Raw genomic sequence first — 72,089 nt, forward strand, 5'->3', positions numbered from 1 at the left:
CTATTTTGACTGTACACTTTTCTTGTCTCCCCTTGACCCTTTATATGTGGCTTGTCTTCTTAGATTATAAGCTCTTCTGTGCAGGGACAATGTCTTCCTATATGCAGAGACAGTGCCTAGCACATTGTAGGTGCTTTGGTAAAAACAACTATTTAGTCCTTCGTTACAGAATTATAAGGTTGGTATTTTTATTTAGATCTAATGCTTCAATCACTCTGCATGCAAAACTACCATCAACTAAATGGGCAGCTAGTCTTTAATATGACATGGGACATAAAGTTATACTGACATAAAACCAACATGTAAGGTATCTTGGGGCATGCTGGAGGTTGGTGGGAAAGATGGGTGGGGCGTGGCCAAAGCATACTGTATTCCATTGATCTCCAGCCCCAAAGGTTTGTTACAAGCTGGCACAATTTAGAGTAGATATGAAGTTTGATGTTGCCATAAAAATTCCAGTATTACAAGTATTATGAATGATAAAGCATGGTGTATGGATCCTTACGGAGGCTGGTTAGATTTTCACCAGGCCTAACTTGGCTAGCTGTAACATTTAGCCTTGGCAATTGAACGTGTGTTAGGAGGTTTCAGACAGGTTTATTAATGTGCTACAGAACTTCACAAGATTAAATGTGATTTAACTAAAGGACTAAAATATACATTTATGTAGATAGTCACACACATTTTCTCACTGATTTTGTCATATATATACCATTATTTAAAGCAAGCATCACAAATTATATTATTTAAGACTTAGTCCTATGATTTCAAAATACCCAAGACCAAACTTCTATTTAAATTAAAATTCAACACTTTAGTCATCTACAGTCATCTACAGATGCAGGAACTTATTATGAACTGATTAACACTCTTAGATAAAATAAAAATCCACTCTTCAATTATATAGGTTGTAAAATACTCAGGAGCCAATAACACTTATTATGCTTCTTTTTACGCCTGCAGCTTTAGGGTGGATTTGGCAACATTTGTTAATTAAATCTTTCACCCATGAACTGGCGAAAGCTGGTGAAATCAAAGGTAAACTTTTAATTGTCCTGAGTAAGAGTAATTAATAGTGATATATCCAGGAAGATTCTAAATCAGTGGTAATTGGAATGACAGGCAGGACTTTGCTCCAACACTTCATTAAACTTCTATTTTTATGGGGATTTCTTCACTTCCACTGGAATGAACAAGTCAGTATGCATGACTTATTCTGCAATGAACTTTGATGAATTTTTCTAAGTACATTAAAATGAGTTGCATATTCTGTTAATCCAAAGAAACCCCCTATACATGCTGCGATAAACCCTCTGATGCACATGTAAGAAGGCAGGATAATGGGCATGAAGGACAATCATATATATGTATATATATAAATATATATTTTTGCTTGTCGATAATAACTCTGAACTGCCTACAGCATTCATGGTGCCTCTTAAAAGTCAGGTATTGTATTGAATTTGAAATTCTCTTATGCTGAGCAGGGAAGGAAAAAAAAATCAAACACTTTCTGAATTGGGCCCAAATATCCAAGGTTAATTTTCTGAGAAAGCTGCAGCAGCTAGATAAGGCCATCCCCTGCAAATTAGTTTTGCCTGCCTGGATTACAGCTAAATTTATGCAGCTTGCCTTATCCTTTCAGAAGCGCCTCTGAAGTGTCGTAATTAACTGGCACACATAAAGTGAGCAAATTTTCTGCTTGGTGGCAGCCATTTCTCATTTCATCTCAGTTCTAACCCAAATGGAAAGGTAGTTTCTTATTTTTACTGTTAAAAACCCCACAATCCTCCAATACTTTACCATAAGTCTTTGAAAACAAACATAAAACAGCTTCAGAACAGAGTTTGGATTTTAAAGGAGCACGAATACTGCCGAGGCAACAGGGTGATAATTTTGCAGAAAATTAAAATAAAGAAAATTAAAAGAGGGTTGTTTTTTTTTCTGATTTTTTGGCGTTCCCAAAATAGCAGTGTTCACCAGAAACATTCTTTCTCTCTCCTGCCGCTTTTCATTCGACCATCCATCCAAATTGTAGGCTAGAAAGCAGAACAGTGCTATTTCTTTGTATTATTACGACATATGTGTGCTCTTCTCTTGACATAACATCAGGCGTATTTCCTGTTTGTCTCCGAATACTGCCTTATTCCTGTATATTGTGTTACACATAGCAATGTTATATTTTTAGGATTTTTTTCTTTCACTTTCTCTTCCTTGCTGATCAAAACATTTGTTTTTGTCATTTAGGAAGAAATAATTAAATAAAAAGTTAAAAACATTTAAACTCCCCATACATAAGATTGTTAAACACAGGATGATCTGCAATATAGATGGGGCCTTTAACAGCATCGCTCACAAAATCAGTCCCTGTCATTACCTTTTCTTTGTACTTCTGACTGATTTTCTTTATTTGTGATAGTTAATACTACAGTTCTTCCAGTAACAGTTGGTGAATTTTGCTCTATTTCTGAATACATTATTCTTTGAATATTTGCCCCATTATTTGCCCAGTTTCTGGAGTTTGTCAAATCATTTGGTCATATATTTTTCAAATAATTTATCTGACAAATTTCATTACAATTTTGTAATGAAATGTTTGACAAATATTTTTCCCATCCAGTTTTTAGACAATACACCAAAGGTATAAAAAGCCTTGAAGATATCAGAGAGAATTTTTTTAATCTTAGCCATCCTGATCCTTCATGTATTTTCTAGTTATTCATTTAGGGTTGTTACAGTCATAGTGTGTACTAAACTTCCTCCATTTAACTAGTCTAGCTTGGTAGAAAATGTTTACACAGTATTTTTGCTTCATGAACATTGATATTAGAGCTCAGCTAGGAATTTTCTACAATCTATTTTCACCCAGGAGTTTTCAGCTATGTCAAATACAAAAGCTCTTACTCTGCCTGTAAGTACATCTACAAGTATGACACAGTGTGTTATGTGTCTAGGGCATACCCCATACAGTAAATCTCCCAACAATTGAATAACAGCAGCAGGACTTTGCTCTCAGTCACACTGGATTAAATCCCAAGTAACTCCACTGACTTCAGTGGAATTGCTCAGGACTGACAGTCATGTAATGACTGATCAGGATGTGGCCCTTAGTATTTAATTGTAATTCTAAACATCTTCTTACAGCTGACAGTCATTTAATTGCTCTGATATGCCAGTGGGTGTATAGATACAAAAGAAGAGAGCGTTACATGAGCTCTCAGTGTTTTTATTTGTTAAATCTCAAAGTGACAAAATTGCATGCTGTCAAATATTTTTTTTCTTTTTGTCATGACAGTACTAAAATATCCCGGTAATCGAAAATGTCACCAGTGCTACACTATATAGAAGGTTGGAGTGTGAAAACAAGGGAAGTTGGACAGACATTTATATCATATGCAAACTGAAATCTTTCTTCAGAAGCTGAGTGCATCTGAACATAGCTGGGTCTGAAAAGAATCTGAGACCTAACTGGTGAAAAGCCTGATGAATAGAAGTTGAAATATTCATAAGAATTTAACAAGGATTAATTGCTCTTTTACCAGGAAGCCCACCAGAAAACAATAGGAATTAATTTCAGTGTACTTTAGGATTAGAAACAATTAGCCAGAGGAACCTTAAAAAAGGAACTCAGGAAGGATTGAGGTCATCAGTGCCTGTCTTCGCCCCACACTCTTGACCCCACAGTAAATTGATTATGTGCAGGAGCCTAGCACACCACCCTTATGGTACAGGATTCTTTATTCATGTAAAAGAACATTTCTAGCTAAATTGCTCTTGCTGAAATCAATTAAACATATTCATCTGAATTACAGTGGCACAGTTTTTTACACTGTTAAAGTTATGTTAAAGTCCTGCTTAACTGAGGTCTGTAATGTGGTCATACTGGTTCATTCGTAGATCAAGACAAGTATATTAGTAGGCCTGAGTGTCTGCCAGTGATGCAAATGTTTAAAGAAGAAAGATTAACACTTTAAGATGGTGGGGATTGCATCTTGATGCGTGTTGATTACAGTGAGATTGCTTTGCAGAGTAAAGTACTACTCAGTCTTGACTGATTTTGGGCACTATGGAAATAAAGCCAAAATATTTAAGTAAAAGCTAACCTGTCAAAATTCTGAATTTTGAGCACTTTTATTTCATTTATTTTTCATTTATACAGTAGCTAGTTGACTAAGGGCCCACTCAGCTTTCACTGAAATCAACAGGATAAATTTCCATTTATTTCGGTTGGAGCGGGATCAGGTCTAGTATCTTTGATATGCACCTGAAAATATGTTTTCACTAACAGGAACATTGAAGAAATTTTGGTGCCCAAATGGAAAGAACTTTGACCCACTTCTAATAAACTGCTCAAAAACATGGCAAATTTTGTGTTCTTATTTGTATGGTGATATCCAGACAGCTCTTCTAACTCACAGCTACAGTATTTCTTAGTGATGCTGAGATCTGAAATAAAATCAATGGAAATAAATCAAAAGGTTTTGTTATTATTGTGGAGGCACTAGCTGCTAGTGAAAATTTTGGAAAGCCACCCTCAATGTTTAGCTTCTGGACTAAGACTGGATAGATTATTGATAACAAATCTGTTTAATGAATTTTGATTCTTTTTGTTCACAAATAGTTGGGAAACAGACTGTGTTTTTCTCAAATGTATTCATTATTCAAAGTTGTTCCATAAATAATTCCTCTGAATAATTTTTTTATCTGTATCTCATTCATGAGTAGTTCAGTGTGATACTATGAATTTTGAGATGTGAAATTCAAGTTGGTTTGAATCTAAATATAAGTGGCATAGTATGGTACTGTTCCCTGACTGGATGAGGTTAATACTGTAGAATCTGATTTCTGGCACAAATACTCCTGACCACAAAGTCTTTGAATATTCTGAAATACCTGCTTCAACAACACTGCCTCAGCAAACTTTCCTGCCATTCAATAAGATATTGGTGGAAAGCAAAGACAAACAAGAAACAAAGACACACAAAACAAATTCATTAAAAATAACCAGATAAATATTAGTGGAAAATGATTTGCAGTATTCAGTCAGCTCTACTCCATACTTTTTTGTTGAGTGGAGATAATACAGAAGAAAATTCAGACAATTTATGAAGCTAACCATAATTTAATGTTAAGCATGTAAAAAAAGCATATACCTGCTCAGACGCTACACGTAGGGTGTTCTCATAGTTTTAACCAACACTTACTAAGATATGTGACATACGTGATATTAATGTTAGTGGGAGTAGCCTCAAATACATAATTTTTACCAAGATAAATGCACTAATAATATTTTAAATACATGTAGTGATAGGAACATAATGGCAGGCACACAAGAACACTTTTAAATGGGTAGCACGCTGTACTGAGTAGTATATAAAATATATTGAGCTAATCAATAAGTTTGGCTTTGTTTTCCTCTGAGGAAGTTATTAACACATTCTAAATAGTATTTCTCTTTAGTTAGACTTTTGAATTGAACTAAGCAAATAATAGCTTTTTGGTTCAGTGGATGAACCAGGAAAAAAAATCAGTTTGCTTTGAATTGAAACTATTTTTTTTTTCAATGTTTCTTACTGAAACGAAAGAAAAAAAATTACTTTGGGTCAAACACATTTTTAAGAGATGTTGATTCCAAATGACATTTTAAAACAAACATTTCTGAAATTTTTGTTTTCATTTTTTTTCCAGCCAAAACTATTTGCCAGATTTGACTGAATTTCTATATAGGTTTCATATCCTCCAAAATGCATTTTTTGGCAATTTATTATTTGCCAATTTCCCCCCCCCACCATGCTCTACTTTTAGAACTGCTCTGTCTTCTCTGCAGCAGAATGAATAGAAAGATCTGTGAATAAAGAGAATAATTCATTGTAGGGCCACAACAAATTAAGTATATGTAAGAACGACTGAATTGATAATTAAGTTCTCATTGGTGAGGTGAGATCTCTATTGCCATTGTTATGAAGACTCTTTGTGTTGTCTCTGCATTGATATGGCATTCTGGAAACAGTGCCTTCTCTCATCACATTTACTCAATAGCCAGATTTATTGAGATGATGTTGCTGCTTCTTCGAGTCCCAAAGTAACATGCATGGGTGGGGATGTGTGGCCCAAATGTAGCTGTGACATCTAATGTATCAATAAGCCACTCCAGAAGGTGGATGAGAGTTACATCACCAAAAAGGCCCAGCCAGTCAATCAGAATGTCCTGTCTACAGCTGGATTTCTCATCCTTGTTAAAAGAAATTAGCAAATCTTGGGAGTATAGAAAAATGTGTGGTCTGTGATTTCATAGTGCCTTTTATTTTTCATTGTCACTGCTTATAAATAAAATCAAGCCAAACCTGAGAAACCTCTGATATTAGTCCCTAAGGAGTCTTGCATTATCTGTAGGTTTTATGGAAATTCATGATCTCAATTCAGGGGTCAGTATCCCACAGCTCTAATGACAATGAGTCTTTGGTAGGAATTTAACTGATGGCTTTTGAACGCCAGTTTATTCATAGTCATAATTCTCCATCTAATTCTGCATCATATTTTAAAGACTCCCCCAAGAGTTTCTATAAAACTGCAGGGCTAGTCTATGGTTAAAAGCCATCAATATGGTTATTAGTTTCTTATATATTCAGCATGTTTTATATAAACACTATTTCTTGAGTTGATGTGTTTCTTTTCTCAGATGTGTGTGGACTATGTGCGAGACTTAATTAACATTAACCTGAAAAGCTCTTGCATTTCATTTCATGCTGATCAGCTCAAATACCAAGCACCATGGGTGCTCTTATACATATAAAAAAATCTTTGATTGCTTAATAATCTATAGCAGACTTTTAAAGATAGGAATGGATACATTGCTGATATTTGTCAAGGTTTTTCACTGAGTGATGAAAAAAAAAAAGAAGCCCAGCAACCCAGTTGCTTACATTTAATTCAAATTAAACCTTAAATGAATAACTGATACATGTATAAAACTAATGAATAAAAATCCTGTTTACCAATTAGTTAAATCCAATTAAAGCTTAAGCTGATAATTGTATAAACCTCTGAAGTGGAAAAGAAAAAAGTGCTCAGAGCTGAAGTCTATAGAATGTGTTGAAAGATACATTTATTGGAAAACTGCTACTGCATAGCACGGAGGTGATTAGAGACTGTGAGCCAAATACAGCTCTGGTTTAATTCTATTGAATTTAGTGGTGTTACAGCAAGGATGATTTTTAGCCCATTGTAGTGAGCATGTTTGCCAATCTAGCAACACCCACAAAGCTGAGGGGAGAATTGGCATGCAGCTTTCCACACAGGCTCATCTCTTGATGGACTAAAAGTCCTTTGGATGGAGAATGTGGTATTTCCAAAAATTAAAATTCCATGTTAGCTAGTCAGCATCTACAGAACTTGAATGTTATTTTCACTATTATTCTTTCAGAAAGGCCAACTTGGCATCTATAGGTTGAATAATTTGAAGGTAGAAAGAAACCGTTACCTATATGTAACTACATATCCTTGATTGCCCTTTGACCCTTTCTCTGCACAGATCCCCTGTTTTTGCCAAAGGAGTAGAATGCTTTTGTTCTTTCATTAGGCACTGGATTCAGGCAAATATTAGTCTGACTTTTGGAACAAAAGTTATAATTGATGCAGTGGAGGTGCAGATGCAGTGACCCTTTATGCATGCTGGAGTATAATTATTGTAAGTCACTGATTTCTGGGCTGGTTTTGAAAGCCCTTATAAAAGTTAACTCACAAAGACAGGTCATGATGTCACTGCTCCACCGCATCAGCTATCATTTATTCAACAATAAAATAGTCACCATGCTTGACTTTCTCTATAATGCTATGTGCGTTAACATTCAAAACCAGTTGGTGGAAATATTACCGCCTCAAGAACAAAAAGTCCTCAGAAACAAACTAGCAAATAACTTTCTCCTGAATTAGAGATAATTGAGGTTACAATTTAATGTAGTTTGTTGCATTCATGCTCCAGACACAGTGCTTTCCTTTTAATTCAAATAGGGCATGGAATCTACTTTTGTTAACTATTTCTCATAGTCAGTACTGCTACCCCATTGCAGAGCTCTCACAGCCATGGCTTTATTTGTGATGCGAAATGATGTTGTTTTATTGAAACATATATTTTACACTGGTAAAAAATACTTGGGTTCATGAAAATGGGACATCATCCCAATTACTGTCACTAGCTCTTTTTTCCTTTGAGATTCTCGGTGCTCACCTTTTCATTGGCTAAGCTGTGACTTGGACTACACACTCATGCAGGATAGCAAGTTATTGTAGAACCCCCTTTGCATGCCCACCAGGGGTGAAAGTAACTTAAAGGATTTACCAGTTCGCCAGAGTCCTAAGCGGGGGTGTGACCTCAGCCAGAAGAGGCGTGGCCTCAGCCAGAAGAGGCAGGACCTTTCAAGATTTAAAGGCCCTGGGGCTCCGGTTGTGGCTGGAAGCCCCAGGGCCTTTAAATCATCCTGGAGCTAACAGCTGCAGAGGCGGCTGGGAGCCCTGGGGCTCAGAGGCAAATTAAAGAGCCTGGGGCTCAGGCCGCCTTGGAGCTCCGGGCCCTTTAAATCACTGCCGCTGCTAACCCAGGGTGGCAGGGCTCGGGCGGGGATTTAAAGGGCCCAGTGCTCCTACCACAGCGGGGAGTCCTGGGCCCTTTAAATCCCTGCTGGAGCCCAGGTACTGGGTCCCTGGGGCTCCAGCAGCCGGGCTCGAGTGGCGCTTTAAAGGGCCTGGGGCTCCCTGCAGTGGCCGGAGCCCCGGGCCCTTTAAATCCCTCCTGATTCCGGCTGCAGGAGCCTTGGGGCTCCGGCAGTGATTTAAAGGGCCAGAGTCTCCAGCCCCTGCGGGGAGCCCCGGGCCCTTTAAATCCCCACCCAAGCCCGGCTGCCGGAGCTCCTGCGGTGATTTAAAGGGCCCAGGGCTCCCCACAGTAGCTGGAACTCTGGGCCCTTTAAATCACTGCCAGAGAAGCTGGTCCAGTTTGTCACAGTGTACTGGCTCTGGCCGATATGCTGTACCGGACCATGCCGGCTTACTTTCACCTCTGCCGCCCACCCAAGGAGAGCTACCCACACTTGGGGGCCAGCTATGCAGAAGTATGCAGGTACTGCACACCCACTTAACCCTCTCCCCAGTAATTGGATAGGCAGTAGTTGTAGTAGGACTGAAACAGGAATGGGAGTTGTCAGCACACCAGGCACACAGGAGAGGGAGTGCTATTTACAGAAGCCAAGGTGGCTTCTCTTTTAACAGAGAAGAGAGAGTTGTGTTTTCTCCTGCTCCCCCTTACTTTAATTCTTGGGAAATGGGGAATGAATGGAACCTCTGCTCTGTTGTTCCAATGCACCAGCTAGCCCAGATGAGCTGAAGCAGAGTGTTGTAATTTGTTACTAGCATAGGCTAGCAGCAAATTACATCCCTCCTGCCCCCGCCTCTCCCCCCCTCTCCCCGGAGCAAGTGGAAGGTAAAGAGGGAATTGTGACTCAGAGTGGTGTTTCTGTAGTGCAGTCCTTCCAGGACCATTCCTGGGATACAACAAATTACACACCAACCCCTGCTCAGGGTTGTGCCTAAAGGCACCATCTAGCCCCTAATGGTACGTCTATGCTGCAATAGTAAACCTGAGGCACTGAGTCTCAGAGCCCAGTCAGCTGACTTGGGCTCATGGGAGGCAGGCTGCAGGGCTACAAAATTACTGTGTAGACATTTGGACATGGGCTGGAGCCTGGGCTCTGAGACCGTCCCCCATTGTGGGGTGTTAGAGCCCAGGCTCCAGTCCGAGACCAAACGTCCACACTGAAATTTTATAGCCTCGCAGCCTAAGTCCCAAAAACCTGAGCTGGGTCAGCTTTTCCAGGCCAGCTGTGACAGGGCCGCAAGTGTTTCATCACAGCATAGCGATGTACCCTAAATTATTTTCTTAGGGCTTCAACCACACTGTTGTGAATTTATTCAGGCTCTATAGCTTGAGCAAAGATTGGCTTTCAGTGCGGAAGAGGGACAATTGCCAAATTAGAGTAAATATTATTTGTTAATGTATCCTGTGTATTATAAGATCAACAAGTATCCTGAAAGCATTTTTATCAGGAAGAAGTAGGGTCTCATGATTAAAACACTGCATTGGGATTCAGGGACTGCTACTCACTACGGACGTGCAGTTCTTTGGGCCCCGTGGGCCCCAAGTCATTACTGTAATAATAATAATAATTAATAATAGATGATAATAATAAGCCAACTTAATGTGCAAAGAGAGGAGTCTCTGACTTAGATTTGAAACAAGAAACATTGGCCATCTTGGAGTTACAAATAAATAAAATACCAAAAGCGGATCTACCGCTAAAACTCTCCCACCTGCAAATGTTATCTCTTGGGAGTCTTCTCTAAAATGCTTCTAACAGGCCAGCATCTGGACATGTGTTGGTATCTCATTTTTGGTAGCAAAGAATATCACAGATAAAAAGTGGAAGCAAATGGAACTCCCAGCTGTAGGTGACTCATTCCAAAGGGCATGAGAGATACTCATTACTGATGTAGACAAGACAAATACAGTGATTATTATGTCACTTCTTTGTTTTTTTTGTCACATCAGCAGAGGAAATAAAAAACAAGTTCACTATGCTATCAAAACTAATTAAGATATATTGGGTGAAATCCTGGGTCTACTGAAGTGAATGGCAAAACTCTCAATAAATATGATCCATTTATTATTAATAATAATAATGCATTTTATTTCAGTAATGCCCTAGAGCTCTAGTCATAGACCAGTACCCCATTGTGCTAGGTGCTGTACAAACACTGAACAAAAAGACACGTGTATAGAAATTATATGATGAACACTGAAGCGGTATGGCCAACTTTCAATGGAATTACTCTAGAGTTACATTATTGAAAGTAAAATGAGAATCTGGCCCTGTTTTGTGGAGTGTGATAAAAAGCCTGAGCCAACGATGGTAAACGGTAGGTTTGGTTATGCTGGTTTCAAGAATGGCCAGCAATATGTTTGTCAAAAGTGAAAAAGCATATAGCTTGAGTATATCCCAGGTGGTCACAGTACATGCATACCTATACTACTATCACAAATTAATATCTCAGGTGAAAGCTGCAGAAGAAAATCTATTTGATCAATTCTACCTGTTTTACCACATTGTCCCTGTGACCCCAGGCTCCACCTTTAGTCACACTGTATACATTTCTACAACATTATTTTCACAAAATATGCCTTGTGGGATATCATATTCGAACCAATAACACATAGGTTATTAATACCATTATAAAATGCATGTGTTAAAGTTATATGTGTAGTTATGAATTCCCTCTGTAGGATGTTACTAAAACATGTTTAAGATAAGACAACCTAGACTATGTAAAGGTGATAAACAGATCTGCTCTAGACAAAGGAATGTGGATTTACCTTAATTTATATATTAGCAGTAAACAAAGCCATTGAGCTAAACTAGCAGAAGTTATCCTGATCCTCAACTTGAGAGACAGAGAATTAACATGGCTCCTGTACCCCAGAGAGACACAAGAGACTGAACCCTCAAGATGCCTTCCTGACTTGTAAGACAAAAACATCCCTTTTAGGAATATAAGGAACAGCGAGAGAGACTCCATCTTTATCCTTCACCTTAGGAGGCCATGGAACTGAGTGATTTGATCTCTGTGATGGGTCCTGACCAGGCTGGCCAGTAAAAAGCTGGAAAGGAGACCATGGATGAGAGAAGCCCTCTTGAACAAAAATTGTAAACTTGCTAAGTTTTAGACTTTTAGATGCATGTTTTCACTTTCATTTGCCTGTAACCATCTCTACCTTTATCTCTTTTACTTTGTATCACTTAATCCATGCTTTTTTATTCACAAACTTCTTTTGCATTCATTACAAATAATCAGCAATGTGTAAATTCAGTAAAGTGTGTGCTTCTAGCAAGTTAACGGGTTGGAGTGTTTTACTGTCTCTGAAAAGGCAGCGAACTTAACGCTTTCTCTGCAAGGGTCTGGTGAGAGGGACTCATCCCAGCAGTAGCATAGGTGCTGACTCCGTGAGTGCTCTGGGGCTGGAGCACCCATGGGGAAAAATTGGTTTTCAAAAGCTCTGCACCCATCGGCAGCTCCCCGCCCCATCTCCCTGCCCCAGCTCACCTTCGCCTCCGCTCCCCCTTATCCCCTGAGTGCGCTGCCGCATCCTGCTTCTCCCCCTCCCTTTCAGCACTTGTGCCTCGAAACAGCTGTTTCATGCGGCAAGTGCTGGGAGGGAGGGGGGAGGAGGAGGAACGCGGTGCACTCGGGGAAGAGGAGGGCCAGGGCGGGGATTTGGGGAGGGATCCAATAGGGGCAGTGAGGAGGCAGAGTCGGGGCAGGGGGGCGCGAGCACTCACCAGCGCCAAGGAAAGTTGGCGCTTGTGGGCAGTAGGATGATTTTGGGGTGAATTCTGGTCTGGAAGGTTACTAAGGTCACCCTGCAATGAGTAACCAGGTTTGGCAAAGCCAGGTTGACGCTTATGGATTGCTGGCAGGCTTTTAGGGTCAAAGCTCTGGACCGCAGCTGCACAGTCACAAAACACCCAAGGTTACAAGGGACACTGTAATCAAACCTCTTATTGGCCTAGATGAACCCCAGTGCATCACAGACCTCTTTACTGTTGCAGTACCTTAATGGAAACTAAGAGTATGCCTGTATGGAGAGTCAGTGCATCGAAAGCAGGTGTGTGAATCTACAGCCCTCTAGCCCGCTGTGCACTGACTCTCCATGGAGACTCTTCTATGGCACAGTAACAGTTCCATAGTGCACTTTGACCTACTGCTATTTCAAACTTTTAGTGCACAGTAGCAGGGTTCACATGGCAAATTATTTCATGGCAGGTGAGTACCTTGCTTTCCATGCACTAACTGACCACATAGACAATCCCTAATATCATTCTTTAGTTTCCAGTTTATCTCACATTTCCCCATGTGATTAATTTTCTAAAATTATTCAGATTCTCCATACTCAAGACAAAAAAGGAAAAAACCAAATCAAGACTTCTAATAAGCAAAGCCCTTAAATGCATGTGAAACTTTAAGCTTCTAATATCTGAATGATATCAAATTCATTTGTCTGATCTATTATCCAGGAAATCATGCTGATTGTCGTTAATGTCATTTTCATTCTTTAATTCTTTATTGACTGAGTTTTGTATCAGCCACTCCATTATTTTGCCTGGGATCAATGTCCAGTTATCATCGCTATAATTACATGAGTCATCTTGTTTACCCTTTGTAAATATTGGCACAACTTTGGTTTCTTTTAGGTCCATTGGAACTTTCCCAGTTTTCTAAGATTCATTAAAAATTAATATTGACAGTCAAGGGAGCTTCTTAGCCAACACTTAAAATTCTTGGTTGCAAGTTATCCACCCTGATTCATTTCTCAGAGGTGATTAGTAAATGTTTTCAAAAGCATTGTGTAGCTATAGAATGATTATTTTAGTCCTGAAGAAATTTGTCTATATATACATAATGGCAAGGGTCTGAGTGAGCTCTCCCCTGACATCTAGTGGTGAGCTGGGGAAAAGACTTCAGGAGCAGACTGTATTTACATAAACACGCCTACTTTGCCTAGGTGTGTGAAAAGATGGAACTGTCCTTCCAAAATGATCAATTTTGGCTGGTACTGGGTTACAATCACTCTAGTATTAGCACACAGGGATAATGGAATGTTGTTATCCTGACTGTAAAAGGCAGCAGAACTGGACTTAGCTCATTCTCAGTGATGGGGTCATCCTGAACTGGACCTCACTCGCTAAGAAGGGGGGAGATGGTAAATGCCAGTGAAGGAGAAAAAGGGTGTGGATAGGTGTTTGTGCCTTGTGATGTAGGTGCTGCTTAAAGAGTCTTAGGACAAGACTGATATATGTCTGTAGTGTAGACTAGCCATTAGAAACCAATTGACCCTCTCCCTCTCCACTGTTTAAAGACAGAGTTGATTAGACTCAGTTGAGAGTCTTTGTTTTGTTAAGTGATCACTAAATCTGAAATCTCTGATAAACAGATTTAGCTGCTGAGTCTTAGACCTGATGTGGGACGGTGTCCCAGTGAAAGAGAGTGCCCAGCCTGCAGCGAGGTTCCCCACTGCAATCACTGAAAGCTGGGTTAAGTGGTGGAATCTCAGAGTGTGACAGCAGAGTCAACGGCGGAAGCAGCAGCGCTGGAGTGAATGACAGCAGCAGCCAGTGGTTCCAGAGTAAAGGATGACACCTGTGAGTCAATTGCAGAGGCAGCAGCAGCACTCGATGTCTTTCTCGCCCCCACCCCTCCAGGTGAACTCATGTGAACTCTGGGCCTTTGCTGACCAAGGACTACAACTGTGAGTTTGGGGTGCAGTGGAGAGAGAGGGCAATGGCAGATTAAGGGTACATTTGTTAGACTTTCACATCACAAGGTGAGGAACTAAGGCAAAGGACACTTCCCAGCACACTCTGGGGTGGGTGTTTGCTCATGGTCACATGCTTTTGAATTGTGGTTGTGATGTTTTCCCAAAGTAATGCCAGGTTCCTTTTCTCTTTTTATTACAAGTTTTTCTACAGACACAGTGCTTTCAAGTGGGGAAGTATTGCTTCTTAGAGGTGTCCAGAGGTGGTGTTAAATTTCTCCAGATTACTGGGTGGAGGCTCGAGTCGATTCTGTTTTGCATAGTTAAGAGGAACTCCTCGATATTGAACCTGGCCCTTGTTGCTGCCGACTCCACCTGGCAGAAAGGTTACATCTATAATCATGGTTTAACAGAGTGCTTAGAGAAAAAGGCCACGGCAGCTCATTTTCTTCACAGGTATTGTTGTTGTTCACATCTGAGATCCTTGATGACATATTTTCCTGTATAACCAAAATCTGGCTGGAGGCAGGGCAAAAGAGTCTACATAATTATAGACACTATCATCATAATATAGTCTTATACAGTACAGGATTCATGTGACCTTCCATTTCTCAAGCCTCTAACTAGCAGGCAAAAAAGCAGCTGTTGTAGCTCAGCTCCTGTATTTAAAAAGAAGCGTGTCATATTCCAAGGAGGGCAGAGTGCTGTCTACTTGAATAGGGCCTATTCTGGAATGGTGGCATGCAAATCAATCCCTATTTTTTTCAGGACTGAAGGTTTTTATGTTTGTTTTATTTTGTTTTGTTTTTAAAATCTATCTCTTGAATATTATTTTCCCTTTATCTCTGGCCCTTCTTTTCAGTAGAATCCATATGACAAGAGTTTCGGCTCCTATTAGTTTAAATGGGGCAGTAAGAATTCCCTGACTGCTTTCAGAACAATGTCAGTTCAGGATGGGGAAACAGGAAAAACAGCATTGATTCATGTGTCTAAGGACATAGCAGCTCTTCTACATTTCCCAGCTCCACATTTTTAGCTCCCACTGGAAAGATAGTTTAGGGAGAGATTTTCAAAGGCACAAAAGGGAGTTATGATCTGGGTGCCAACTACCCTTTGAAAATCTCTTCCCTAGTGTATTTGGGGCTTGTTCCAACTCCTGCTGAAATCAATGGGAGCTCTTTTATTGATTGTGGTGGGAGCTGGATCAGATCCTTGTTACATTAACTAAATCTTGACTGGACCAATATGGGTACAAGCTAACAGTGATCACCTGGAGATGGAAAACTAGCTTTAAAAAACCACTGTGTTGTCTTGTCTTTGTTAAAAAGAAACACAAAAGAAAACAGAAGGGGGGGATGCTATTGAATCTGTGCAATTAGAGGTTGTAAACTCTGATCATCGCTCCAACAGTCGGGTCAAGATATAAAATCATACTTACTGTGTTGCTGCACATAATGAGATAAAAAGGAAATTTTTAGTTAGCCATTCAGAGCAGACATTCCCACTGACCTCCTGCTCCTGCAGGAGGCAGGAATAGTTTTTTGATGCAATCTCATATTGATTGAACTGCCACATACTAACTGATGGCCAATGTTTGAAGGATACTGTTTTAAGAAAGCTTGCAATGTTGCTTCACAAGCTCATGTCATATTCTTAGACCAGACACACCATAAAGGAGAAAAGAATGGAGGGATACAGGAATTAAAATAGTCTATTAGAAGCATCACTCTCTTGCTAAACCCAAAGTGAAACGTGTGGGTCTGGGTGTTGATATGGGCTTTTCTTTTTTCTGAATGGGGAGGTCACTGACTACATATTAGGACAAAGAGACATTTCTTGCAGATTGATCTGCATCTAATCTGTGCTGTCTATGGTGCATGCTGGCCAGTTGCCAGTTCTTATCTCCGACTATTGACGTGTTACATCCTAAGGACCAAACAAAGTTTTAAACTAGCCTAAAATAGTTTTATACTGAAAGCAGAAGTCATCTCTCAAGAATATTCTCCAAAGGGGTTAGACATTTGGGAGCAGGATGAAATATGCAGGATGGGAAGAAAATATGATACCGAAACATTTAAAGACCAATCTGATGTCCACTGAAATCAATGGAAACACTTCCATTGACTTCAGTGGTAATCGGATCATACCCTGACTGGGAGTTATACATACATATACCTTCTACCCCTGCTTCCCCCTTAAAAGGGTAGCAGAATAAACCCCCAAATTCATCCTTTTCTCAGTCTAGTTTTTAGTGGAAAACCAGAATGAGATTTTTTAAAAATGTGACTAGATTAGAATTCAGAGATACTAAAAGATATGTTCAAGGGCAACATTTCAGAAGTGGAGTTTTAACAGAGGACGAGTTAATAAGAAATAAAATGTAATTCCAATTCCATTGTGGTTTAATAGAGAGGTCTATAGTAATTCTCTAAAAGTGTTTAAATTTTCTAGACACCTTTTATTAGTTCAAAGATTTTAATTTCTGAGACATAAAAACCTTTGTATGTGCCAAAAATCTCAGTGCAGTGTGCACTGGTAATGAAGGTTGTAGAGCTATGAAAGCAGAATACACATCACACTCTTAAAGAGAAACAAACCATCAGATTATTTACAATTAGAACTGGTCAAACACCAAAAGAACCCCCCCCAACTGGTGAATAAATCACAGATTTTGGTTTACTATGATTCACAGGGTGATAGTAGTTATTTTTCATAAGTGTTTGGACAGCCTCATAAAAATATTTGTGAATCCCCAACATGTTGAGAATCTTGAAAATTTCACAAATTTTAGCATGAGTGATTATTCATCCTAAAGTTCATACCAGAAGTACATTATTCATGATTCATTATCTTCCTGTTTAAAATGTTTCAGTTTTCAGAAAGCAGGAAAAGTCACATGTAGCAGTTGATCAATCACACCACGCAATCAGTAACCAATCAAAGCAGAGTTCACGGAACAACCATTGGCCAAAAGTTATTGACCAAAATGACTTTATCCGGTGAATATGAATGATGAATACACTGAAAAAAAATCAGGATCAGTTTGCAGTTGATATGCTAACCAAAGAAGAAACTAAAGTCTTGATCCTCTAGCCCATAGCACAGCTTGCAGGATAAGGGTCTATACTGGTAGCTAGTAGATTGAACAAGGGGTTCCAATGAGGGTATAAGTCAGAATGCACAGTGAGTCAAGGTCACTTTTTTCCAGGCTGGCGATTATTAAGGGACTGCACATTATGGTAATTTGATGGAAAATTTTAAATATGAATATACAAATAAAAATGTGTATATGGTTCAGAATGATTCCAGTTGAGCACATTGTAAGCTTATGTAGCTGCATTACAGTACTGCTTTCACCCAGATCCTTCCTCTTCCTCTTCCCTGTGACTGTCTATTATAATAATTTGTTGTATCTTATCTTAAATTAAGTCCCAATTCCGAATTTCCCTGTGTGTCCAATATTTGTGTGCACCTGTATGTGTGCACCTGCACAGGCCCCTACAAAGTTCAATGGGGCTCTACATGGTCCCAATTGTGTACCTACACCTAGCAAAATGTAGGCCTGGGGTCTAATGCCATAAGCTTAATACTCTGAGTAACCCAGTTAACCCCCTGATGACCTCTTTACTACAGTTACAGTCCCCAGCTATAGATTCTGGCTCTGCAGTTGATGACGTAGAACTTGGTCAGCTCTGGAAATCTCCAATTCAGTTCCTGATGTATCAGCTCCTAGTGTGGGCAGCTTTGAACACAATGGTGTGGTTCAGCTGAATGGTATTGGGGTCAGGATGTTAGGAGCCTATAGGGATGAGGAGTCCACATCCCCTGTGTAATGTGGTACTGTGCTCCATGGATGCTTCAACTACACTACCATTAAGGTTATTTCAAGGACAGGCTAGAAAAGGATCAAGGTTATGCACAGATGATCCATCAGTGTGTTGATCCATTAGCCTATCCCTAGCCTCACTCATTACAACACAGCAACAGTGAAGAGTTTTGCAAGGTGGAGGATGATGTAGCAGATGCAGAATATCACTTAACTGATGAAACAAACTGAGGCTTGGCATCTGGACAAGGATTTAGCTCAAATAATGAGAGGCATGGCAGAGCTTGTTGATGATCCTACCTGATAGGATTGCACAGGTGGATTTGCCATGAATTAACTGGTTATTCATTACACAGTCTCAATCTCATTCTTGGTGATTTTCAGGAGTAATGTTAGACAGTGTCATATAAAAAATAAATAATCCTTAGGGCTGCATCTGAAAGATGCCTACTGCCCTCAATGGTATGCAAACTCTACAGCCACTTAATTCCAAGGATTCAGACACAAAAAGTTATGACAGAGCCATCTGGATTGTCAAATTTCTCTTGAGAAAAGATGAGCATTAATTTTTGAAAGAAAAACCCCACAAAATGAGAACTTTTAGAATCCACTTTCATCTATTACCACAAAGCAAAGTGAAAGATGAAAGGCACAAAATAGATTAACAAATTCAGAAGGAGACAACACACTGTCATTGTCATATGTCTCAGCTGCTGTGCAAGTTTAGAATTAGCTTCATTCCATAACACTGAAATGGCATTTGTCACTGTTAGATGTGACAATCAACTGTTTTGCTCCTCTGCCTTTTTGAACTGTGAGTTCATTTGATAGTACACACCAGTGAATCAATTATTTTACAGCTCCATTTTATATTTCCTTTTTGTATTACATTACAGGCAGTGGAAAAGAAAGGGGAAAGCTGCTCCATAAATCAGCCTGGCTAAAGGACAGCTAGAGTGCCACCGTATACCTGCACTGATCATATCCTTGAACCAGAGGCAGAACAGAAAATGTGCTGTGAATTAAAAATAAAATAAATAAATAAAAGGAGCCCTACACAGAAGCATTTGAAGTTATCTGGGGTTGTAGCAAGTATTACTGTTTATAACAAGCCTTAAATTATTGACCAAAGAACAGGATAGAAAAATACATCAAGTTGAATAATCTTAATTGAAATTTTTTTAAAAAATTCTACAAAACTTGCAGACTATAGTGTTATTCAGTTCACATTTTCCTCTCTTCTCTTTCGAAATGAAACAATAGGATGAGGGATTAATTTTTGACTTAGTTCCAGGAAAGATTATTTTGAGGTATCTAACACAACGGCAGGGGACTTCTCTTGATTTGCTCTGCTAGCAAGCATTGGAGCATGCTGGGGGGGATGCAAACTCATTCATTCATTGTCACAGGTGTGGGTCACTAATTCAGTCCTGTATATAAAGGAACTGGGATGGGGATGGGGATCTATGGAAAGTCCTTCAGGAGAAACCCTTCAGACTGCCAAGTCTGGAGAGAAGGCTTGGCAGGAATTTATGTTGCAGTGTGGTAACAGAACTTACTCACAAGGGATAAATGATTACAGGGAATTAGAAAATCATTAACATTTTGTACAAAATATGCCTCAACTGATGCAGCCATTATTAATAAAGGGATGAATTTCTGGCACCATTGACTTAAATAGGGCTAGGATTTTACCCAATAATGAGGAGCCAAATTCTTCTATAAGCTCTGCTGAGATAAATTCAAAATAGTAATTTCAGCTGATTTACTCTAGATTTACATCAGTGTGAGAGAATTTGTTCAGTTTTATGTAATGAGGTATCCAAACTGACTGAATACAAGTCTATTTTTTGAGTCTGGAACAGATCTCAGTCTTTTATACTAATTGGTTATAGTAGTTCCCATGGGGACACATTGTCCTAGGATGAAGTGTGCTGCTGGATGGTTCCTATCAAACACACCTATATAAATATACATGGAGAAAATGTGTGTTGATGAGTAGTTTTCACACCCCATGAATCAAGGATCAGTGCATAACCCCCAGGTGGCCAGGAGAAGCCACCACAATGAATAAAAAGGGCTTTACACCCCTATGTTAACATACTGCCATATCACCTACAAGAAAGGAGTTACTTATTTTCAAAAATTGCAGATTACTTAATGGATCCTCAAGACTTCCAGAACTAAGTCACTGCGTGAGCTTTATTGTTGTAACTCTAGGCCTGTCTCATCCCTTCTGCGCTCTTGTTTTTCATCCTGTCATGCAGAATTATACTATTAACTCTTCAAGGTAGGGAATTTGGACCAGAGCCTCAAAGGTGTTTAGATCCATAGGAGTTAGGCGCTTAAACACCTTTGAGGGTCTGGCCCTTTGTCCATTCATATGGACAAACTTACACACTTCTGAGTGCTGTAAAAACAAGAATCAAGTTGATTGTAGTTTGTAGCTGATGTAGTTTGTTTGATCTTAATAGCTACTTAATTTTTAAGTGTTATTTTATGTGGCTCGGGTGAGGATACTTTCTGCACCTGACTGAGTAGCCTATAATATTAAGGCTTTTTTAGTAGCATAGGGCCAAATATTAGGTCTTATCGGTGTTTTCACCAGTCCTTTCTCTGGCAACATGCCTACTGAAAAAAACATGATGCCTGCCTCCTGCATGAGAGTGCTGCAGGATGGACAAGGGGCTCTCCACACCTCCTCCTCCTCCAGTGGGGCAGTGACAATGTGGCTCTATATTCATATATGGCCTGATTCTACCATCCATAACCATGTAGAAAGTACTTTACCCCACAAGTCATCCCTCTAAAACGGGTGGGAATATTCACCAAGTAAGAGACTCGTCAAGGTGAGTAAGGGTGGAAGAAGCAGGACCATAGTAATTCAGGGAGGACAATTATAAACTTAGCATGAGCGTTTATGTGGGACTTCTGTGACTATGTCTACACTATGAGCTAGGGTTGATTCCCCGGCTTGTGTCCACATACTCACACTGGCTCTTGTTGAGCTAGTGTGAGTATAAGTAGCAGTGTAGGTCAGGTAGCGCTGGTAGTGGCAGTGGAGACATGGCTTAGTGGTGCCAAGTACAAACTCACCTGAAATCTGTGTGTATGTACTTGACCTGGCTAAGCTATACCTCCGCTGCCACTACCCATGCTGCACTATCTATACTCACACTGGCTCAATGGGAGCTGGTGCAAGTATGTGGACACAAGCAGGGGAATCACACCACTAGCTCAGAGTGTAGACATAGCCTAGAGATGCAACTCAAAACTAGAAGATCATGGGGCGAGGGACTAAGGTGGCTTTAAGCCATCTTTGCACCCTCCTGGTCCTTGACTATCTGAGGGAGATAGAGAGGCTCCTGGTGTAACTTAGCTCCTGCTCTGTTGGCCTCAGTGCTGTGGGCTGTGCCGAGTCCCTGCTATGCTCCCAGCTCCACCCCTGGCACACTCCCTATGCTGGGATTTGTGAGGTGTCCATGGAAGGCAAATATACAGCGGTCTATTGCAGTGCCTATCCTAGGGGGATCCTCCACCAACTGAAATGGGGGCTTTTTTTAGAGTCCTTTTACACTTTTGTGGTCCTTTTACCCAATGTAAAGGGGCCAGAGCAGGAATGAGGCTTTCACCACTCATAATAAGGAGCTAGATTCAAGGCTAGTGCTTTCAGATGTGCCCAGAAGCAGTAAAGGACCTCGTTTCCTTGCATGACCTCTGTAAGGACCAGGCAAAATTGCAGAACTAGGCTCAGGGAAGAAAAAGCGTGAGTCATTTCAATCAGAGAATATTTAAAAGACTGAAGCAGTACACTCTACTGCTTATACACATCATATAGTTCTTATGTCTTACACAGAATAAAAAGGAGGCATTGGAGGAAACATCCAGGAGGTACTTCAGTTCTGACATCCCATTCTCATAATAAAGATTGCAGTGCAAAACAATGGCACACCATGAAATTCACTTGAATTAAATTCAATCTATTTTAATTTCTTCTGGACAAGTGCAATATATTTCTGGAAAACACAGAAAACCAGCAAAAACGTTCTGCAATCGATGAACATTTTTGTTCACTTGTGTTTTAACAGACCATTTAGGAGGTTGGTTAATCACTCCTCTAGTGTGTTAAGAATAGCTGCCGGTGAGACTTTGGAATGGTAAAGTCTCAGCAGGTCACACACTGACCTCTTGATACAGTGAATAACCACTGACTTCACCACTAATAATTTAATCAACAATAAACTGCTACCTTTAATAATAAAGAATAGTATTGACAACTGTAGGTGAATGGATTTAAAATGTAACATGAACTGAATCAAGCCCCCTGTGTCCATACATCTCTGAGCTTTAGGGTGTCTAAAAACAGGATCCAAATTTGATGGCTCCAACCCATCTCTAGTTAGAACCAAATGTGTAATCCTGTAGGAAAAAGTCTGCAGCTGCACAGGCTCTGGAAGTCTGTACAAGTTTGTAGATTTCTGTGGCAAACTGAACTCCAGGAGAAAGTTAGCTTTCTGTGGCAGGACAAAATAACTCCATTTCAGTGACAGGGAGTTGTGGTGGGAGGGTGGAACATTTCCCATAAATCATAGCAGCCCATGACAGCTAGTCTGTTTGTGCTCTAAGAGTAAGTGCTCCCCACCTGTATGATCCAGAGGAGAGATGGGATTTTTTAAAAGTAATTTAGATTTAAGAAATTATTCTTGAAACATGTTAGCTGCTGCTCAATATTTCTATGAAGCCTATGGATGCCATTTAAGGTCTCAGACCTGTCACGTGCTAAGTGATCTCATCTTCCACAGTAGTTGAGCTGAGATTGTTCAGTACCTCACAGAAGTTTCAATACCTTGTATGATCATGTCCTAGAAGGGCAACATCTGGTGCTGGCTTTTCGTCATCTAAAAAGGTGACTACTCCTGTTTCCAGTTCAGAAATAAATTGAACTCAAGTGCAGAACAAGCACCTTGTTTTCAACTTGTAGACAGGTTTGTTCAGATACTAAAAAATGAAAAACTTCTTCCATGTAGTGACACTTTCTTGGGGTGATGAGGACTATATGAGTGACTGTGTTACCCCTCTGCCTTAGCAAAAGAGAGATTTGCTGGTGCTAATCTGGGTGACAGTTCCCTGTCAACCCCATTCACTAGCCACCCCAGATGAACTTCTCAGGACTGTATCAGCCTATACTTTGCCTTGCAGGTAACACCTGGTGTGCCACAGTCCCCAAACTCCCTTGAACAGTGTTCCCCTGTGGTGTCCAGCCCGTCACTGGACATTCTCAATAATTACCAAATCTGCTGCCTCCAAAGAGACAGCTTATTTGATTCAACTAAGAATTCACACTTCTGATAAAACAAAGAGAGGTTTGTTAACAAAGATACTCAAGTGATACTGAGTAAGGGTAGTGGACACAGATATGATTACAAATAAAACAAAAGTATAATATGATCCTAGAAGACTAAATACAACTTTAGCAGGCTAAAATCTTTGCTTACGTTAAGTTTTTCACCTAAAGAACCCTCTCAGTATCACTAGGCCCCTGGATAGGATCCAGCTTTCATGGATACAAAAAGCGCTGTCCTTTTTGCTTCCTCAGTGATGGCTAACCAAGGGGTTCCCTTTCCTTGTTCTTACAGTCCTGAAACCTTCTAAATGTATCCCTTTGAAGTGTACTCTATACAGAGTTTTTCTGCTCTGCTGTCTGGTCTTTGGTATGCTGATGCCATATTGTCTTTCTCATCCTTCCATTAACTTGCTTTTCCTGTTGACTTAATATGCAAATGAAGTTTGCTTTGCATTGACTTACAAAATGCTTGATTTACCTCAGAGACCCAGGTAAATCAACATTCTTTTATCTAGGAAAAATTCATTTATCTACCTTGCTTACTTAGTTTAAACAAATTTTTAACACATAATACAACTTCTTGACTAACGTCCATACCTACAGCTCACAATGCTTATGATGACCAGGAGGATATAAGCTCTCATTTGATACCTTACATAACATTTTATATAGATCAATACCATGACTGCAGTGTATTAGGTGTAGTGGTTTGTCAGGCCTGAGAGGAGTTGGTGTTACATATCAATGAGCCCTTTGCCAGTTGGCACTGAAGGATTCATAGAGTCACATATACACTATCAAAGTGAAAACTATATGTCACCCATGTTATTTTGTCGATTGCTTCCATTCTAATCTGAGCCGAATGGACTCAGTTTTTTAGGCAACACAGGATGTACAGGGGTAAACATTCATAGCACTGAGCACAGCACACAAAGCAGGTATCAGTGGGTCAAATGACAGAAAATCAAATGACATGAGGATCTGCACTCTTATTGATTCAGGCATGGGAATCCTGTGTGTGCATCAATGGGGAACCAGACCCCATCATTTGGGGGAAAAGCCTGCCTGGAGTGTAAAGCTCAAATAACTGGATTGTGCCACTGGGGAGCATAGGCTATGTGGGAGTAGTGACAGGAGCAGCGCCAGAGTTTCTGGCGCCCTAGGTAGAATTCGGGGGGCGGCATTTTGTGTGTTCCCCACGGGGCACACGGGAGCTTCCGGTTCCACTCCCATCGTGCCGCCGAAGAAGGACCCTCTGCCAAAATGCCGCAGGTGACAGCGGCAGTCATTGGGCTGCTCAATTGCCTGCTGCTGTTTTCCGCAGCACGTTGGCAGAAGGTCCTTCTTAGGCGGTGCAACAGGAGCAGAACTGGAAGCTCCTGTGCGCCCCATGGGGAGCGCACAAAATGCCGCCCCCCGAATCCTGGCGCCTTAGGCGACCGCCTAGGGTCGCCTAATGGAAATGCCGGCCCTGGATAGTGAGCAGGGAGGGTTTATCCTCAAAATACAGGGTGGCATAGAGCTGCTTGCTGGCAGGTAGGGATATAGCAGCCCTTGCAGAGGGGATGCGTGTGAGAGAAAAGAGGCGGGATTTGCTCTTATGGGCTTAAGACAAGACATTAGTGAAGGTTGTCAGCATTGCAGAAACATAGCAAGGTCCAAATTCTTACTTATGTGAATAACCTCATTGACTGGCCCCTTGATGTGTACAAGGAGGAGACTAGAATGTGGTCACAAGCACAAACACTTTGCATAAGAAATGCAAGCCACAAACAGGAAACAAGATTTAAAGAAAAAAAAACCACTGTGTATAATTGTCCAGCCCCCATAGAGATTAATATCACACATTTTGCATGCCTCCTACGTAGATCCTTGTTCATAGCGATGCTTTTACTGCCTTTCGGAGGCTACTCTGTCTTGTAGAAGGCATCCTTCAGAGGTTTGCAGGATTTGTTGCCTTGCTGCATTTAACACATTTACTAACAAAAACAAATTGATTTTTATTTATCTGGCAAAGCAAACCCTGATACTTTCCCCCTAATATTTAATCCTCTTTGGCAATGTAAATAATGAGAAAGACACCCGCAGATCTGATTAAGCTGCAAGTTCCATTTTAAGCAATGAGAGATCGATACCATTACCAACTCCATTAAACAATCCTTATCACTTCTCCACTCTGTGTATATGCAAGCACAGAGCTATAGTTATTTTTAATATAATGCTCCAACACTAGTCTAACCTTCCTCCCCCCTAAAAAAATAAAAATAAAAATGATTCTACAGTGTCTAAAACGTATCAATCAGTCAACTATGCCTTAGGGGAGAACTTTTGCAACCCTGAAAACTTTAAGGGAATTGTTCTGCCATCATATATGGTACTCGGCATGTAACTCACCTTTTAAAAAGTATGTCTGGGGAATGTAGGGCTCTTAAAAAGTGCTGAAATGACAGCTCTAGAGATGAAAGTCTTCTAATTATCTGCAGAACAAGGAAAGCAGTGCTTCATCACTTTGCCCCTCCAACGTGTCTTGGAAAGAACACTTCTAAGGTGAGAGAAAAGTTTGCTTTTGTGCTCTTTCAAACCTGAGTCTCTGTGCTGAGCTTGCAAACAAAGAGAGTAAATTGTGCTAGTGCTAACAGCCAGATTAACCCAGTGAGTGACCCAGGCCCTAAGATTTTGCACTACTACCAGAATATTTTTCAGTCCCAATCTGCCATTAGGATTAGGCTCCAAAGTGTTGCATACTGCACTGCAAGGGACAACTCCATCCTCTTCCAATGAAAGTACTGGTCAGAGGGGTTCTCATGACAATTTTTTTGGTGGTCTCAGAGTGTGGCTTGCTTGTGGCCGCTCTGCTAATTTTTCCAAGCTGGAGCCCCACCCCTCCAAACTGAGGCCCAGAGCCTGCCGCTGGAGTTCTATTGCTGGAGCTGGGGTGGGGTTGGGGTGGTGATGCTGAAACCCAGAGCCCCAGGGCTGAAGCTGGGGAGGGAGGGGCGCTGAAGCCCGAAGCCTGCCCCCAGAGCCCCTCAGCCTCCAGGAAGGTGAGTTGGGAATTCACTGGCTGCCTGCAGAGTTGAAGGTTCCTCCTCCGCCAAGAACATCCCCCAGCCTCACATGTCTGCAGATGCACTGCCTGGAGCCCCCTGGGGACTGTGCAGTACATGGGGCTGATCCCCTGCTGTTGAGGCCAGCAAACACCAAGGCAGCGCATCCAGGAGCAACAGCTGGATGCTTGCAGGGAGGGGCCGCTGCTTTGCCTCCCGTCCCCATCTCTGCCCAGGAGGCTGCTGTGGCTGCAAAAAAGTTCCTGGGAGGCCGCATGCGGCCACGGTGGCCACATTTGAGAAATGCTGGGTTAGGTGATCTCCCATATGTCTTCAAATGGGATCACTGTCCCTCTGTCATAGATAGTATAGGAAAGAAATTACTGTGCAAGGAAGGTAGTCCCAGAACAACCTACTGCATCCATAGCCTGAGTTACACACAAGGGAGAAACAATTAAACTGACAGAACTGCAGGGCTCAAGGCTGTAGCACCATGCAGTCAAATTGTCCTTGCATTGGGAATACTTTTCACACAGGCACCTTTCCAGTTACAGTGAGGGCTGCTATCTGTTGTCCCTGATGATTCAATTAATAGGTGAGGGATTTTGTGTTTAGGGCTGGCTGGAAAATAACAATTCTCTTTCCCCCAAATATTAAAGCTTTCTAAATGTGTTTTTGTTTTGGTGAGGATTGAAAATGAGATCTTTTGAAATTTTGGGGTCCCGTGAGTGCTAGAAGGGAACTGGCAACTCACATTTAAGAAAACTGGCTATTTTTTTAAAGTCCAGTTTCTGACAGTACCCTTGAAGCAGAATATACTGATTTAAAACAAGCCTTCAAAGCAAACTTTATCAGAATTTTTCTGCTCCCTTGTTAATGTTTAGAAGGAGATTTGTGGCAAAGGAGAAACTGACAATATAGAGGTGGGAGTCACCGAGGGACTTAAGTGCCTAACTCCCTTTGAGATCAATGGGAGTTAGGCACCTAAATATCTTTGTGACCCCTACCTTCGGTGATTATCCAAGTGAAAAGTGAAAATGAATATACATGAAAAGCTGTACTCAGTCTTAGGTCATGCTAGTGTAAACCCAAAGAAAATTCATTGTAAATTGGTGTAAATGCTAAATTACTTTAGATTTACATGAGTATAATATAGAGCAGAATTTTGCTTAAACTTTTGAAAAATACATAGAGAAACCATATAGAAAGAGAACACTTTTTCCCCTTCTGCTACTTGTACCACATTTTCAGAGAGAAATGTGATTTGATGGTGTCCCTTTTTATGGTCTGTACCAGCTATAGGTTATATCCAGATTAGTGATCTATTCATCCATTCTACTCTTCACACTGCTGGTGAACTGTCCCTGCCTGATCAACTCTTCTTCTGGAGGCTGGCCAGTATGTTATTGAGTATTATCAGCCATGGCAGATGCTGTTCAAGGAGATAAGGAACATACACATTGTTGTTTAGTATGTGGTTAAACTGCTCTTGGTAAATTGTTTCTTTTAAAACTTTTGTTAGAGAGGAAAAAGAGAGCACCCAGGGAAATTATTTTTAAACTTAAAAGAAAATATTACAAACAATGAAGAACACACTATATACCATAAACCAAAAACAATTATGAATATTTGTTAATGTTCCAGTCTTGGTTTGCCAGTGTCTGATAATCTAACCAGTTCCCACTCTTAATTCCACCCCTACTTTGAGATGCTGTAACCTGCTGGTGAGCACTAAAGCAGTTTACCTGTCCCTTGCATATTTTCAAGGGTTTGACATTTTTTCCCCATCTTGATTTGAGATGAAAAGTCAAAATCTCAAAAAATTTTGCAAACCAGCAAACTGAATTTTTTTTAGGTTCTGATAAACGTTTAATGTAAAAAATGTTGAAAGGTTTTATTTCAGTTTTGACCTTTTTTCATCTTTATTTAACCTTTTAAAAAAATCTAATGAGTTTAACTATCAAAATGAAAAGTCATTTCAAATTAGAAAACTTGAATTTTTCATTTCAAAAATATTAATTCACAACTTTTAAAAAATGTTTGTTGTTGTTTTTTTTCAGGAGATTCGTCAAAACTAACCCTGAGTTGCCAACAAATGGCATTTTTTGACAAAATGGGCATTTTTTGACAAAAAAAGTTTTGTTTGTTAAAAAAATGCCAACCAGCTCTATTAAGCACTGATATGACATTTCTGCAGCAGAGTTTCAGCTTCTAACTTGGGAGCCACCTCATGATGGTAAAGAATCTTGGGAATCTTAATCAAGATTACTGAAGAGACTGGCTAGTAACTAGCTGGATGGCCAAGGCTAATGTGAATACAGTTTTGCCAAAACCTAGTAAAATGTATGATTGCTACCAATTGGCTTGGTAACATTTGGATCAAATTAAAACAGCTTCAGCAAAATGTACTTCATCCTGTTAGACTTTGTAACCCCAGAAGGTGTGGACTAAATGGTGATATGGCTGGAGGGTCAAAGTACGAGAAGAACCTTAACAACAAACAGAGCAGAGGAGGGAACCCAATGTAGCAGGAGCTACTTTCCCAGATTAGACATGAGAAGGCACGCTAGTAGTGAGTGGGACTCCTGTTCCATATGGGTATGTCTACGCAGCAGCTAGGCGCTATGACTCCCAGTGTGGGTAGACAGATGTAAGCTAGCTCAGCTCGAGCTAGCACACTCAAACTGAAGTTGTGGTACAGGCAGTGGCTCGGGCTAGCCTCCTTTGTTTGGACTGGGGTGGCTAGCTACCATACTGCTATTTTTAGTGCACTGGCTCAAGATGAGCTAGTACAAGTCTGTCTGTCTGTGCTGGGAACCACACCTTCCAGTCGCAGTGTAGACATAACCTAAATACCTTTGAAAATCCAGCCTTAAGTAAAATTATGCCTAATCTAGTAATTTTTATAAACTGTCATAAGACTTTTTTCTGTTAATCAGAAGGACACTTTGAAACTCTTGCAGAAGTTAGATCAGGTGATGCAATAACAATCAAATCAGTTTGCAGCATCAGGAGGGACTTCCCCTTGCCTCTGTTAAGTTGCTAGGCTACTATCTTAAAGAGACAACTCACTTGATTAATTGCAAATACAGAACTTCTTTTTAAAGCAAATACATTTATAACAACATAGGCTGAATGAAATAGACTTCTGCAGCAAGCTAAATGTTATGACTGTAATCTTGTGGTCCTCCTTGAATACTGTATTAGGAGCAAAACCATTGATTTTACTCAGAGAACTCAGGTTGTACCAACTCCCAGCTATGTTTCAGCTGTGAGAAACTAACATGTTTTTGATGGATAAGTGCTTGGCGATTTTTCATATATTGTTTGTTTTCAGTCTATTATATTCTAAATAAATGTGACCTGACTAAATGTATGTTAAATATAACTGGCAAATGAATGCCTTAAAGTTTTAGTGTGTCTCTAATCCAAAAGTTATTACTGTTAAACTGCTTTTTCTTGTCATTCCTTGTCTTTTGAAACTTTCCAAAGGAAGAAAAAGGTAGTTTTTATTTGCCATCATATAGTGCTTCTACTAATAAATAATATATAATAATTATAGATAACCTAGAGAAACATTTTTTCACAAGATATCTGATTATTTCTCAGTGGAGCTTATTGGCAAGAGATTACAGTTTCATTCATTGCCTGAATTTTTTTTTGTGATATATATTTGGTGTATATATATTTTTGACAAAAATCTGAACACTTTCAATTAAAACAGACTTTAAACTGTTTGCCATATGGTAAAACAATGCTTTGGTGGAAAATTTTCAACCAGCTCTACTTATGAATGTTTCCTCTTGTCAAAACCCAGAATAAAATGGGTATGTGGGATTTGCGCATGCTTTTGCTTGCATCTCATGGAAGTAGCAAAGGAAAGGCATTAGCCTTGTCACTGCTAGATCCTGATTTAGTGAGGGGACAGCAGAAATGAGGAGACTGCAATGAACTGAAAAAGCAGGTGAGGGAGTAACAGCACAGCACAAAGCTTCAGTGGGCTGGAGAAACGATGCTGAGCTGAACACATTGGAAAAAGGTCTGGAATAAATACGACTTTTAAAAATCAAATCCAAGGAGCTTGAAACCATTGAGAAGATACTAAGATTAAAGAGAGGAGACTATAATTAATCAGTAGTGGGAAGCTGACTTGAGGATTTCTGCACGTTGTGCATGTCTATATGTCTCAGGCTCAGACAGTGGTGCAGCTGCAGGCTACAGCTCATTGATATTCTGTATGTGAAACCCAAGGGAAATAACAGACTCAGGTCTTCTTTTGGGGTTGGAAGGCAATGGGGAGGGAATGATGCCCTTCTAGGTTAGTTCGCAGAAGATCAAGCTTGTGTAGGGCACACGATTTTTCACCTTGAAGTGCAGTGATTTATGCATGAAATGAGAAGAATATACCTTACTGTTTAACCCTTACCATGCTCCAATGTGGAAAAGTGACACATTTGATTGCTCATATTCTACAAATGCTGTGGAATATAAACTCATTTTTCAGTGAGGGTTTGGCTACTTTAGATTTATTGTGGTATTCATACTGCATCCTTCCTTAGGGCCAGATACTGCTCTGCTAACACACCAGCGAGGGTGTGGAAATCCCTCAGTGCTGCAGAACTGCTGGGAGTCTACTTTATAACAGGAAACAGCCTGCAAAAAGGCTGGGCAGGGTGGCTCTGCTCCCACCCCCACCGGCTTTCTGTGCAACAGTTGGGTAGCGCAGAGGTTTGTGGGAATGGATCAGAAGGCGTGAGGGAGTGGCCATGGGAGCAACCATTATGTGTAGGTTTCCTCATTACCCCATGGATTGTAATAATGGCAGAGGAATGGCACCAAGGCATGTGGTTCGGAGGAGGAGGATAACCTCTCCCCTAATTTTGAAATTTCTTGTGCAAAGCCCATTTATTCAGATGTCAGCATTTACTCCTTAAGTAGTGTCATGCGTTAAATAGTTTTTGTATGGTAATTTAAGATATTCTGCATACTTAAGATAATGTTATCTGCTCTTAAACCAGTGCTTCTGAAACTTTACACAGAAAAGGTAGTTATGCATAGAATCCATCTGGAAGCGTCATTTTACATAAATATTTGGGTCCTGGTCCTCCTCCTATTTACGAATTTTAAAAACAGTGTAGCACATCCATTGACTTTACTGGGGTTATGACTTTGCACTGGGTTTCACTGAAGTCAGAATTAGACCACCTGGAGAGAGCGCGAACCTACTTTGGAATGAGATGAAACAAGCCACGCATCTGTCTTTTTACTAAAGCTGTGTGTGGCCAATGGTTTCAAAATTCCAGACATCATGTTTACACAACATTTAAAGTAGGGAAAAGCAGTGAGCCGTACAAGAGGAAACATGGGAAAGGGCCCCATCAATAACAAAAAAGTACATTTTGTGTGCTTTACCCAGCATGTCAATATACTTTACAAGGAGTAATGGGCACCGTGCAATTAAATACTGAATCGGTGTCGCTCCACTGAAGTAAACACGGCTGCACCAATTTACACTAGCTAAGGTTTGCTTGGCTTGGTCTTTTCAGTAATTAAGACCAGTCACAAGCAGCAGCAAGTATATTCCTAAACTTGTAATGAGAAATGACATCCAGAGTCAAGGGGCATAACTATAGAAGTTCCAACATCATGCAATTGTAAGGTGATTCTAATCTTAAGGAAAGCCTCCAAAAATGCTTTGTGATGAAAGTTCAGCCCCATCTACTGGAGAATGGCCTTTTAAAGCCAAAGTTTTAAAACAAGAAATCGTACTGGCAAAGTATATATACACATGCACACCTAGAGCTGCATGACCAGAGGTATCTGTATATATATATGCAAATTAGGTAACTTCAGGCGTATTAATATAGGACCAGATTAGGATGTGCAGTTGCCTGGTACAAGTGTCGTTCTGTATGCTTACTAGTTAAATGGGCATTTTTGAAAATTTGATCCATGATGTTTTTATGTAGGTTCTATGCAGTAACCATCACCTTCCCCCTTGGCATCCTTTGTGTTCTTTCTCCTTCTTCTCTGTTGTTTTCCCCTATACGTTTCTCTTTTTAAAAATTACTTGACTGTTTTTAAAGCAACAAAGTCCTGTGGCACCTTATAGACTAACAGATGTATTGGAGCATGAACTTTCATGGGTGAATACCCACTTTGTCAGACGCATTTATTTTTTTTTGAAAATGTCCTAGTCCTGTTCTGTCTCTAAAAACCAAGTTCCTCTTCTTTGTGGGTATCCTTTGTGTCTGTCATTGAAAGTTCTTCAGGACAGGGATGATCTCATTTTCTGTCTTGTAAAAACACATCATCCCACCTAATAAATATTAATAAAATACATTTCTATTTCCAGCCCAACAAAGTGTGCTGCTCCTCCCATTGCCAACTCACTGAAGCCTGTGGGTGGCGCAGTAAGATTGGTGACTGTGTGAATAATATAAGACATTGCCTGTGCCGTCACTGCTATGTATTGGCCCTGTGATAAAAAGGGATCTAGAGATTTGGGGCATGGTCTCTGCTTCTTCCCTTTTTTTGCCAGCAACCCTGAACAGCCAGCTAGAGATTTGCTGAGGGAACTTTCAATTAGATTGCAGGCTGAACTGGTTCCCAGTTATCTTGGGAAAAGGGAGGCTTGATGTCCTCGTTGCTCCTTCCTCCTCTGCTTCAGAAGCTCTAAGTAGCGCTCTGGTGCAAGTGATGGTCAGGGCCCAACTGTTAGCTCAGATGCATTTTACATTTTGATTCACACAAGAAATATACAATGACCTCACAGACTAAATGGCTTTAGCAATATAATCAATTAACTGCATTGGCGAAAGTGGTAAATGCAGGCAGGTGACTGGATTTCTGAAGCTAGCTATTTTAATACCTAAGGCTGAGATTTTAAAAACAGCCTAAAGGAGTTAGGCACCTGACTCCCACTGAAATTCAATGTGTTTGGGGCACCAAACTCCTTTAGCCCTGGTCTACACACAGCCCCGGGGTCGAACTAGGGTATGCGAATTCAGCTACGTGAATAACGTAGCTGAATTCGAACTACCCTAGTTCGAATGACTTACCCGTCCAGACGCCGCGGAAGCGAACTCTGCGGCTCCAAGGTCGACTCCGCCAACTCCTCCTGCCGCGGTGGAGTACCGGAGTCGACCGCGGCGCTTCTGGAGTTCGAACTATCGCGTCTAGATCAGACGCGATAGTTCGAACTCCGAGAAGTCGAACTCGCCGCGTCGACCCGCGCGGTAAGTATAAACGTACCCTTAGACTTTGTTAAAATTTCCAGAGCAGCCTAAAAACTTTGTTTGAATTTATTACATGGAATACTTTTGTGAAATTGTGAAAATGGATCCAGAATGTCACAATGGCACATTCACATCTTTCTTTCTCTCTCACTGAATTTCTACCTTTGTGGTATCTTATTCTGAATTAGTTTATATTAGAGCTGGTAAATTATTTTTTGCTGAAAGATTTTTTTACAATAGAAAATGCTTTTTATCCAAATTGATTTATTTTTTAAAAAGTCCCTTTTTGTAAATGCTTTTTGTCCAATTTTATGTTTTGAAACAATTCCTGTAAACTGAAAAAAAATATTTTTGGCATTTAGGGTTTTTTGATAAAAAATGAAATTTCAAAGAAAAATGTCAACAAGTGTTTTTTTAATACATAAGGACATAAGAATGGCCACAGTGGGTCAGATCAAAGGTCCATCTAGCCCAGTATCCTGTCTTCCAAGAGAGGGGCCAATGCCAAGTGCTTCAGAGGGAATGAACAGAACAGGTAATCATCAAGTGATCGATCCCCTGTCACCCATTCCCAGAGTCTGGCAAACAGAGGCTAGGGACACCATCCCTGCCCATCCTGGTTAATAGCCATTGATGGACCTATCCTACATGAACGTATCTTTTTTGAACTCTAATTGTTTTAATCTATTATTTTTTTATTTTTTTTGGGTGGGTGGGGGGGGGGAAATCAGGAGAAAGTATTTTCCCAACAAACTCTAGTTTAAACATGTCCCTTCCATTAAATACTATAACAGACATTGCCAATATCCTACATGGTCTTTTGCAGGTTGCTTTGTCACACATGAAAGAAAGCCACAATAAAAACTGTGAATCCAGACTGAATGAGAAGTGCTCTCTCTCCCCTTACCTGATGTTTATTTCCTTTGTTCACTTCCACCACTCTTCCACGCCTGTTAAAGAGAATCTATCAGAAAAGCATTCACAGTCACTGTGGAATAGCCACTATAAGTGAGAAATTTAAATAATACCACCTCCGCTATGTAAATGTAAAAGGCTTATTATTGTGGTGAATATAGTGAACGCTTACTGTGCTGCTTCAGTGCTGCTAATAAACCATATCAAGTCAATTTACTCTGTCCATTCAGTAGTCTCAGATATCAAACCTGCAGCTAGAATGCTGATTTTAGTATTGGCATGAAAAGCTGGAAGCTCTGAGGCTTGACCAAACATCAGTGCAACAGGAAAGCAGGAAACCTTGATGCTTTAACTGCCTGACCAGTTGCACTACTTTTTGAATTTCTCAGAAACAAGAGAAAAATACTGTACTAATACATCAGAATTGCGCAAATGCACCTTTATTCATTCGTTTGTATTGCTTGCTTGCTTTTTATCTTGCTTTCTTGCTCAGACCTAAAAGTTAAAAACAACAAAAAAATATAGTTGGCCCTTCCTTCTCTCATATTATATGTGAAACTGGAAAAAAATGCATTGTATCTGGAAGCCAAACAACCAAAATCTAGACTTGAAACCCAAACAATTTGGTGATACCATTAGTGATAATCTTAACAATAGAGATACATTAATTAAGATGCAGTTACACTGTAATTACATTATTTTAATTTCTGAAACCTGTAATCATCATTAATTCATATAACTTGAAGCTTAACTTAATGTCTGAATTACTTCCATTTATTCTTTAAGTCTCAAACTCAATACTTTTTTTTAGACTTCTGGTCCATTAACTACATGGTAGTTATGCTGTAATTAATCTGAAGTTATATTATTTCATATGTGTATTTTATGAAATATACTACAATCCGTGGTTTAACAACACATCTGAATTCCCTTAGTTTAAAGTGAACCCTTTCCCTTGTGTATTACCTAATCTACCTATCTACATAACTACACTGTAATTAATATACCTGTATTGTCAAGTGTATCTAGATTGTCTTTCCAGCTATTTGTCTAGATGCGTATCTGTTGGGTATAAGCAAAATATGCAAAGGCACCCATCTGAAAAGTGAACCAGGGAAAAAACAGCATGGTAAATTTAGCCCACCAAGTTATTCTGTATGATTTGCACTTGGGAAATGCATCTTCCTTGTCCAACAATTCCTCATCAAAGAGCAGAATAAGCAACAACAAGAATGTGTGCATGTTTTGGCTCATTAATTCAAGGATTACTTAAGATATTAATGATCTTTTTAAAGTTAAACCATTAGTGGATCTTGGCTTTGTTTCATATCACAGCTTTATAATGCAACTTAAATTGCATTAAAGTGGAATCTCCTTCTTTGTCTTATCCCACCATGAAAAAATAACCACCTCTATTTACTGTAGAAATTTTAAAAATAGATACTAAAGTGGTCCTAAACTTTGTTAAGGCTTCACCTTCTTTCCAATCTTACCTTGCAGCTCTTTTCAGCTTCCTGCCTTCTGCTAAAGTTCATTCTCTGATGAGCCTTTGAGCTGTCAGTCTGTCTCCCTAGCCTCTCTCTCTCCACTGTAACTGGCAATTTGCTTGAAATTGTTTTATTCCTTCCCTGGCCATTTGACTGCAGGGAACAGTTACTTAATGTGTCTTCTTTTATAGGGGCAGTGCGCAGAAAAGGCAAGTAGGCCAATTAAGTGGCTACTGCATTAGCATTAACCTTTTTAGAAAGTGTGAGCATAGTGTCTAGAAAAGATTCAGTACTCAATCAGTTTCTCACAGCTAGAAAACTACTATTCTTGCTTATTGACACTAATTCTTCACTCAGTTTCTCTTGTATTGGTGAAGGTGCATTGCCAGCGTCCCTTGATGGTAGCATATCCATTTCCAGCTTGGGGATAATTTACCCCTTTATTTCATATGCAGAAAGTTCTCGATTTGACTGCCAATAGACCACACTTTATTAGCTATCACTTTGCCCCTCCCGTAAATCTCAAATGGGACTATTATGCCCTTTGGATATGGTTTTCAGCCAAGCACCTGATGTTTTCATTATATTAGCATCAATGGTGGCCAAACTTCCAAAGGTTCAGTGGGCTGGATAAATATCCAGAATTGTAAATACTTTTCTGAACTTTAGGTTCCCCAAATCAAGCCTCAGGACCTTTCCTCACCATACAACCAACCTCTTTCCCCAGTGCACCTCTTCTCCTGCATCTGCTGTCTCCTCTGGGGAAAAAGCATGACAGCTTAATATCCACCTCCACACAGTTCTTCTTCAGAGAGTGGCTTGCTCCATCCCATTCCAGTGTAGGTTTGCGCTCTCACCACGTGATATGATCTGATGCAGCACAATGCAGTAGCTCCTCCACTAGGTCCTACTGATTTCCTCCTGGATCTATGCCTGAAAGTGTTCCTCAGTAGTGTGAAATCCTTGAACACGAGATCCTTCCCTCCATTCTTAGGAGATTAGCAGTTTTCATGAGCATGGAGGAAGGAAGGAAATTTGTGCACTCTCATGTTTCATAATACAATGAAGCACTATGATAGAACTACACCGATCAGCAGGAACTGATGAAGATATGTCCACAACACAGGAGTGGGAAAACATGCCAGTTGTTTTTCCATTGAAGATAAGATACTCTGGGCTGGATCGAAAGACATCCCATGTCTGGATATGCTTGACAACGTAGGTTGGTTCTAATTTGAGCTGGTTGAACATTTTTTAATTGAATCCTTTTTCCAATGATAAATGGCTTTTTGACAAACGAGAATTATTTTTTACCAAAATATATAAATAAACAAACAAAATAAAACAAATAAGTTTGTTGAAAAATGTTGGGTTTGTGTTGAAAAACCAAATCTCATTTTTTGTTTTTGTGGGTGTTTTTTTTAATCAGTAGCCAAAACTTATCAGTTTTTGGTTGATGAAAAAAATCTGGTTTTGGATTTTTCATCAACCCCTCCACCCGTAATCAACTGAATTAAAAAAAATGGTGGGATGGGTTTTTTTGCTTTGTTTTCCCTGAAATTTTTCATATGGCTAAAAAAAACCCAAACCAAATATATCACAGCTCTAGTTTGCATTTGCTTAGTTTCGTCTATCTGTGTCTATTGTATTTCAAAAGCACTTATCTCAGTTTCTCAATGTCAAAAATATTAATCTCACAGACCTCAATAGGTGCCTGATCCTGCCCTGTTGAAGTCAATGGGATCTTCACCATTGACTTCAAGTGGCTAAGGATCAAATCCCTGTAGAAAAGAGAAAATGAAGTAGAAATAGTGGACTTCTTGCTGCCTCCAGTCAAGATGAGTTGCTTCTGGAGGGTTAAGTGAGCATTTTCAGTCTGTACATGCTCTATCATAGATTCATAGATTCCAAGGCCAGAAGGTACCATTGTGATCATTTAGTCTGATCTCTTGTATAACACAGGCTATAGAACTTCCCAAAAATAATTTCTAGAGCAGATCTTTTAGAAAAACACAAATCTTGATTTAAAAATTGACAGCGATGGAAAATCCACTTAAATTTTATGTCTAGATTTTAATCAACATGTTGTATGGTATAAAGTCAAAAGTCTTACGGAAGTCTACGTATATTACATCAAAACTGTTACTTTTATTAGCCAAACTTGTAAGCTCATAAAAAATAAAAATTGTAGTCAGCCACAAATTTGAGTAATGGAGCAAGATCCCAACCCAAATCCCTTATAGGTACATGCATCCCACAATTCACAAATTACTTTTCAATATTACATACAAAGTTGTAAGGTTCAAAACAGTTGCAACAGTCTTAAGCATCCCAGTTGCTTTGCTAGTGATTATATAAATAACCTTTAATTTTGCATATCTGTTCTCCTAGTTAAGCTGCTTTCTTAACTCTGAGAATCAAATGTTCACAAAGCAAATGTCAAACTGAAAATTAATATGCTATGAAATGAGCAGCAGTGAAATAGAGAAGTGATGTCCAATGAAAATTGCAGGCAAAACTTTAGCAATAAACTACTTAGTCTGGTACTGGTCTCTTATCACTCATATGTTGAGAGGAACCCTTCACAAGTGTTTTGTTTTTATTCCTGGGGCCTCAAATAGCTGACTTTTCCTCTGGATCTGGTTCACTGTTGCTTTGATTGACAAGAGTGACATGAGATGCTGCTCCCACCAGGCATACAGAGCCAAATGTTGTTCTCAGTTACCCTGTTGTAAATCTGAAATAACTATATTTGATCAAAATAGCTACTCTGCAAGTACATCAGTGCAAGTGAGAGCAAAATTTAACCTGGGGTGTCCTTTGTGCAGTGTTCCCGGGCCTTGACAGCCTGGAAATGAAAGACTGCATGACGGATCTGAACTCAGATTCCCCATATAGCAGCTATATTGGAAGACTACCTCCCTGCACCCCCTGCCCCCAGAACAGAACCGTGCTTTCTCAATACCACATGTGTAGAATGTCTGAGCATTAGGAGTTAACAATCTAATCCACTAGCATCTAGTCTAATATGCTTCTGTGCTGGGAGGAACTGCAGTTACATTTTCAATGTGTCACTGATGACTGGACACATTAGAAACGTCATTCCTTATCAGCTAGAAGAAACACTTCTTTTCTCATCTCCTCAGAGGCGGGTGATATCAAAATAAGTTTCATGTGCAAGGATAGTGATTGAGTGCCCAATCCTGCAGCCATTGAAGTGAATGGCAAATTTCACACTGATTTCAGCAATGCAGAATCAAGACATTAGGGGCAGAATGAGGGAAGCTGTGTCAGGATATATAAACCCGGCACCAGCGAGGAAGGGAGTAAGCAGCTGTTCTGGGCCCAGGAAGCCCTTCCCCACCACTCCTGCAAAGCACGCATTGCTTAGAGGAGGAACTCAAAAGGAGAGCAGGCCAGCTCAGTAGGGCAGCAGATAGTGGAGGTGAAGTGACTTACCTTCTGAGCTCCTGAAGAAGCTCTTGTGAGATGATGAGTCATCCCTGAACTACATCCCAATTAAGTCACATGCGCTGATGAGTCATTCCTTTTGCTAGGTTCCAGCCAATCCACAAATGTAGAGTGGGTCTGGTGACTCTCAGGGCAAATATGTAAATCTCATACAAGAAACAGCATCTCAGTCTGCCCAGCATCACTTCATGGTTGGAACTCTTCCCAGGCTGATAGTGGTGACAGACTCCACAGACTCGAGCCTGCTCCAGCCCTACTCTGACTCTAGTCTTGTTCCCAGCTGAGCTCCAGCCCTGCCCTAGCTCTCAGCCCCACTCTTGCTTTGTTCCCAACCTATGCTTGACTCTTGTGTCCTTATTCTGGCTCTGACCTTTTGGTTCCTGTTCCTGGCCTGGCTGCCACTGCTTCAATCAGTAGACTTGATCTCCAGGACTTGGTTTCTGACAGCTTTGCAGGAACTCCTGAGGCCTGACTGTAGAGATGTGGCCAACCCAAAGGGAAGAGATTTGGATTCTCAGAAGGTTGGAGACTTTATCTTTGATTTCCAGTTCTTTAATGTTTTTACTTTACCTGTTGGAAAAGGTGTGACTGGTAGGAAGTGATCCAGGGAGGCACAGTATAGCACTTAGGTGGTACTGGATTTAGCTGCTTACGCTGGGCCCCGGATCTGATCCTGATGGAGAGGGTGGGCCTGGATTCACCCAAAGGGAGACTTGTACACCCAAAGGGGGTGCCAAGGGCAGAAGCTGATGCCCGATATAGGGAGTCTAGGGGAGAAAAGCCCCTGAGGACTGAAGAGTCAAGACCTCAATCTAGGGGAAGATCCTCACTTAATTGAGAGGCTAACCCTGTTGCTGGACATTTTTTATATAACCCAAGAAGGGCAGTCATACAAGATGTGACTTGGCCGGAGGGCTGAGTCATGGAAGGGATACACCACCACTGGACCACAGTGGCTGTCAAGATGGCTGCCAGGAAAGAAGAGGACCTGTCACACCCTGTTTGACCACTGGGTGGAGTCTCTGGTGATTGATCCCCTTCAGAGGCATTATAGGAACTCATGGCAGGTAACTGTTTAAACAGCTACTTTTGTTTTACAAGCATTTACAGAAACTGAGGATTGTAGCATTTGCAGGTTTGGTGGTGCAGTAAAATAGACTATTTAAAGGCTGAAGAGAGCAGATTTTTTTTCTGTGGCTAGTAAGCTATCTAGATACCTAAAACAAGGAACATCCCTCCAGCTAGCCATGGGCGTTAGTAAGAACCTAAAAAGCTAAATAAAGAGTCCTTTATAAAAGCTCATGCGGAGTGTTTCAATAATCACTCGGAACATCTTGTAGCAGCCACATACACACAAAGTGTTTTCCCTTCTTTGTGACTAATAATTGGAGCCATAGAGAGTGCATCCATGGTGTCACGGATCCACAGAACTGTGCTCTGGAACAGTCCCTGCGTGCCAGCCTCCCTTAGGGTCTCACTCTTTCACTAGGATAAGTCACTTGGCTTCACTGCCTGCCTGGATCAAATCTTGGAGCCTTCAGCACCCCTGCTTTATGTTGCGAGCTCCTTTCAGTGAGCCCGCCTGAGTTTGACATTTGGGAAAGACTTATACTCCCAAAGGGAGCTTCAGCATCTGCAGTGACTCTCAGCCAGCATTGTAAAAGCAGTAGGGTTTATCAGATATCTGGAACACAGTGTAGAAAGTCTTTGGTTAGCATAGGGAAAATGAAGTTACAGCACTGTCCATTCTGGTTACCCAGAGCACCAGCCAAGCGGTGTCCGCTCTTGGCTCCCTCTCTATCCCCTTCTGTTCAAGTTTCCAGGCCAAACCCAGCTGGCCCCTCCTCAGTCCTTTGTTGTCCAGCTGATCAAACAAGGCTGGCTTCCAGGAAGAGTGGGCCATCCAGGGTCATTAGTTGCTAGGTACCAAATGTCCCTGTGGTTGGATTTACCATTTTCTTCATGGACTCCCCAGTGACAGGGGGCCAGGCCAATCAGCTAATGTGAATAGGGCACATGCCTCTGCTTCAGAGCAGGTCTAGATGACATGGTAATTTGAGTGCTGGTGCCCAGTATAAGCTGTCAGGTGAACTGCACTGGTGGGAGTGCAACAGTGAGAGATTCTCCAATAAAGTCTGTGGACCAATCCTACAGAACAAGATAGCCTAAGGCATCAGTACTACAGTAAAAATGGGTCTATAATTTCTTTCTTCTACAGAGGAAGTCTCAGAACAGGTCATTGTTGTATATAACAGGGAATAGAAAATGACAGCTACTGAGACTATACCAAGGAAGTCTTTTTTTTGCGGGGCGGGCGGGTGGGGGGGGGGAAAGGAGGAGATGACTTTCAAAACTACAGATGGGAAATGGGCACTTAAACTGCTCTTCATGCCGTAGAAAATTTCAAACTCTCCAAGGAAGCTTTACTTGCAAGGTGTACGCTGAAGGAACAGAGAGGTAGCAGAGTGTGGAAACAGAAGGAAAGAACAACATGACAGCCATTGATATAAATTTAAAGCACAAACAGGTGATAACATCACTCAGTCTGAGAACGCTGGAGGCTTTTCATGTACCATGTTAGTAGCTGCATCCTTCTCTATTCCTACCAAGTCCAAGCCATCAGCAGTAGTGATTCCAGGCATTTTTAGTATGTATTTAATGAACATTCTCACACTTCAGAAGTTAAAGTTGGCATTTCGATGTTTCTCTTTAATGTATCACAAATCGCTGTAATTTGTGTCCCATGAACCAAGCATTACAGCAACAGGATTTGAAATTCACATTATTAGGTCACTCGCCTTGATATCTAGCTAACTGAAAGAAACCTTTCTTGAAGGATAAAAAGGCATCACTCTGTAAACTAAGTGCTTGGGTTTTCGTTTTGTTTTGTTTTAACTGATAGCACTGATACTGTTACCTCTGTTCCCCTAAAAAACAACCCAGAGTCACACCTGTATTAGTTTTATTACAGTGCCTCTGTTAGATCAGATAGAAAAGAGATGGAGCTTATTCATACACGCACACATTCACTGCATTCATACCCTCATGCACGCACACACTTAGGCCTGGTCTACACTAGGAGGGGGTGTTGAACTAAGGTACGCAAATTCAGCTACGCGAATAGCGTAGCTGAACTCGAACTACCTTAGTTCGAACTACTCACCCGTCCAGATGCTGCGGGATCGAAGTCCGCGGCTCCCCTGTCGACTCCTCCACCGCCGTTCGCAGTGGTGGAGTTCCGGAGTCGACGGGAGCGCGTTCGGAGTTCGAACCTAGATGCAATAGTTCGAACTCCGAGAAGTCGAACTCTACGCGTCGACCCGGCAGATAAGTGTAGACCTACCCTTACACAGGCGGAGAGTTACCAGAGACAGCATGGAGGCCGAGAAGCTGAAACGTGGTAGATCTGGTGTGTCTGCCTGTGGTCACGAATCCAGGCTGCTGAGTAGGTCAAGAAGCAGGGGCTTGTGTGCATGCCTTCTTCCTCTTATTTTGGAACTGAGCGGCTCCTGTCACGTACACTGAGTTTCCTTTCTGTGTCCATCACTGAGAAGCATTCCCAGACCAGTTCCTTTCATGCATACCAGGTTCTTCTTTTCTTTACAGCACTTCATGACTGCCTTCTCAGGGCAGGTTATATCAGACACACCTGGCTCCTGGCTCCTTGCAGTTCCTCTCCACCCAGTCCCACATACACTCCCTTGTTCACACTGTCTCGTTCACACTCTCTCTGAGGGATGGGATATTACAAAGCTTGGAAGTTCATACAAGTGGTAACTTGAAAAGGTTACAGAGCTTGCAAAGGTTACAAAACTTTAAAGGCTATGCTAACAATCACTGAATTTACAAAGTCTGCAAAAAGGTTGCAGAACTTGACACAAGTTACAGATCTTACAATCGCATTTGAGCGGAGGCTTTACATAACAGATACCATCAGCTCACAAGTGACTGGCACTGGCTCTTTCCAATTTAGAGAAAGCTCTTTGTCCATATCAGATCACTTCAAAAATTGTGCACTTTTGCTTGTGAGTTTTTATTTGTGTAAAATTTTACCCATCCTAGCCCCTCTATGCTGTTGTGGTGGCACAAGGGTCACTGAAGGAGCTGCAAATGGCTGGGGGAAAATTCTCCCAGTGGAGTAGCATCATGTGGCCCTTACCATAGACCCACGGTGGTGTAATTTATGCCCAGAGGATTATATCAGACCCTAGAGCAGCCCAGAATGCAGATGGGACAAAATAACATATCTCTTATTCCTTCAGCTCCAGCTTCTGTGCTCTCTGGAGGTGTAGCACAGAACCTACCCCCGTTTCTCAGTTTGCTTGGGGACTATCACTTTAATCTTGCCCCTAGATAAAAGTCCTTTAGAATGTAACAGAAAATTAATCTTTCTACAGATTTTTTTTACCCATCTTATTGAATTTATTAGAGAATGAGATCCCCTCTATAAAATTTTGCACAATGGTTAAAAAAACAAAACAAAACCCTAGAGAAGACAAATCATTCTCTAATAAATTCAATAGGGTTCTATAGTAATTACTCTAAAATCCTATTTTAAACCTTATTTTATTGTATCAAATTTTTCTTTAAGGGTGGAATCCTATGAAAACATTACCCCTCTGCAGTGAGCCTTTTTGGAAATTGTAATCCAAATCCTGCAGCATTTTGGAGGGAATTTCTGAGAAAGTGTGGCAGATACAGATCCCTCCAGCCAGGCAATTCTTTTGATTAAGGTTCTCAGATTTAAACAGTGTTTAATCAAGGACAGCAAAACCGAGGGAAAGCCAGTTTCCAGGTGTGCCTTCTTGTGCAGATGGTCCTCTGCCAAAGAGAATCAAAAGAGACTTAATTACAAGAATGATCAGTAGAGTCAGGCAGAATGAGAAATTGTGCTCTCTGATGGAAGCAGATCATTACTGAACAGCAGCGCGGCTTGGCACCGGGGCAGGAGGAAGCTGCTTCTGAAGGACGATACTCTGCTTTTTGAAGTCTGTAGAGACAGCATAATCCTCACTGTAGTGTTTAAAACATTTACAAAAACCGGCACCATGGCCACTTTTCTCTGCTCTTCCTTCTCTGTGCAGCTCTACACCAGCAGGGCAGCCAGCACAGCCATGGCCACTTGTCTCCTGCAGTGAGTATGCCAGTGTCCTTTCCAGTCTGCTTCCAGTCAGCCAATGCTTTCAGCATTCGGTAAATCCTAGAAAGTGCTGCCTGTAGAAGGTGATGGTGTGGTTTGTACTTGTGTGTATGTGCCTGGGATGTGTGTGTGTGCGGGGGCAGGATGACAATATTTCTATTGCAATAGAACCCTGAGTTCCACATAAGAACTACAGCTATGCTGTGCTGGGTGCTATTTGTGTTTGAGCAGGAAAACATGGTCTCTGCCCCAAGGAGTTTACATTCTGAGTGACTGCAGAACCTCTTTTTGGTTATGCTGAATGACGAACGGTATACCAAATACTGTTTGTATTCAGACTTATGGAACAAGGCACAGCATCAGCAGCAATAACACAATATTTCAGCAGGGGGGTTGAGTCTTCAGAAGCTAGACTGACTTTATCAAGGCCCATCTGGTTCAAGGAGTTTAAAATACTAAAATGAGATTTGGGATATGATCTTGCAATTTGTGTGTGGCTGGGCAAGAGGAGAGAACAGGTCAGCTCCTCCCTTTCTTCTGTTTGCTCCTCATTTTCTTTCCCTTTCTCCGTACTATTTACTTGTAAGAGATTTCATTTTTCAGTTCCTCTAGTGCAGACTCCACTTCTGCCGTTAGTCTGTTGGCTGCCTGCCTGTCGATAATTCACAGGAGATAGTGCTTCTGGCAATGTTGAATCACTGGGGGAAGTGGACTAGCAGTACATTTAATAATACAAGGATCTCAAAGTGCTTTACAAACATTAATTAATTCTCTCAACACCTTTGTGAGGAAGATAAGAATTATTGTACACATTTAAAACTGAGCATATTAAGGGTCAGAGTGGGTAAGGTCAACATTCCCCAAGATCATTACTAATTCTAGATGCCTGTTTTTGGGAACTCACTTCTGATGCCTAGCTGGGCATCGCAAAACTGAGACATCCAAATCAAAAATCACTTTTGAAAATTTATTCCTAAGTGACATTCCAAGGTCACGCACAACCAGGAACAGAACTCAAGAGTTTTGACTGCCAACCTCTGCTTTAACATCTAAACCACGCTCCCCTCAACAATAGCAATAGTGTAATTTAGCCCATTTAGTGGGAAATTCAGTGTAGATACACAAGAAACTTGGAAAGTACCAGGGAGAATTTGGGAGGTCTCACAACAACAGTGCTTTAATCCAGTCTCACTTTTGGTATTTAGGAAATCAGACATATAATCTCTGTCTCTGTCGGGGATCTAAGCATTCACAAGCTTTTTCTTTCTGCTGCTTTCTGCCTATTTTTTGCCCAAAGACATAATAACTATTTTAGGCAACTTCATACTGTGACAAGGCATGTGTTATGTAAATGAAATGAAGGCATTCAAGAATGAATTAACAGATAAGGCAGGACAATTTTGGAGAAAATGGCTAAGTAATTTTTCAGGATTTAAAACTTGTTGTATGCTATTAACTCAAGTGTATTTTATCTTCTCGGATACTTTCTCTGATTCTAAAGCGTGTTTTCCTTTCTTTATCTGCCAGTTACCTAGCTATTTAGCCACCTTTGCTTATCCAATTGTGGCATCTGCCCTAGGTCTTTGCAAGTTTTATGCATTCAGGCTATATCTTCACTACATCATTTACAGTGGTGCAGCTGCACAACTGTAGTGCTTCTGGTGAAGATGCTCTAAGTCAGGGGTTGGCAACCTTTGGCACGTGGCTCGCCAGGGTAAGCACCCTGGCGGGCTGAGCCAGTTTGTTTACCTGCCTCATCGGCAGGTTCGGCCGATCGCAGCTCCCACTGGCCATGGTTCGCCGCTCCAGGCCAATGGGGGTGGCCGGAAGCCGCAGCCAGCATATCCCCCTTCCCACTGCCCCCATTGGTGCTTTCCCTGGCGAGCCATGTGCCAGAGGTTGCCGACCCCTGCTCTAAGTTGATGAGAGAGAGCTCTCCCATTGGCTTAATAATGCCTACCTCCATGAGAAGCAATAGCTAGATCAGAGGGAAAAGCTCTCCTGCCAACATTGCGCTCTCTACACCAGCGCTTAGGTCAGCGTAATTTACATTGCTTAGGGGTATGGATTAGTCACACCCCTGAGCGATGTAAGTTATACTGAAATAATTGGTAGTGTAGACGTAGCCTCAGTCTTGTAACCTCCTTCCCACATATGCACTGAACTTCCATTGACTTGTGTTTCCAAGATAAAGGGTCAGATTCTCAGTAGGTCAAACTTTGTTGCAACACATGCTGGAGAGGGAGTGCATGCTGGAGGTACTGCAGAGTGTATACTGGGCACGACACAGTTAAGGCTGGGGTTTCAATGTGGCCAAAGGAAATTATGTGTCCAACCCCTATTGAAAGTCATTAGGAGTTGGATGCTTGGCTTCCCTAAGAATCCTTTAAACATCCCAGCCTCTTTTATCGTAATCCAGACTAAAATACCGGCAGATGCAAAGATGTGGTCAATATGCTAAAGAAGATAGAGTTCTAATCCCTCAGAGGCCAGGAAATGCAAAAGGTACGGCATTCATGGTAACTTATCTCATCCATAGGGCACATTGGATACTAAAGAATTCATAGGGCTAGTCTACACTAGAAGTACTACGTTGGCACAGTTGCATCGCTGTAGCACATCTGGTGAAAACACTCTGCTGTTTGGAGAGAGCTCATCTGTCAGCATAATAAAGCGACAACCATGAGAGGCAGTAGCTAGGTTGGTGGGAGAAGCTTTCCTGCTGACATAGCGCTGTCCACACTGGTGCTTAGATTGGTGTAACTTACGTCATTTGGGGGGAGGTATAGTCGTCCCCCGCCCACCGAGTGATGTAAGTTATACTGAAGTAAGTGGTAGTGTAGACATGGCCATATTAACAATATGGGCGGATCTCTGCATAACAACTGCTCCTTGTTACCAGCTTTTGAGGATCAAGCTGTTCCAAGAGAGGCTGGGGAAGAGGCGGGTAGGAGGAGGAATCATATTCCCCCTCCATCACACCATCCAGCAAAATAGCCTGCCACACCAGGGTGAACTTGCTGCAATCCTGTGGGGATGTAGCAGCAGGCGTGCTCCCCGTCCATGTGCAGACGTTCCATGAAGGGAGAGGAAGATGGTCTAATGATTAGTGCATTGGTCTAGAACTTGGGAGACCCTGCCCTACCACAGACTTCCTTTGTGACCTTGGGCAAGTCACTTTGTGCTTCATTTCCCCATCTGTAAAATGGAGATAACAGCATATCTGTAGCTCACAAGGGTGTTGAGGACAAATACATGAATGATTGTGAGGTGCTTAGCTACTACGGTAATGGGGGCTTATAAGTATCTAAGATAAATAGATGGGGCATTGTGCTTTCCTGATGAAAAGTGCCTCCTCGTGCTCCTGCTGGGATGAGGTAGCCCCACACTGCTCCTGGGCAGCCCTGGACTTGGGAGCCACAATGGCTCCCATAAGTAGTTGTCCACAATACTCCAAAGTGTGCAATTCTCTGGCAACCTCAATTTTCTTTTTTAGAAAAGAGGGAGGGGGAGATCAAAATACTAACTTCTATTGAGGTCATGGTGTGCTTCTGAAAAGGCATAGCAGTAAGCTTATAAAATTACAGCACCCCCTGATGAAATGTAGGTATTACACCACATCCACATAACTAAATCAGACCAGTGTTACGCATTCACATGATCCTATTGTAGCGGGCCAGCAGAGGGCGCTCCCTGCCAGACGCCCAAGTGGGCTGAGACACCACTTCCTGGTCCCGCCCCCCGGAAGTCAAGGGGCGGGACAGGAAGTATAAAGGGAGGGCGCCAGAGCTCAGTCAGGAGCCAGCAGCCGCCGGGAGCAGACGTGCCGGCGGGAGCTCCTGCCTGGGAGCCCCCTAGGAACCAAGGCAGCTGTCCCGACTGGCCCCCGCTTCCCCGCGCCCACTACGAGGAGGAACCACCAGGACTACCCCGGGACCAGTACTGGGACGAGCCGCCGGATCGCCCCTGCGCCCCCCCCGAAGAGGAGCCGCCGGGGCCTCCCCGGGCCTGCTACCCGGAGGAGCCGCCGGAGCAGGCCGGGCCGGACTTCCCGGAGGTGCTACCAGACCTCCCACCAAGCCCGGACCCGGAGGAGCCGAGGACCTTTGACTGGCCCGAACCTGGTACAAGTGTGCAGGTAGGCCCCGAGGGGGATATGGAGTGTAGCCCGGGGATAGCCGACCCCTGTCAGGCTACGGACACTGAGGTCCCCATGTCAGTGTGTTGCAGTCAGGACCCCACTGACCAGCGGCCGTGAGAGCCGCTAATAGGGCCCCGGGCTGGAACACAGTGGAGTGGGCGGGCCTGTGTTCCCCCTGCCACCCCACTCGCGGGTGGCAGTTTCCCCCTCACATCAGCGCTCAGGCACAGAAGCCTGCAATATTGCCTTTGCTGTTGCCCAGCCCCTGCTCCAGAGGCTTGGGCTTATATTGACTTTGCTGTTGCCCAGCCCCTGCTCCAGAGGCTTGGGCTTATATTGACTTTGCTGTTGCCCAGCCCCTGCTCCAGAGGCCTGGGCTTATACTGACTTTGCTGTTGCCCAGCCCCTGCTCCAGAGGCTTGGGCTTATATTGACTTTGCTGTTGCCCAGCCCCTGCTCCAGAGGCCTGGGCTTATATTGACTTTGCTGTTGCCCAGCCCCTGCTCCAGAGGCCTGGGCTTATACTGACTTTGCTGTTGCCCAGCCCCTGCTCCAGAGGCCTGGGCTTATACTGACTTTGCTGTTGCCCAGCCCCTGCTCCAGAGGCCTGGGCTTATATTGCCGTTGCTGTTGCCCAGCCCCTGCTCCAGAGGCCTGGGCTTATATTGCCTTTGCTGTTGCCCAGCCCCTGCTCCAGAGGCCTGGGCTTATACTGACTTTGCTGTTGCCCAGCCCCTGCTCCAGAGGCCTGGGCTTATATTGCCTTTGCTGCTGCCCAGCCCCTGCTCCAGAGGCCTGGGCTTATACTGACTTTGCTGCTGCCCAGCCCCTGCTCCAGAGGCCTGGGCTTATATTGCCTTTGCTGCTGCCCAGCCTCTGCTCCAGAGGCCTGGGCTTATACTGACTTTGCTGTTGCCCAGCCCCTGCTCCAGAGGGCCTGGGCTTATATTGCCTTTGCTGTTGCCCAGCCCCTGCTCCGGAAGGCCTGGGCGTATATTGACTTTGCGGTTGCCCAGCCCCTGCTCCAGAGGCCTGGGCTTATATTGACTCTGTTGTTGCCCAGCCCCTGCTCCGGAGGGCCTGGGCCGAATTGACTTTGCTGGTGCCCAGCTCCCGCTAGAAGGGTCTGGGCCCAAGGACTGCTGTCCTGCTGCCCGCCCTGACTGAGGGCCGGGGCGTATACTTATAGACTGTGTGCCTTGAGGTCAGCCCCTGCCTGAGGGTCTGAACCCCTGAAACCTTCGGGAGACTGATTGCCACCCGGCCCCTGGATCCAGAGGGCCCGAGGCGTAGGGTTGAGCTAACCCCTGATTCTTGTCGCCCATCATTTAGAGGGGACAAAGAGCGAGTTGGTGTGGCTCCCCTCCGGGTCTGCAGGAGGGTTGAGCCCCGACGCGCCAGCTTACACCTATATATATATATACATAAGTATCAATGATAATGAACCTAATTGGCAAATTCAAGAATGAATTAACCATTTCCTGCAAAAATCGTCAGCTATATAACACACCTGAGAAATAATCTTGAAGTGGCTTTATACACTCATTTTGTATGTATTCCATTTTTGCAAGTTAGCCTGTAGACTAATCCTCAATATCCATGTGGTAAGTTTCAGCTTTTAAAGTTAGCGGCTTTTGGCATGCGTAAGAAGTCTTAGTGTCTTTGTATACCATATTTTATCCTTGCATTTATCCAAAAGAAAATAAATTTTAAGTCACCTTTGGTCCAAGACCCAGCATCGAAGATTTCAGTTGAAAAGGAGAATTAATAAGAAATCTATGTGCATGTGAAAACAGATCATTATAATCAAGAGTGTTAAAGTAACTTTGTCACTAGTATTCATTAACTGTGAATACTAAAAAGTTGCTTTCTTATTTTATTAATACAAAGTGTGATGAAACACTTGAAGTGTAACCCTGCTGGTAGGTGTTGTCATCAGCAACAAGGCCTGGATTCCAAATATCTAGGTTCCATCTTGACAAATAACTAAACTAGCTCAAGTCCTCATCCAGAATTTCTGGGATCACTAAATACTTTCCCTGTTGCCCTTCCCCATTCGCAAGCACTGAGTTTGTGTATGAAACAAAGAAAACTTCATTACGGGGGGGAGAGGAAGGGAACACAGGATCAACTTTGGATAAAACAGCAAAAGTCTCTGTACACAAATGATATGAGAAACATGCTGCATGATAACTTTGGTAGTCCATTAATTTGGTTCCCCACTTCTTCCTATGAACAGCCAATAGGTAAAATACCCCTTCCTCATCCACTATATCCCACTCACGATTTGGAGCCAGTGGGTACCACAGTCTAAGTATTAAAGTGTACTCAAATATGCCTGTCTCCAGTCCCTTGAGAAGTGCCCATGTCCTGTCCTGTGTATTATTTCCCATCAAAGAGTCCCCTCAACAGTGCAGGATCCTATTTGGAGAGAAACAATAGCATGCCAGACCCCTGAAGAGAGTCCGTAGGAACCTCTTTTCTGTTACCTGAGTTCCGCTACTCAACCAATTCTGAGTTTGTGTGCAGGTATGGTGACTCCATCGTGTCACTGAAGGAATTCTGCGTAGAAATTTTCATGCTAACTAAATATTCTTTGTAGCTATACATAGATTGGATAAATGTGTTTTTGAGGACTGTTTAAAATATGCATTAACAGTATAAATATTTTTCTCAGTGAAAGGAAGTAAAAGATTTGGAGAGTCTTTATCACTAGCTCGATATTTTTGTATTTCTGCCATTTAAATGTAACTTTTAGACCTCTTTTTAAGGGATAAAATGTGCTCACTAGCCTAGTTGTGCTCTGCAGGGTGTTTATAAGGCTTAGTGTCAGCTTAGGTGGTACATCCAGGAACTACATTTTAGAAATCAGCACTTTGCCAAAGAGTGCATTCTCAAATACTCTTACTGCCAGAATGCTTAAAAACAGAGAACATGCTTTTGATGGTAAGAAAAGGCCTAATTGGGTTTAAAGAAGAAAGTTATTTTTAGTTTTCTCTTTCCTTCTCTTTTTATTGTCCTGCTGTCAAGACTTCTTAAATAGCTTCTTCAGAAATTGTTATTTACTATCCACACACATCATCGGAAAACAATAGGTGCTTTATAGACAAATTCAAAAAACAGTTCTCTGCCCAAGGCTCATGCAGTTTGAATAAGGCATAAAACCACAAGGGATTACAATAAAAGGAGGGGAAAAGGGGAAGGGTGGCAACAAGGCCTGGATTCCAAATATTTAGGTTCCATCTTGACAAATAACTAAACTAGCTCAAGTCCTCCTCCAGAATATCTGGGATCACTAAATACTTTCCCTGTTGCCCTTCTCCATTCGCAAGCACTGAGTTTGTGTATGAAACAAATCTTCATTATGGGAGGAGAGGAAGGGAACACATCAATGAAGATCATCTGTTTACATCAATGAAGGATCATGGGATAAGTTGTTAGAGCTGGATGAAAACGTGGACATTTTTTAACAAAAAAATGTCACACAAACTTGGTGACTTTAGACATTTTTTGTTAAAAATGTTCCATTTTCATCCAGCTCTAACAAACTTATCCCATGATCCTTCATTGATGTGTTCCCTTCCTCTCCCCCCGTAATGAAGAATAGGATGAATTTTACAGAAATTATGAATGATTCATCCTTCCCCCTAGAGCTAATCCAAACCACAAAATTTTGATTTTTTTTACTAGCTTTATTTATTGTTATATACAATACATTGCAAGTGAGTTAGCTCCCAGACTTGGGATCATATTCCCCTAGGGGGGAATATATGCCCATGTTTTGGGAGGAAGGGAAGAAAACTCCATGAGTTTCAGCTTGTAAATTTTCCTCACCATCATTCTGTTGGCTCCTCCCTTCCCTCACTACACTGCTTAATTAGTGCCAGGGCTTGTCAGGGCTGAGCCCCAGAACTTCTAGGCTTGGCAGTTCATAGCCCCAGCACCTCTGGGCTTGCTGCATCAGTTGTTCATGTAAAAAAATTACTTGAGTCCTGGCACCTCTTTCATTGCAAATTAAGCACTGCCTCACTATGGAATCCACAAGAGATTCAGTTCCTAAACCAGCAGCTGTCCTGAGTTCCAAACGAATGCTGGGATGCCCTGGAAGGAGCCAGGCCATGCCTAACTCAGGCAGGAGCCATACTGCCACAATTGCAGCCATGGAGGAGTTAGCATTAACTCCTATGCAGCTTTCTGGCTGGAAACCCATGGGCTTAACAGATGAGCCTGTTGTGGACAGATGATCTCTGGCTTCATAACAGCACCTAACCTAAGTTCCCAGTTCTCGCAGAGGAATACTGTGTTAATGTCGATAAAATAAGTTGGCCCAGAGAGACACAGATCCTGTGTTAATAAGTGTGAAAAGATCCTGACAGCAGGACTGACCTGATGAAGCTTTAGCAGAGTGGCTTTCACAAACTCTGAGGGATGAGGACAGCATCTACCTATTCCCTTCCCTACCTCATTTAGATTTGGCATTTCTAATGCACCCATCAACAAAGTATCCAGAAGCTTTTCCTTGAAGGGCTTTTTCCTTCCTCCATCAGCATTTATTATTACAGCTATGCATGCTTCCCCTTCTTCTATGTCCTTCTGATTATTTCTGCCTGTTATGGCTCCCCAACAGGGAGAACTGGACCTTGTACTTTTGACGTATGTGCACACTTCCTCTGCTCCCAAAAATTTCATGAAGACACAGTTTAACTTTAATATTGCTAATGGAGTTTCTATAATAAAGTCATCTCTTCGCTTTGCACTGGAGTCTTTTGTGAAACTCTTTTCATTATTATCTAAAATGCTGCTTCTAGCAAGTGGCAAGTCATTTCTAGAGCTCTCTGATATTCTAAAGTTTATATCTAAATCTAGTCAGTGTTAATAAAAATTCTAAGATTAGCTGTCATAGCAACTTGAAACTACAACCTTTATATGAAAATACCCTTGAGGCTTGGATCCTCAAGGTGATGTCAACTAAGAAGAAAATTCACCAAATGGCACTATAATTATTCCCCAGTCCCAGTGCAGAATAATTATAAAACTCTGCTCTATTAAATTTAAATACAGGCACTAAAATGCGGCTGCATTGTGTAGTCTCAGATTGGAGATAACGTTTACAGAATGCTCATTGAAACACTCAAGGAAAAAAAAAACTTCTATAGTTTTATTTTTCAAATCAGTTTCTCTCTTTGGTGAACGTCTGGGTTTTTCACCAGCTGTGGGAATGTACCATGACACTCTCACAACCCTAAGGCAGTGCCAGTAATGATAAAAAAGAGTATTTGACTGAACTGAAGGATTATACGGATGACTCATATTTTACTCTGCGATCTTCACTGCCAAACTCATATAATGCTGCCAACCCCTATTCCCCTCCCCTGCCCATGATGGACAAGGCAGAACTCCAACTCCATGACATGAAGGTCATAAAGGCCACTGAGGGGCTGACTATTTGAATTTCCAGAAAGAGGAGTATCAAGGGCAATGCAGATGTGACCAGCCAAATTCCAGGATTATGTAGTTAGTGGTAAATGGCAAATACAGTTCTATGATTGTTTTCTGATTAAAGAGTATGGGTCATACTCTAGCTTCATCCAAACTCAGCGTATGGCGCTATAATCCTTGTTCCTGTAACATAGTGCCCATAACAGATTTGATATTGTATAGTTTCACCAAGGATTTCAGTCTCTATTCTTACCAAGTTTTTTTCCCCAACATATGCTACCATTAATTGTTTACACAAAGACCTTCACAGATGATGTTCAACCCTCCAGTTAAACTTACTTTGCTGATCTGTCTGACATTCTGCCAAATTATAAATACTGAGACAAGGGGCTGAAAGGGGAAATTAGGAAATTGAAATTAGCCAGGACCAACGTTTAGTCAAAAGCTGCAGAAATATACTTGAACTTGTGGCTCGGAGGGAAAAAAAACCCAAAAGAAAACAATGTCCTAAAAGAAGAAGTCATGAAGTGCTATGAAATATATTAGCACTGTCCTTATTGTCTATTGAAACAGAAAACCTTATGTTCTTTATATTGAGAAAGGCAGCAAAGCAAAGACAATAAATGTGTTACACTTAGAGTGGTTTGAATTGTCTTATTATAGTTCTATTAGTGCTGGGCTGCTTTGAAATCATTGATTGTTCCTGAGAGATGATGAGATTATGGTACACAGAATTTAGCTATCGTTACCATGTGATTTTTCAATTAAGAAGAAAATCAAAAGTATCCCAGTGTCATGGTCATAACCTGAAGGGTTCAGACTATATTTTAGCTGCATACAAATTAAGAGAGAGACTGACTGATAGTTTGTCTCTGTGAGAAAACTGCGGGCTTTTTGTGGAAATGTCCTATCAGTCTTGTGAACTCCATGACTGCATTTCCATGCCATGAAAGCTGTGGTCTGTGAATTAAGCCCTTGATTTGTTCTTGACATTTAGAAAACCTTCCATTGGGAACTCAAATAAGAAATATATTAGCTCCACATCAGGCAGAGCAAGGCCTCAGCCTCTAAGGGCCTACTCTAACAGAAAATATTCAAGGCCTACTGGGTAGCACAAGGTTCGAAAGACTGAAGATGCTGGTTCCCTGACAGATGTCCCATCCAGGGCAAAGTTTGGCTGACTGCATGAGAGCAAAATGGGAGAGAAGCTCTGAAGTAGAGAGCTGTGAAGCTGCACGGAGGGATGATGAGCTCTGGTAAATGAGCTCCTTATCTCCTACAAACTACACTGGGCCCGGTTTGTCCTCTAGATCTATGCAAAATTTTCATTCTAAAGCACACAACAGCTTTGGGTTCTCTCACAAACCTATGCCTTTGCTCAAGCTCACTGAAAGCTTCATCTAGCTTTATCTTGAGCAAATTTTGGACAAATTCCCAGTGAAATTTAGCTTAGGTTTTCACAAATTTAGAGACCCACAACTCTCCAGTTAACTTAGATGGACATATAGACAGATGTTCACTGTACTTGGCCAATTCCATGTGGTGTGGATTATGAACAGCTTTGTGCTGGCTGAGAGTTCTGTGAAGATAATAGTTTGAACTCCCATGCTCCCCACCCATGGCTGACAGCCCAAGAAATCAGGATCTTTGCCCACTTGTATTTTGATCATTATAGGACCCCATTTTCTCCTGTTTTACAGGAACCTTCTTATCCCCAATTCCTCTCACTCCTTCACCGAAATACACACACACATACACGTTCGGAATACTTTTTTTCCCCATCCCATGGGATTGGAATTCTCTAGCAGATCAGTAATGGAAAGGTGGTAGTGATGGGATGTGAACTGAGCTCTGAATCTTGGCCTTCGAACCAGGAGTTCAATGTCGCAGATGGCTTCAGCTTTATTCAGCTTGAGGCCTCTCTGATCCCAAAGCACTGCTAGAGGACTATCTTCTGGAGGTGATTCCCACAACTTGAACCATGAAAGAAATATACAGGAAGCTGTAGAAAGAGAGAGGTGGCAAAGTCTGGATGCAATAGTTCTTTTCATTGTTTCTATATCTTTTGCCATTTCATTGACAGTTACTGCCAGCTGACAAGAAACTGAACTGGTCCACCAGACTGGTCTTCATTGACTTTCTCATTACCAAGCACTCTTAGCTAATATGACAGAACAGCATATCTATATCCATCTCCTTTACTCTAGGCACTTAATACACTTATAAAAATAGATTACTCCGATGACCTCTCATAGAGCAATAACTCTCCCCCTCTTCTTAATGAGTTACGAAGTGTCTAGAGTAAAGGATAAATTCTCTCCTTTTATTGAATCAAAATCAATAATATACAAACAAATAAAAAAATAATTGGTTTTGATAAACTAATAAATGGCACAAGATACTTTCCATCTCTCCTTATCTCTCAGCAAGGATTTAACAGTTGAGTGGTCTTCTGAGGTCTCATATTAGTACTTATCTTTTAGTATTTTTACACAATATACTGCAATACATTTATTAGTGCACTATGGTGCCTGTTACAGTGTGTTTGTATAACAGCTAGCAGAATGAAGTCCCGATTTTGGTTGGGGCTTCCACGCATTGGAGCCATAATAATAAGTAATGTATCAATATAAATAACTAAGAATAAATGCGACAAAGAGTCCTGTGGCACCTTATAGACTAACAGACGTATTGGAGCATAAACTTTCATGGGTGAATACCCACTTCGTCAGACGTATGTTTTAGAAAAAATGAAAATTAACAAAATAAATGAACAAAGTTCAAGGCTTTAAACATTTCCATTCTCCTTTGTTGTCTTGTTCTCTTACTTGGTAATTTGCAAATACATTAATTTGTAATGCTTCTTCTCAGACAATAGTGCAGATTAATGAGGTTCTATTGTACATATACATAAAACCCAGGAAAACATTTGTTTTATTTCATTCTTACTGCTAAGATGCCTCTAGGGCTTTGCATTAGGAGAAACCATAGAATGATCAAAAGGCAACATCCTACTGTGGGTAAGTTGATACACAGAAATACATTAGGAGTTCTTTTTGGGCTTCACACCAAAACAGGTGTTAGATAAACATAAGAGAAGCAGAGTGTTTTGGATATCTGACATGGGATTGGAGAAGAGAATACACCTAGAAGCCATATACCTTCAATGATGCAAACTACATCACTCCCAAAATTTCTAGCAGGGAGGCAGGCTTTTCAGAAACAGTATCTTTACTGATGCTTTTCAAGGAAAAAAACTATTCACTCTGAACTAGACTCTGCAAGACAATGGGATTACTTTGCATGTTTAAGTGCTACTCATACTCATAGCAGACCAGCAGAAACTGGCCTTGTATTTGTTTTCTTTTGGATATACAGGTGCCACTTCAAGCCATCCATGACACTAATTAGCTACTTTAAGTCAGTTTTCTGCTGTTTTCTTCCACCCTAACTTTCCTTCCTGAAACAGTCCCTGTGTGTTTCATTTTATAAATTAATTACTGGAATAAAGAAAATCCCAATGAACAGTGTAATGATGAGTGTATCTTAGGATCGTTCATTGCCGTAACCTTTGACTCTGACCTTGTTTTGTTCTGCCCTTGTTATTTGCCTGTAAAGCACCTTGTGTACACATGGCATAACAGTAGAAATAATAATACAATAGCCAAAAAAGAATAGTTAATGATTATTAATAATATTAGACCATCTTAGTTTTTGTGATGTTTCCCTCTATTCTCTACCACTCTACTTCCGAGTATCATTTGTAGGATTTTGGAATTTAATGTGGGGAATTGTATGAGTGTTAGTCCATTGCAATTTGTAGGTGGCATCCAGTTTCGATAAAAAGCCACAGGACTAGTGGCCAGAAAATAAGAGATGTGATTTTGCTGGTGGACCCCAGGTCAGTGGGGAAAAAAGGAGACATGAAGTCCTTGCAACCCAGGGGTCCCTCTTAGGTGCCATCTGTCCTTTCGCGGGGGGCGGGCGGGGGGAGGGGTAGGTGAGAAGATTCAACAGAGCAAGCTGAATCCTTGGGGTAGGTAATGGAGAGTCTATCTTTAGTTAGAGCTAAATGATAGATGCCCTGTAAACCCTGCACAGGACCCACCTAAATGCCTGGTAGATTTGAATAAATATTACATTTGAATAAAATTGCAGCCTGACACTTAAAATCCATCCTTGTATCTGTCCTCATTCACTTGCATGTCCTGATCGATTTCCCCCGCCCCACCCATGCAGGCCACACAGCATATCCTCACTGAACTCAGCATCCCACCACACTACCAAGTCCCACCCACATGCGCCTCTTCTTGTCCCCTTCCTCTCCACAATGAACAGAAACAGCCAAGCGATATCTTTGGTGCAGCTCGCAAAATTCTACAACTCCACTCTCGAGTTACCAGAGCCATTTGTGTGCAAGAGAGTGTGGTTAATCTACAGAGATATATTATACACAAATGGCTATGGCAAATTGAGGAACTTATGGTAGAATTTTATGGGCCTCCCTAAAGCCTGAGAATGCAAACATTGATCTTTGTGTTTATTGTACTATTTTGCTACTAAGCACTAGCACATGATATTACAAATAACTGCCTTGGTCCCTCTGACTTTTCTTCTTCCTTTCACTCTTCTCTTCCTTCAGTCTAGTTTTCCTTGGTATCTTCTTTCCTTGGTATCTATATTTCTGTGTCTGTTGTTCTGCAAGCCATGTCTACACACAGATGTTGCACTAATATAGTTAAAGTGGTACCACCTTCCTAATCTGGCAACGGTTATACTAGTATAAAAATTCTTAAACTGGTATACCTTATTCTCATATGGGAAGGAGAATAAGCTATGTTGGTATGAGCACTTTTAATATTGGTATAACTATGTTCACACTATGGGTTGTACACATAACTATTTCAGTTAAAAATCACCCACTTAATTGAGATAGACACACAGGTACAAAATCTGTGTGTAGATCAGGCCTTAATATAATTTCTCTTTTTCTCTTCCTTAATATTTTCTCTCCACCTTTTATTCCTTTCCTTCTGTGTTGTTCTTGTCCTCCTAATAGTCTCTTTTCCCCCTCCCACGCCTTCTCCCCCATTTATCCCCAGTCTCTTCCACCTTACTGGCCTCTTACTGGCCTCATTACTATTCCCCCCCATGCACCTTGTACTCTTTGTCTAGCTTTGCATATTGTGCTGGAGCATGCTCTAGGCACCCTCCTTCCCCCACAAACTCACCGATGCTCACACTGCCTCTGAGACTCACTCACACAAATACTTGCTCTGCCAGCTCAGACTTACACTGTCACACATTCACACTGAAGACCATGCCGAGTCTTGCTCAGGGGCAGGGAGACTCCCTCCTCTGGGATTAATCTGAATGTAGTTTATAATTTTCTCTCGCATTGGTAATAGCAGATTTGCTGCGTGTTTCAGAGTGACATTTCAATACCTCACTCATCCCTTACACCCCACTGTCACAGAATGACAGCCCTGGCACCTTTACATTGGTGCCACTTCTCATACACATATTCACAAGCCCCTCACCAACATACACACCCTCATTCACACACTAGTCCTGCCCAGTTCTCACAGTCATATACTTTGTTCTATTCAGGTTCTTATGCTGCACTGATCCCTGTAGCAGTATCTGAGTCCAGGTCTACACTAACACTTACTGGGTCATCACTTACGTCGCTCAGGGGTGTGAATAAGCCACCCCAAGCGCTGTAAATTACACCGACCTAAGCGCTAGTGTGGAGAACACTATGTCCATGGGAGAGCTTCTCCCACCAACATAAATCCACTTCTGTGAGAGGTGGTAGCTAGTAAGCTGATGGGAGAGTGCTCTCTCGTTGGCAAAGAGCATCTTCAGCAGATGCACTACAGCAGTGCAGCTGCATTGGTGCAGCACTTCTAGTGTAACTAGCCCTATGCCCAAGCTTTTAGGACAACTTTCTAAGAGTATGATCCAAAGCCCAGTGAAGTCAATGGGGGTCTATTCATTAACATCAGTGGGTTTGGATCAGGCCCCAAGAGCTTTCACTCTATTTTACACTAAACAATCTAACCTCTCTTCAATCATCATCAGCAAGTCAGGGGTGCATAGGTAGCAATACCTGCTCTCAAATCATTATAATTTCAAATTGTTCAGACACTGTAAACAAAATTGAATACATTCTAAGATGCAAAACTATCTGTAGTCTCTTGCTCATTTCCAGATATCTACCAGCCTGGAGTGCACATAGGAAAAATTTAGGTTCACTGTCACTTATTTTGAGATTACTTTCAGATTATGTGGCGATCCTAAGAGAACAAAGCAACAAAGGAAAAATAAAAAAAACCCAAAACCACAATGTTATGAAAGCTGTGGGATTTAGAGTTTTTAAAAGCAGGTACTGTATTATAGCATACAAATATAAGCCTTGATTTCAACATCTTACATACATAGAATAGAAAGTGACTGAAATACTACCAAAGGAAGACCTAAACACTTTTCTTTTTTTGGTTTTATACCTACAAACTGATCAAAATAGATTTGAATAAAGTACTGATATTACTTCTACTATTTTAAGTAAAATTAATTGAGATTTAGATGGCTTTATGATATTACACAGATATTGGACAGGGGTTTATTGACAGATAATACCTTTACACAGGATTTTAAAAGTCCCTTAGGGGATGAATGATGAGAGAGCATAGTAATACTTTCTGAAGATGCAGAAGATCTGTCTAAAGAAATGAATCCCCACACTTATCAGGAGAATCTCTGTAATATACTGCTGCGTTAGGTTATGGTTATGATATCACAGTCACTGTCAAAGCACCTGGCTTGACCCTGGGCGCTCATACAGAACATAAACAGTGATTCAATATCACTTTCCAAAACAATTTACTATTGGCTCCCAAATATTTACACAATCATAAACTTAACTGACTGTAGTTATTAGGGACGTAGCAAACCAAGAGCAAATGCCCTCAAGCAATCCCCCACCAGGAAAAGGGGGAAAATAACAAGTCTGGAAGATCAAGAAATCTGTATTTAGTAGGAGGCAGGGAGGAAGCAAGTTCCAGAGTCACGAATCCCTCCTGGAAGGCATCCTATTTTATAATCCTGGAGGGCTAGTTTAAGTGTCTCAAACGATTGCAGCTGATGCTATGTAACAGGGGGTGAAGTAATCTCTCATATATGGAGTTATCTGACATACTCGTTGCTAATAATTTATCAATGTTTTTAGCCTTTTCTTTTTTTCTGAAAATTGTTTGCCAATAGTTCCTAGCTTTTATTTCACAATTCCCAAGTATTTGCTTAAAATTTGAGAGTTGTTTCTGAGCTCTTCACTTTGGCTATTCACCATTTTCTGCAGGTTACTTGTGGGTGTGATTTCACTAGGAAGGTGCTATTTCACTAGGAGAGTGGTGAAGCACTGGAATGGGTTACCTAGGGAGGTGGTGGAATCTCCATCCTTAAAGGTTTTTAGAGCACAGCTTGACAAAGCCCTGGCTGGGATGATTTAGCTGGTGTTGGTCCTGCTTTGAGCAGGGGGTTGGACTAGATGACCTCCTGAGGTCTCTTCCAACCCTAATTTTCTATGATTCTATGAGTCTATGATCACCTAACATCTGGATATATATTCTACTCTCTCACTGGAGGGGAAACTTTTTTAAAACAGGAGAATAATGAATAACAAGTGATGAGATATAAATTAGCATATACTCTTGTACAGCTGGAATAACCTTTTTCATGTGACTACAGATCCAAAAATCAGCCATTCCCTGAACATGAGTACATTCTTCTCTAGGCTTCTTATAGACTTTAGTAAAAGTCCTTTAATCAACACTAAGACACCTTTCAGCAGTGTCTTGATCCTGCAAACAACTATTTGCAATACAAATAGTTTATATCCCAGCTATGAGAGGAATGAAGAGGCAAATATATATATATATGTTATAACACAAGTTTCCCTAACCTTAATTCACCTCCAATTTGTGATTTTTTGCCATATCAGATGGTCTAAATGAGAGCGATATACAGTGTAAACATCCACTGAAACTATTGCAGGGGAGGATTCAGAAATCAGTACTAAATTATAGTTCTATTCCTATTCCAACGGCATGTTGGGCAGCCCTGCACATGTACAAAATTATGGAAGTATGCCCAAGGGTTTCACCCTCTCGTTGCTTGGCATAGCAGTGTGCCATTACACTGACACACTGCATTGGAGAAGGATGAATTCCAAGCTACTTTGCTGAGTCTCGCAGAACATAACTAATATGCCTTTCAGGCTATTTTTCACATCAAGGAATAGACAAGGGAAAGCGATATTTGCAGCAGTGACATCTCTTCAGTGGAATAGCCTTAGGAAAGAAAATGGGTGTCATCTCTTAAAGGTATCCCATAGGAGGTTGACACTAACTGCCTCATTATTCTGCTTATTTTATAAAAATACTTCACAAGGAAGTCAGATTTTAAATAAAAATATGAATACATCACATAAAAACACATTTTGGGCCAGGTCCTCCCTGTGTCAGAGCTATATTCAGTTCAGTGGAGCTGGGAAGCTAGAGGAGGCTGTAACTTACATCACTGGTGCAAGATACCGAATGGACTTTATGCCAGGGAAAGAATAGCAGAGCATAGCAGAGCTCCACCATGCTTCAACCCACTCCTTTGCTAGCCCCAACATATCTACTCCATTACCCAGCATGCCCCTTATAGTAAAGATGGGGTAATGGGGCAGAATCTGACTTTGCTAGCCAGACTTCACTGGGGCTTGTATTAGGCACAAACTGAGCCAATTAGCAGGGTCAGTCGTAGGGTTCCATTACTCAGGGCGCAAGTGGTTATTTTGGGTCCGCTTGGTGTTGCTATTGAAAGAGAAGAAAGAAAGACTGTCCAGAGGCGAGTTAGACTGCTGGAAAATCTTGGATTTTAAGAATTTAAAAAAGTAAAATTTGGCTACTGTGCCAATATTTTACTGTGATTTATAATTTATATAAAGGATGCAGCTTCTCCAGTCTGCTGCTGTTCTATTGCTTAACACTGGATAACTTTGTACCTGTTTTGGCCTTTTTGACAATAACTTGGAACCTCTGGAAGACCATTTTGGGGAGGGGGGGAAATGTCCCTTTTGCCCCTCCAGTAGCACTAGGCCTGCGAGTTAGGACATGAAAATTTATGCTGCTGTATAATTTTTAAAAATAACAATAAATATGCTAATGGTAATATTAATTTATATAAGAGTTGCCATATATAGGGCAATACCTTCACTTTGTATACACATGAAGCAAGCCAGCAAGCCTATTTCACCTTAACTCATTTTGTGTAAAGCACCATTTTGAACATCATCATGATTCACTCACAGTCCAATTCCTCATACATTTTTTGAGGGGGTGATGAGCATTGGCAGATTCGTAGCTGTCACTTACTGACTGATGGAGGTTGAAGTTACTGGAATTTTACCATATGTCATGTGGGTGTTCAGATATTGAGGTGATGAGTTCAAAGAACTGACTGTTAACAATTAACATCATATCTAATTTTGATACTACCCAGGAGCTCAGTTGTGCTATGTAGGCACCACACTGAGTGATGGGCAGCATAACTCTGTATTGCCCTTGGAGGGATCAGGGAGGAATTGTTAAGTCACCTGTGTGCACAAAATCATCTCTTTCCCAGAGACACTTCTGTGATGGTTTATAAGCTCTTCAGGCCTGATTCTGATGTCCTTACTCATGCTGACAAGCACTTTACAGTACAAATATTCTCATTAATTTTAGTGGCATTACCTATGGAGTAAGGTGCTCACTGAGAGTAAAGCTATCAGATTCTGTTCTTTAATGACTGAGGATTTCCATCTTTGAATTTCAGAGACAATAAGTGCATTATTCTGGGCTACTATTTATTTAGAAAAATAAACATACCTACATATGTAAATAATGGTTGATGCAGCTATATGAGGACAATAACAAAATACAGACCGAGCTCCACTCCATCCATGTCTTTTTAGTGACTGAATTTTTATCCTGACAATGAATTTTATTTTTCATGTGCTTTTCTATCCTTAATCATTCTTGCTTGAGGAGGTTATGTGAAAGGCTTTTGTAAGTAATTTGCGTTTGGTTTGTACGTGGACTTTACAGATTAGATTTGCCAAGGAAGTGCTGCTTGGGTCCACCATCCACTACGTGTTGTGGTTCTGCTGTCCGTCAAGAGGTCCCAAGAGGGCAGAAATACAAAACTAGAGAGAGTCTGAAACATTTTTTTCAGAATAATTATATTGTCCTTAAATGTTTTTTTCTTGTTGCTATTTTGCTCAGAAGACTATACAGATCTAAAAGGCTCAAAAGCTTTGTCTTTGGATGTTATAGCACAGGCAAAGTAGATTTTCAGGGCCCCCTAATAAGGAGACTCTAAGAGGTCCATGTAGCACTTTACTTCCCTTTTTATTACCTCAGAAGTGGCTGTTTGTTTGTTTGTTTATTTATTATCGATCAATTTGATTTCTTTGGTTGATGAGACTAAGTATAAATGCACACTAAACTGAGTAATTATTCCATTTATGGAATTGACCATCGTGATTTTGGTCATTTCAGTTAGCCAATATTTTCAGAACTGTTTGTGCTGATAATGTATGCTTTTATAATGCATTGAGGCAATGCAAAATGTGCAAATGACTTTATCAACACCTACAAACATGGCATCTTCTGTGCTTCCTGGATTTTACAAAAGTGAGATGTCGTGAAACTAGAGTGAAAGCCACAGTCCCTACACCATGCAAATTTAGGTATCGTCCTACAAAATGTTGCTCATGTGAGTAGAGATTATTTACATGAATGAGGTGTTAGACTACACATTTTACTTTAAAAATTAACTAGAAATATGGTTATATAATATAAATTATGCACTGATAATTTATAAGACACTTATTTCTAAGTACGTAAGCATCTATATGCTTTGGCAAACTAGAGATATTTTCTCTTAGATTTAACTTTAATAAAATTTAATTATAATACAACTCCGTTAATGATCTGCAAGAAGACATAAACAGTACATTAATTAAATTCACAGATGATACTAAATTGGGAGGTGGTGTGAACACCAGCAAAAACAGAGACTTAATACACAGAGGTCTCAAGAGGTTAGAAATTTGGGCAAAAAATAATAAAATGAGACTCAGCATGGAAAGAGGCAAATTATTAGAATAATAGAAGATTAGAGTTGGAAGAGACCTCAGGAGGTCATCTAGTCCAACTGCTCGAAGCAGGACCAACACCAAGTAAATCATCTCAACCAGGGCTTTGTCAAGCTGGGCCTTAAAAACCTCTAAGGATGGAGATTCCACCACCTCCCTAGGTAACCCATTCCAGTGCTTCACCACCTTCCTAGTGAAATAAAATAGTGTAGTGCAGTAAGGGAACAGTAATCTGAAATACAGCTGTTCAGTAGCTGTAGGGCAAGGTTATAATAATGACAAAGGCTTCTTTAGAAAATGGCAGTGTCAAAATTCCCATTGTACAACTCCCAGTACAAATATCCATATTTTGGCTTCAGAGTTATATACTTCCCAAGTGCAGAGACAAATCGGACTAACTGAGAATTCTGTTTATAAAAACTGTGTAAAATATAATAGCCATGAGGGGCTTGCTTTTATAAAGTACTATTTAATGATAAATAATTTTGTTGATGAAATTTGCAAAATGGAAGTTGCTCTTCTGAAATTCTTAATTCACATACAAATTTTTGAGCTGGTATATTATTGCAGTATAGCTTATATAACTGACAGGTGGTAGCAATCAATTGATCCTCCTTTTTGCAGCTGTCTGCAAATTCACATCTGTTTGAAATAGTGTCCTCAGTTCTTCACGGAACTCCTAGAAAACACAGAGTATTTACAAAAAAACCCTGAAATAAATCTTCTCCTAATACTATTATTAATAATCATGAGACACATACACAATGTCTTTCCATATATAATATACATAGATATATTTCTACTCATTGATTAATGTGTTTGTAGAGGAAGATGAAGGGAAAGGCAAAGTGACGTTGTGAATGGCTTCTCTAATCTTTTATTATGGAGACCTCAGATAAGCAAAGTAATATACTTAGACTTTGCTAAGCCTCAAGATAATTGGATAAAAAAACTAGAATGACATAAAATTAACGTGGCACACATTAAATGTATTAACAACTGGCTAATGAATAGGTCTCAAAATGTAACTGCAAACAGAATTGGCATCAAGCAGGTGTACAAACCCCAAACTGGGCATCAAGGGGTTAAGGAATTACTTTGGGCTCAGCCAGCCCCGCCCTGCTACACCTGAAGCAAATGATCCATCTGGTGGAGAAACAGGGAAACAGCTCATTTGGGGGCAGACCTGGAAGAGAGCAGACCTGCAACCCCTGGCACCCACAGTACAGAGCAGAGGGAAAGCTGAAATCTCTTAGGCCTGGTCCACACTAGGACTTTAATTCGAATTTAGCAGCGTTAATTCGAATTAACCGTGCACCCGTCCACACCAGGAAGCCATTTAATTCGACCTAGAGGGCTTTTTAGTTCGAATTCGGTACTCCACCCCGACGAGGGGAGTAGCGCTAAATTCAACATGGCTATGTCAAATTAGGCTAGGTGTGGATGCAAATCGAACTTACTAGCTCCGGGAGCTATCCCACACTGCACCACTCTGTTGACGCTCTGGACAGCAGTCCGAGCTTGGATGCTCTGATCAGCCATACAGGAAAAGTCCCGGGAAAATTTGAATTCCTTTTCCTGTCTGGACAGTTAGAATCTCATTTCGTGGTTGGACATCAGGGCGAGCTCAGCAGCACCGGCAGCGATGCAGAGCTCTCCAGCAGAGGAGTTCATGTAATCTCTGAATAGAAAGAGGGACCCAGCATAGACTGACCAGGAACTCTTGGATCTGATCGGTGTGTGGGGCGAGGAGTCTGTGCTTTCGGAGCTGCGCTCCAAAAAACGGAATGCAAAGACCTACGAGAAGGTCTCCAAAGCCATGAGAGACAGAGGATACAGCCGGGATGCAACGCAGCGCCGCGTGAAAATCAAGGACCCCAGACAAGGCTACCAAAAAATCAAAGCGGCAAACGGACGCTACGGAGCCTGCCACCACTGCCCCACCAGTGACCATGGACTCTGACGATGGGACAGTGTCGACGGCCAGTTCCTCGGCGATGTTCGCGGACGGGGAAGATGAGGAAGGGTTTGTGGAGGACGAGGCAGGCGACAGCGCTTACAACGCTGCTTTCCCCGACAGCCAGGATCTCTTCATCACCGTCACGGAGATCCCCTACCAACCGTCCCCGGCCATTAACCCGGATCCTGAATCAGGGGAAGGAGCAGTCGGTAAGTGCTTTAACCATGTAAACTTTTATTCTTAATATAACAGGAATCTGAAGTATGTGAAAAGGAGGTCTCTCTATATATGGGGATAGAACAGAAATCCTCCTGGGAGATCTCCACGAAGCTCTCCTGGAGGTAATCGAAAAGCCTCCGCAGGAGGTTCCTGGGGAGAGCTGCCTTATTGGGTGCTCCGTGGTAGCACACTTTTCCGCGCAAGGCTTTCATGAGGTACTCAGGGAGCATTGCCTCCCCGAGCACGGCTGCGTAGGGCCCTGGTTTGTGCTGGCTTTCACGCAGCATGCGCTCTCTATCTCCTTCAGTGACCGTCCTCAGGGTGATCTCGCTCGGAGACTCCTGCATCTAATTAGGGGAATTACTGTAATGTTACGCCTGGTCCAAAGTATTTTTAAAAAATCTCCGGACAGACGGCATAGCAGAGACTCAGCACGCTGCTGCGTGACGAGTGTAACGGAAACCCAAAGAATCAAATGGACGCTCATGAAGGGAGGGGGGACTGAGGACGCAAGGTATCCCACAGTTCCTGCTGTCTCCGAAAAGGATTTGCATTCTTGGCTGAGCTCCAAATGCTTCTAGGGTCAAAAACAGTGTCCGCGGTGGGTCAGGGCATAGCTCGGCAATTTACGCAGCCCCCCACCCACCCCCAGAAGTGAAAGGGAAAACAATCCTCTCTTGACTCTTTTACATGTCACCCTATCTTTACTGAATGCTGCAGATAGACGCGATGGTGCAGCACTCAACACCAACATCCTTGCTCCCCCCATGCTATGGATGGCTGATGGTACAATAAGACTGATATCCATCGTCATCATCAGCCTATTGGCACATGGGGCAGTGCAAAAGGACTGGTAACCATGCAGACTACCATCCGTTAGGTCGATCAAGGGCGCCTGGCCCTAATTTTTCCTGGTGGATGGTACAGTATGGCTGATAACCATCGTCATCATAGCAACAGGGGGCTGAGCTTCATCAGCCCCCACCCTTCATGTGTCAAGAAAAGATTCAATTGCCCCTGGACTAGCAGCAGGATGCTGGGCTCCTCTCCTCCACACTCTTTAATGTCCTATCTGGACTATCATAGCAACTGGAGGCTGCCTTCCACTCATTTCTCACTAACAAGGCACTGTGTCTTATTCCTGCATTCTTTATTACTTCATCACACAAGTGGGGGGACAATGCTATGGTAGCCCAGGAAGGCTGGGGAAGAATGGAATGAACAGGTGGGGTTGTTGCAGGAGCACCCCCTGTGAATAGCATACAGCTCATAATCTATGCAGGATCTGACACAGAGCAGCTGTGCTCTCTGGTTCTCTGATACAGTGGTTCTCTAGTACACTTGCCCATATTCTAGGCAGGACTGATTCTATTTTTAGATACCAAAAAGGAGGGATTGACTCAGGGAGTCATTCCCAATTTTGGCTTTTGTGCCCCTGGCTAAGAGCAGCCAGGGGCACTTATGACAGCAGCAAATGGTGCAGTGCAAAAGGACTGGTAACCATGCCCATCTTATTACCAATTTATGGTATGGTAGATGGTACAGTATGGCTGGTAACCATCTCTGCTGTCATGCAAAAGCAAAAGCATGCTGCTGTGTAGCGCTGCTGGACCGCCTCTGTGAGCGGCATCTAGTACACATACGGTGACAGGCACAAAAGGCAAAACAGGCTCCATGGTTTCCACGCTGTGGCGTCTGCCAGGGCAATCCAGGGAAAATGGGCTTGAAATGATTGTCTGCTGTAGCTTTCCCGGAGGAAGGGATGACTGACGACATTTACCCACTACCACCCGCGAAAATGGTTTTTGCCCCATCAGGCACTGGGATCTCAACCCAGAATTCACAGAGACAGACTAGACTGTGTTAATTGTTCTCAAAAATTTATCTTTGCAAGGAATTCACTCCCTTTGTCCCATCACACAGCTTCGACTGTCTCCAGACCTGCCACAGCATCCCCCTCACAGAGGCTGGCAAAGATTAGGCGGCGAAAGAAAAAGACAGGGGACGAGATGTTCGCTGAACTTATGGGGTGCTCCCGAGACGAGGCGGACCAGCAGAGCCAGTGGAGGGAGACCCTCTCTCTGTACCAGCGCTCACACAGCAAACGGGAGGAGAGGTGGCGTGAGGAAGACAAGCAGGCGACTCAAACGCTGCTTGGACTAATGAGGGAGCACGGACATGCTCCTGCGCCTTGTGCATGTTCTGCAGGACCGCAGGCAGGAGGACAGAGCCCCCCTGCAGTGTATCTGCAACCGCCCTCCCCCGCCACAAAGTCCCATACCCCCCTCACCCAAAATAACCAGAAGGAGGGGCGCCAGAGGCCGTGTAAACTGTCACTGCACCCCAGCAGAGTGCTCAAGTACCCAAAAGCTCTCATACCCTAAATTTTGAGAAGTCCTTTCCTTCCCGCCTCACCCAAGCCCCCATCCCAGTTTCATCCCCTACCTGTCTAGTTGATAATAAAAAATACTTTTCTGTTAATTACTGTTTCCGTCATGTTCTTTTAGAGGAGACTGTGTTTGAAGGGGGGAAGGGAGTTGGTAATTTGACAGGACAATCACCTTTACCAGGGTACAGACATGGGGGCAGGATCAGCAGCAGGTCACACACACACTGCTGTCAGTACGCACCCTGGTCAGTATGGGAGGTGGTTTGCAGGTTCTGTGTGGGTGGGGGGGTACGTGACTTTGTAGCGGGGGAGGGGGATTACAGATCTCATGCAACGGTCCCTGTCCTGGACCACAGAGCCACGCAGCAGAGGAATCTGTATCCGTCCTCCCCCGCCAAAAGGCCACATAGCCCCCGCACACAGAGTCCCAAAAAGGAGGGATGGCAGGCTCCGTTGAAACATCCAGTCCGGCACTGCAGACCGCTCTGGGAGCAGGAGCCTGTCATTCCTCGAGTTTACAGGCGGTCTTTACATCACTGCACACCCTACCCAGCACAGTCCGTGTCCCAGTTTCAACCCTGTAATGCAAAGTCATCAATAAAGAAACCTTTGTAAAGTTACAGTGGAACATGTATTTTATTTTTAAACGTGTGTTGGAAGTTGGGGAAGCGGGGTGGGCGGGGTATGTAACTGCAGATGCTAGTCAACAGTCACTTGGTAAAGAAACAGGGGCAGGTTCAGCTTCTCTGTAAAGAAACTGAACAGTCACAGGTCACGCTGCTCACTGCTCGCTGGTACTTGAAGAGTTCCTTGTCGCTGTGCAAGGCGCCTGCACAGAGCTTCACGAGCTAGGGCATTAGCGGGTAGGCTGGGTCCCCGACGATCACTATAGGCATCTGCACATCCCCAAGACTTATTTTGTGGTCCGGGAAGAAACTACCTTCCTGCAGGCGTCTAAACAGACCACAGTTCCTGAAAACACGCATGTCATGAACTTTGCCTGGCCACCCGACGTTGATGTTGGTAAAACGTCCCCCATGGTCCACCAGTGCTCGCAGCACCATTGAAAAGTAGCCCTATTTCTCAGCAGCTGACTGTGGAAGAGGTGGACGATAAGGTGTGAGGAGTTGACAACGGCCATAACTGCAGCGGGATCCGTGCTCAAAGTGCTGTGGCGCCCGCGCTGTCACTGAGCAGAAAAGTGCACGAACAGATTGCCCGCAGGCGCTTTCAGGGAGGGAGGGAGGGAGGGCGTGATTGACGGTTCAATGATGACAGTTACCCAAAACCACCCTCGACACATTTTTCCCCCCAGCATGCATTGGGGGGAAATCCCAGAATTCCAATGGGCAGCGGGGAGTGCGGGAACTGTGGGATAGCTTCCCACAGTGCACCGCTTCCAAAGTTGACGCTGGCCCCGTTACTGTGGACTCACAGAGTCGAACTAGTGTATTTAGTGTGGATACACAACTTTGACTTCATAAGGTCGATTCCACAAATTCGAATTAAGTTGATTCGAAATAGTCTTGTAGGGTAGACATACCCTTAGATAACTGCCCCTGAGGGACAGGAGGACCCACCTCAGAAACAGTCACAGAGGTAAGCATTCCACTCTCTCCCACATATGGACCTTGGACATTGGTAATCACTTTTTATCTTTCTGGGTATGGACTAACCCAGCAGTAGAAAGCCTTGGACTGTGTTGGCCTGTGGGGAGGGGGAGATAGGAAGTGGCCTAGGGAGGGCAGCCTTAAGCAGCCTCAAGCAGCCTCAGTTGCCAGACCACTGATAGCCCCAAAGGACTCTGGGCTGGAACCTGGTAGAGTGGGAGGGACTGGGCTCCCCTACCAACAATCCCACACTGGTCGCAGCCCTGACCAGTAGGCCATGCTTCCCAACCAATCCCAGAGTGAAGACCATTGCAGT

Source organism: Mauremys mutica, chromosome 2, assembly GCF_020497125.1.
Source record: "Mauremys mutica isolate MM-2020 ecotype Southern chromosome 2, ASM2049712v1, whole genome shotgun sequence".
Taxonomy (NCBI): Eukaryota; Metazoa; Chordata; order Testudines; family Geoemydidae; genus Mauremys; species Mauremys mutica.